Below are 69,667 nucleotides of genomic sequence, written 5' to 3'. Positions count from 1 at the left end.
CATGGCACTCAGTGCCCCAGCCAGGCTTGGCTGCAACACCTCCAGGCACAGCCACTCCACCACCTCCCTGGGCAGCCCATTCCAGTGCCAATCACTCTGCCAACAACTTCCTCCTCACATCCAGCCTAGACTTGAGGCTGTGTCCCCTTGTTCTCTTATCAGTAATCCTGCTCTTGAGGCTCTAAGTCAATCAACCAGACCACGGCACAAAGTGTCCCAACTCTCTCAGCCTTTCCCCATCGGGGAGGTGCTGCAGCCCTGAACGTCTCCTAAGCCAGGGATGCCTCCTACAAAGCTGATGTCTCCTCGCAGTGGGTTAAATGCTGGCTGAAGCCCTTTCTGCAGAGCTGCTCTGCAGCCCAAACCAAGCCCTGCAGAAGTGCTGACTGGAGCTGGAGCATGTGGAAGGTTTGGCGCTTTAGCAGCTTGTAATTAACAGCACATTTTCTGCCACTCATTAGGTTGCCATTCAGGAGGAGCCGGTGTAGGAAGCATGCTCGGGCTCCTTGGGAGCGGTTACCCATGCAGCTGAACTTACAGCTGGAGCCTCCGCAGCCTGCCAAGCGGAGCAGCATCACCTCCCTCCTGCTGCGGAGCAGCGCAGCCCGGAGCTGGGCTCAGGCTGCGGCTGCTGAGCGGCTGCCCCTGTGCCACCTGAGCAACGCTGCCCGCCGGGTCCAAGCACTGCCAGGGCTGGCTCTGCTCTCTGTGCAGCACAAGGCGTTGCTTTGATGGGAGGAACCTGGCTCTGCTCTGTTTAGGCAACAGAGTGAGTGTGTGGGGAAACTCTCGCCCCCAGCCTGACTCTGGACCTTCTCCAGTGGCTGCCTTGAGCGTTGGAGCAAGATTCTTATCCTCCTGTTTTGATGAAACTCCAGATCTTGATGGGTTTATGCATGTCAAACACTTCCTTTGAGCCTTGCTACCGCAGCCAGGCCTGCTTTAGGCTGGTCTGGAGTTTCTGTGTTCAGTAAAACGAGGCTGAATTATCCCTGCTAAGGTTTCAGTCTCTCCTTGCTGTGTGTCCTGGTAACCCAATAGCAGCAGTGTCCTGTTGCTCTGCAGCCTCCCCCTGAAAGGAGGCTGGAGCCAGGTGCAGGTTGGTGTCCCAAGGAATAAGCAATAGGACAAGAGGAGATGTTCTCAGGTTGCACCAGGAGAGGTTTCAGTTGGACATGAGGAACAATTTCTTCCCTTTGAGGAACAGGCTGCCCAGGGAGGTTGTGCAGCCCTCATCTCTGGAGGGACTGGAAAGCTGTGCAGATGTGGTGCTGAGGAACAGGCTGCCCAGGGAGGTGTGGAGCCCTCATCTCTGGAGGGACTGGAAAGCTGTGCAGATGTGGTGCTGTGGAACCACAGCTGGATCTGACAGGATAAAGCTTAGCACTTCAGGCACTGGTTTAGAGTATCCTGGCAGTGTATGTGGCCTTGGAAAGAGAGACAGCACAAAGTGCAGCTGCTTCTTCTCCACCAGCACACTACAAAACCATTTGAATTCCATAGTGGAAAGGAATAAGGGGGGAGGGGGAAATTAAGCCTTAAGCATAATTGTCTGGATATTTAGCCTGTGCTCCTATAAATGTGTTAGTGACTCCTGACATGCCCTGCAAAGCCTTTAAACCAGGGTGTGCTTCAGATCTCCCATTTACAAGAATGCTGGTAATGGTTTAAGACTTAATTAACACTGATGAAGAACACTGCACTGCTTTGAGAGCTGCTGGGGGAAGGAGGCAAGTCTTGCTGGCAGTGTTGTTGTGCTGTCTTTAAGCTGTCAGCTCCTATAAATCCAGGCAGATGCCTCAAAGCATCACGTGCAGAGGAAAACTCTCTGGAGGAATGAACTGCCTTGGCCTTCATCTTGGAAGAAAAAGGTCATCATGGTGTGGGAATATGGATCTAGCAGGAGAAATCTTAATGCTTGTGGTCCAAAAATCCTCTCCCACTGAATTACTCCTATCCATTCTGCTCTCCTGAATCCCTCAACAAAGCCCAGCACTGAACTTTGTAGGATCTTCCCTCAGCAAGTGTGCAGATGGCACCAAGCGACTTGCTAGAGGGCAGGGATCCATCCAGAGGGACCTGGACAGGCTGCAGAGCTGTGCCCAGGCCAATCTCATGACATTCAACAAGGCCAAGTGCAAGGTTCTGCACCTGGGTGGGTGCAATCCCAAGCACAGCTCCAGGCTGGGTGGGGAATGGCTGAGAGCAGTCCTGAGGAAGAGCCCCTGGGGGTCTGGCATGATGCAAAGCTCAAGAGGAGCCTGCAGTGGGAGTGCAGCCCAGACACAACCCTGTGCTGGGCTGCAGCAAGAGCAGTGTGGGTACAGGGCAAGGGAGGGGATTCTGCCCCTTGGCTCTGCTCTCCTCACACCCCACCTGCAGTCCTGGGTGCACTTCTGGAGCCTCCAGCACAAGCAGGACATGGAAGTGTTGGAGCCAGTACAAAGGAGGCCACCAAGATGCTCAGAGGGCTGCAGCAGCTCTGCTCTGAGCACAGGCTGAGAGAGTTGGGGCTGTGCAGCCTGGAGAAGAGAAGGCTTCCAGGAGACCTTGGAGTGGCCTTGCAGGATCTGAAGGGGGCTCCAGGAAGGCTGGGGAGGGACTATTGACAAGGTCTGGTAATGCCAGGAGGAGGAGGAGGAATGGGTTTGGAGTGGCAGAGGGGAGATTGAAACTGGATGTTAGAAAAGGGTTGTTTAGATTGAGGGTGGTGAGACACTGGCACAGGTTGCCCAGGGAGGTTGTGGAGCACAGAGGCTGCAATCTTTGATCCCATTCTGTGCTCCACAGCCTCCCTGGGGCTGTTCAAGGCCAGGCTGGATGAGGCCTTGAGCAACCTGTTCTAGTGGGAGGTGTCCCTGCCTATGGCAGGGGGTTGGAACTGGATGATCCTTAAGGTCCCTTCCAATCACTCTTTGACTCTATGAACCTAAACTGGTATCACTGCTGGTGCAATTATTCCATACAGAGGTGGTTTAATTGCAGCAGTGAGATGTTATGGGGTTAATTAATTGTTGCTCATTAAGTGCTTTGAGACTCTTGAATGAGAGATGCTCTGTGTATGTGCAAGGGATGATTATTAGCTGTTAGCAGCAATGCTCCCAGCTATGTGCAGGGTAAAAAAACCAAGTTAGTTGCATTGTGACACAGGAAATCCTCAGACTAGGCAGATCTGGGGCATGCTTCAGCCCAAATCCAAGTGTATGCTTCAGTGGTGATGTCCAGTGCCAGGTCTGGCTGGTGGGAGTGGTCCCATCAGTTTCCACTGGAACAGGGAAGAGCTGGAAATGCAGCAGGGCTTGGAAACTGGAGGGCGGGATTGGGTGGGAGGAGGTTCCTCAGCTTCCTGTAACATCAGCAGCAAATGGAAGAGCTCACAGCAACAGTGAGGTGCAGGCTCTCATCTCATGGTCCTTGAACAGCAGGCACCAGTGTGCTGCAGCAGTGGTGGTTCTCCTGTGAGCACGGACTGAAAGAGTTGGGGCTGTGCAGGCTGGAGCAGAGGAGGCTCCCAGGGGACCTTCTTGTGGCCTTCCAGCATCTGAAGTGGGCTACAAAAAAGCTGGGGAGAGACTTCTTAGCCTCTCAGAGAGTGGCAGGACTGGGGGGAATGGAGCAAAGCTGGAGGTGGGGAGATTCAGGCTGTATGTGAGGAAGAAGTTCTTCACCATGAGAGTGGTGAGAGGCTGGAATAGGTTGCCCAGGGAGGTGGTTGAGGCCCCATAGCTGGAGGTGTTTGAGGCCAGGCTGGCTGAGGCTGTATGCAGCCTGCTCTAGGGTAGGGTGTCCCTGGGCTGGAAGGGACCTCCAAAGCTCAGCCAGTCCAACCCCCCTGCCCGAGCAGGATCTCCCAGAGCAGATAACACAGAACACATCCAGGCAGGGTTTAAATATCTCCAGAGAGGGAGACTCCACAGCCCCCTGGGCAGCCTGTGCCAGGCTCTGTCACACTCACAGGGTAAAAAATTCCTCCTCATGTTTCAATGAAACTTCCTCTGCCTCAGCTTCCACCACTGCCCCTTGTGCTGGCACTGGCATCACCCAGCAGAGCCTGGCCCCAGCCTCCTGCCACTCACCTGCACATCTTTATCACCATTGCTGAGGTCACCTCTCAGCTCCTCCTCTCCAAGCTCACAGCCCCAGCTCCCTCAGGCTCTGCTCCTAACAGAGCTGTTCCATTCCCTTCAGCATCTCTGTGGCTCTGTGCTGGACTCAAAATGATTGCTAAGTGGATGGCTGCAGCAGTCCTGCAGGGTGCTCACACATTACACAGGTAGGGATCAGACGTCTACAGAAGCAAGATGTGCCCCACAGCCGTGTAAAGCTTCCCCTGAGCTGGAGAATCTGCCCACTGGGGCTGCCAAAGGGCAGTGTGTGGTGCCCTGCAGGGTGGTGGATGCCCACAGCTCCCACTGACTCCTGCTGAAGAGGCTGCCCAAAGTGGGGGCTGCTGGACCTAGGAGCCAGCGCCACGATGCGGGAATGAAGGTCAAATGCTCACACACTGCTTGTTATTACTCTGCCTTGCACTGCATCCCCACCCCATGGTTCTGCTCCAGCACTCTGGGTAGCACCTCAGGAGCAGCACAGGCTCACCCTGCACATGCAGACCGTCTGTGAGCTGCATGTTGAACAGCTCCAGAGATCCCTGGAAGGGTTAGTCCTGCTCTGCTGGTGCTGTAGGCATGAGCTTTACACACCCAAAGGATGTGTTTGAGAGTCCTGGACACAGAACTACCAGCTCAAAGCTGCTGCTGGACATCCAGAAGCCCAGAATGAGCTCTGCAGTCAGCTCCCAGGAAGGAGCAACAGCAAATCCTGTGTCTGAGAGCCCTCCACAAAAGCATGGATTGGAGCAAGCTGCTTTGGAGCTTTTGCTTGTTTGCTGGGGTTTGTTTGGGGGTTTCTTTTGCATGGCTGTGCAATATCCAGCTTAGGACTGAAGTGTGACATCCAAATGACAGCATTTTAAGAAGCATGAAAGAGTGTCTGAAAGGCTCCTCCCAGTTAAGTGGCATTATCCCCTGGGGAGCTGTTTCCACCACTTGTGATGGACCTAAGCCATTTGCTGCTCGCACTAACAGAAATATTGAGGTCAGTTTTGCATCTGGATGGTTTAGAGGGAGCTTAATTTTGCATGAAGTGGATTTGTTTGCAGAGAATGAAGACAATTATGCAGCCATCACTCTCTGAAGGCGCAGGAACCAGGGATTCATGGGGCAGGAGGAGGATTCAGCAAGTCCGATGGGATAGAAGCTGCTCAGGGAGAGGCTGCTGCTGTTCTCCCGGCTCTGCACTGCAGGGCTGTGAGTGGCAGTCCTGGATGCTTCTGCCAGGCAGATGATGACAATAAAAATACTTCACACCTCATTAAGCAAGGCAGGGGAAACTGCCACAAAGATGCAGTTAGAACTTCCCCCTGGTCTGATGATGCAGGCAGGGATTTCGTCAGGCTTCAAGAGCAGGACTAGGGAAGGAGTTAGGGCAAATTCCACTGAGCAGCCTGCATCCCATGAGCTGTCCTGAAGGATGAACTCTTGCACATGCTGTGGCAGACAGGGAGAATCATCGAATCATAGAATGGGTGAGGTTGGAAGGGACCTCAAGGATCAGCCAGTCCCAACTCCCTGCCATAGGCAGGGACACTTCCCACTGGAACAGGTCACTCAAGGCCTCATCCAGGCTGGCCTTGAACAGCTTCAGGGAGGCTGTGGAGCACAGAATCACCCAATGTGATCCAAGATCACAGCTTCTGTGCTTCTGTGCTCCACAACCCCTCTGGGCAACCTGTGCCCATCTCACCACCCTCAATCTAAACAACCCTTTTCTAACACCCAGTTTCAATCTCCCCTCTGCCACTTCAAACCCATTCCTCCTCCTCCTCCTCCTGGCATTACCAGACCTTGTCAATAGTCCCTCCCCAGCCCTCCTGGAGCCCCCTTTAGATCCTGCAAGGCCACTCCAAGCTCTCCTGGAAGCCTTCTCTTCTCCAGGCTGCACAGCCCCAACTCTCTCAGCCTGTCCTCACAGCAGAGCTGCTGCAGCCCTCTCAGCATCTTGGTGGCCTCCTTTGTACTGGCTCCAACACTTCCATGTCCTGCTTGTGCTGGGGGCTCCAGAACTGCACCCAGGACTGCAGGTGGGGTGTGAGGAGAGCAGAGCCAAGGGGCAGAATCCCCTCCCTTGCCCTGCTGCCCACACTGCTCTTGCTGCAGCCCAGCACAGGGTTGGCTGAGGAGGGTTCCTGTCTCTGCTGCAATTGTTTTGACTCAGGAATTATTCTCTTTCCTGTGTTGTGGCTGTCCTGGACTCTGCTCACCTGTCACCAAGGTATGCTGCTAGGCAGAGGCAAAGTGATAGGGTGTGGGAGTGAGAAACGATTTCATTAGACCCTCCTGGCCAGTCTGTTTCCTTCTCTGTTGCTCTAAGGGATCTGGAATCTGAGCCAGGCAGGCCTCCTGCTCTTAGAGGTGCCAGAAGTGATCTGCCTGTCTGCTGAGTGGAAATGATGCAGCCTGGCCAAGTTTCATATTCCAGTATTCAGCCCACGCCATCGATTTTCCTCTTGTGGGGGTGTTTAGAGACACAGCAGTCCCACAGGGTAGATGCTCTGTGGGCTGTGTGAGACACCAAAGGAGCACAAACCTTCCACAGGCAGGAAAGCAAATTGGTTTTCTCTGGGTGAGTTATCACACAGGGACTTATTAAGAGCTGGGGGGGTGCAGCCTGCAGAAGAGGAGGCTCAGGGCAGAGCTCATTGCTGTCTGCAGCTCCCTGCAGGGAGGCTGTAGCCAGGTGGGGTTGGGCTCTGCTGCCAGGCACCCAGCAACAGAACAAGGGGACACAGCCTCAAGATGTGCCAGGGCAGGTCTAGGCTGGATCTTAGGAGGAAGTTGTTGGCAGAGAGAGTGATTGGCATTGGAATGGGCTGCCCAGGGAGGTGGTGGAGTGCCTGTGCCTGGAGGTGTTGAAGCCAAGCCTGGCTGGGGCACTTAGTGCCATGGTCTGGTTGGTTGGGCAGGGCTGGGTGCTAGGTTGGGCTGGCTGAGCTTGGAGCTCTCTTCCAACTTGTCTGATTCTGATTCTGTGATAAAGGTGCTCTCTACATTTGCACTATCTGCTTTACTCTTTTCTCTCCAGCACAGATCAGAGTTGTTTGGGTTGGAAAAGGTCTCTAAGATCATCAAGTCCAACCACCACCATGGCCACTAAACCATGTCCCAAAGTGCCATGCCCATGGGATTCCTGCACACCTCCAGGGATGGGGGCTCCACCTCCTCCCACCTGGGCAGGCTGTTCCAATGCTTGACCACTTTTGCAGCACAGAAATAGCTCCTTATCTCCAACCTAAACCTCCCTTGGCACAATTTCAGGCCATTTCCTCTTGTATCACCTGATACACATAGAAACATAGAATCATAGAATCAACCAGGTTGGAAGAGACCTCCAAGGTCATCCAGTCCAACCTATCACCCAGCCCTATCCAATCAACTAGACCATGGCACTAAGTGCCTCATCCAGTCTTTTCTTGAAGGCATGAGAAGAGACCACCCCACCACCCCCACCCCTCCTGCTCCAATCTCCTTTCAGGGAGCTGCGGAGAGCCAGAAGGTCTCCACAGAGCCTCCTCTTCTCCAGGCTGAACACCCCCAGTTCCCTCAGCTGCTCCTCACCAGCCCTGTCCTCCAGACCCTTCACCAGCTTCATTGCCCTATTCTGGACCTGCTTCAGCCTCTCCATGTCCTTCTTGGAGTGAGGGCCCCAAAACTGAACCCAGTATTTGAGGTCTGGCCTCACCAGTGCCCAGCAGAGGTTACGATCCCTGCCCTGGTCCTGCTGGCCACACCATTGCTGATCCAGGCCAGGATGCTGGTAGCCTTCTTGGCCACCTGAGCACACTGCTGGCTAGTTTTCAGCCAGTGTCAACCAGCACCCACAGGTCCTTCTCCATGGGGCAATTTTCCAGCCACTTTGCCTCAAGCCTGGAGCATTGCATGGGCTGACTTCCTCTCTCCTTCTCCTTCTCTCCCTATTCTTTTCTCCTTGTCCTTCTCCTTCCCTTTCCCTTTCTCCTTTCTCTTAATATCCAGCTCCTGCTCATGAGATTGCAGTGATGATAAAACCATCTGCAACCTGAGCATGAAAGGGAGCCTTTAACAAGGTGTGAGTGTAGCTTGTTGCCTTCCTCCTGTTTCAGCCAGCATCCCCCCTCCCCAGCCTCTCTTTTCCCTGCTTAGTCAGCATGTTCTAAACCAGATTCAAAGCAAGGATGAAAGCAAACAGCCTGAAAAACTGCTGACTTCTCAAAGTCCTGCACCCTGTCACTCAGGCCCCCAGGGACAGAAGTTTTACCCATATCTTCTTAACAGCAGGCTTTAATCTCCTGCTAAAGGTAGAGGAGTGTAAAAGGGAAGAGAATTTGCAAACACTAAGGCTGCAAATAAAAAGCTTAGAAGGAAGGATTCAACCCAAAGCAGGCAGCATGCAGAACAAAGAGGGGAAAAGCAAAACCAGGGTTCCCTCCCCCTTTCCTGAGTATAATTTGGGTGTCTTAAAGCTTGGATAAATCAGCCTGGCAAATGAACCTGTTGGGTGGTGGAGGCACTGTAACCTGTGCCCTGCTCCTTGTGTCTCCTGCTGCTGCACAGCCTTCTCCCCTTGCTCACAGGTGGGACCTCTTCTGGGCTTCTGCTCCTGGGTGGAACTAACTTTGTCAGCCTTCCACAGCCATTCTGGGAATACAACCTGAGTAATGGATCATAGAATCACAGAATCAGCCAGGTTGGAAGAGAGCTCCAAGCTCAGCCCAGCCCAACCTAGCCCCCAGCCCTGCCCAACCAACCAGACCATGGCACTAAGTGACCCAGCCAGGCTTGGCTTCAACACCTCCCTGGGCAGCCCATTCCAATGCCAATCACTCTCTCTGCCAGGAACTTCCTCCTAACATCCAGCCTGAACCTGCCCTGGCACAGCTTGAGGCTGTGTCCCCTTCTTCTGTCCCTGGCTGCCTGGCAGCAGAGCCCAACCCCACCTGGCTACAGCCTCCCTGCAGGCAGCTGCAGGCAGCAATGAGCTCTGCCCTGAGCCTCCTCTGCTGCAGGCTGCACCCCCCCAGCTCCCTCAGCCTCTCCTCACAGGGCTCTGCTCCAGGCCCCTCCCCAGCTCTGGCGCCCTCCTGTGGACACCTTCCAACACCTCAGCATCTCATGACTTCTGGTACAGTTTTCTCCAGCAGTGCCATTGGCATTCCCAGTGATATGACCACACTGCTCCTGCTGTTCCACTCTCCACTAGCTTCTCCAGTCCCCTTTGCCCACACAGCCTGGCAGAGCAGCATCACACAGGTCCAGAAGTGTGTCCAGGAGCACAGTGGAGGTCCAGTGATGCACACCAAGGGCAGGCAAGAAGGTACCCAAGAAGGCAAATGGCCTCCTGGGGTGCATTAAGAAGAGTGTGGCCAGCAGGCCAGGGGAGGTTCTTCTTCCCCTCTGTCCTGGTGAGACCACGTCTGGAGTATTGTGTCCAGTCTGGGACTCCCCAGCTCGAGAGGGACACGGAGATGCTCGAGAGTGTCTGGCTGAGGGCCATGAGGATGATTAAGGGTCTGGACCATCTGTCTGAGCAGGAAAGGATGAGAGGCACCATGAACTGGCTTCCCAGCTGTGGTCAGGGTATGTAGCTGTACCTGGGACCCTCGGCCTCTGTTGGTTGACTCCACATGAGAACCTTGCCACCTACAGAGAGAGGAAAAGCATTCAGTTAACGTTGGTTTAAGGTCCAAAGCTTGCATGCCTTTCAGACAGCCACTTTCTTTCTACCCCAGGGCTCTCTCATTTCCCATTCTGATTTAATGGGAGACTCAGGGCTCCTGTCCAGGTAACCAAACACCCCTCAATGAAAAGGGGCTTAGCAAAGCCAAACAGAACAAGATTGTGGGGGCTTGAGGGGATTTGCTTTTGTTTTGCCAGCTGGCTGAGGCACCAGGTAGTTCTGATTTTGCCTTTCCTGCTGCTTCCCTTCAGCCTGCAGGGTCAGGGCTGCCTGTGAACAGCTAACTGATGTGCAGAGCACTCTCATCTCTCTCACCTTCAGTGTCAGCCTGGCTTTGATGCGTCCTTGCAGAACAGGATAAAAGGATCCATATCCGGTGTGGAACACCTCAAAGCCCAGGAAAAACCCCAACCCCAACAACAAAACTCCTGCTCTGAAATGAAAACTCATTGATGTGTCTCACTTTCACAGCTGCTCGAAGGATGGAGCTTCTAGGCTCTTGGTTAGAGAGGACCCTGACTCACCCCATTAGCTTCCTTTTGAGCTGGTTTGGTGTTTCCAACACAAAACCTCGGGGTCAGCATCCTCCCTGGCTCAGGACTGGGGGAGCTGAGGCACAGCCAGGGGAGATGACTTGGTCAAGATCACATAATGAGTGCTGAGAGTGTCAAGAAGTAAGAGGAGATGTCCTGATGTGGGCCTCACTGAGGCAGTGCTAAATGCACAGCGTTGCCCCTCGCGTGGTGTGCCAGTCCAGCCTGTACTGGTGTGGCCAATCCAGCCTGTACTGGTGTGCCAGTCCAGCCTGTACTGGTGTGGCCAATCCAGCCTGTACTGGTGTGCCAGTCTAGCCTGTACTGGTGTGGCCAATCCAGCCTGTACTGGTGTGCCAGTCCAGCCTGTACTGGTGTGGCCAATCCAGCCTGTACTGGTGTGCCAGTCCAGCCTGTACTGGTGTGGCACATCCAGCCTGTACTGGTGTGGCAGTCCAGCTGGTACTGGTGTGGCAGTGCAGCCTGTACTGGTGTGGCAGTGCAGCCTGTACTGGTGTGGCAGTCCAGCCTGTGTGACTCCATCAGTGGTGTGCCTGATTTCCCCCTTCTCCCTGGGCAGATGGATCTGGGAGCACCTCAGGGGATGCCAGGCTAAAGGCTTGGCTCTGCTGCCCTTTGTCTGCCCATGCCCCGGCAGGGACTGCTCTGGAGCACGCAGAAGAGAGGCTGCGAGCCCCTGGCACATGGCTTAGGGTGCTATAAACCAGTCCCTGCTCTGGGGCTCTGCAGGAGTGCAGAGGGACTGCCAGAAACGGAGAGAGGGGTGGTCTGCAAGTGAGAAAAGAGGGGGCTGAGACGCTGGGGGAGCCTGAGAAGGGAAGAGGGCAAGAAAACTATGTGAGCACAGGAGGTTCAAAGGCATTCTTTGGCTGCTTCTGCCTGCAGTGCCTGTGCTGGCTCAGCCAGTGCTGGGGCCATGAAGACCTCTCCTAATCTGCATTTCCTTTTCCTCTTTCACTGGGAATGGAGGAGTCATGTGTAAGTGACCCTGCCCTCCCCCTCCTTCCCTCCACACTTCCTTTCCCAGCAGCAGCTCCCTGGGACACGCAGCCATCTGGCTGTTCACTGCAGCAGGAGCTCAGCTCCTACATGTCTGCTTTGGAATCTGGTCCTGCTGGAATGATTTCTCTGTCATTCCTTTGCCTTCTCTACAGCTCTGGATGCACCCCTGCAGCCACTGGGCAGTGAGAGCTTCTGCACCCCTGCAGCCACTGGGCAGTGAGAGCTTCTGCACCCCTGCTGCCACTGGGCAGGGAGAGCTTCTGCACCCCTGCAGCCACTGGGCAGTGAGAGCTTCTGCACCCCTGCAGCCACTGGGCAGTGAGAGCTTCTGCACCCCTGCAGCCACTGGGCAGTGAGAGCTTCTGCACCCCTGCAGCCACTGGGCAGTGAGAGCTTCTGCACCCCTGCAGCCACTGGGCAGTGAGAGCTTCTGCACCCCTGCTGCCACTGGGCAGGGAGAGCTTTTGCACCCCTGCAGCCACTGGGCAGGGAGAGCTTCTGCACCCCTGCTGCCACTGGGCAGTGAGAGCTTCTGCACCCCTGCAGCCACTGGGCAGTGAGAGCTTCTGCACCCCTGCTGCCACTGAGCAGTGAGAGCTTCTGCATCCCTGCAGCCACTGAGCAGTGAGAGCTTCTGCATCCCTGCAGCCACTGGGCAGGGAGAGCTTTTGCATCCCTGCTGCCACTGGGCAGTGAGAGCTTCTGCACCCCTGCAGCCACTGGGCAGGGAGAGCTTTTGCATCCCTGCTGCCACTGGGCAGGGAGAGCTTTTGCATCCTGTGTCCTTTCATGTCCCCTCTTGTCCCCAGAGCTTCCCAACATTCTTGGTTGCTTTCTATTAGTTTTATTCCATTCCCCCTCCCCCTCTCACATTTCTCTGCTTGCCGTTAGCAGAGGGAGGTCCATCCCACTCGGAAAGAGTTGGCTGGGCAGAGGCATCAGCCTCCCTCCTGATCTAATCCCATCCATCCCAGGTCAAGACACTGACCTCAGAGGCATTGCTGGAGGCGGAAAGGGAAGATGCAAACGGTTTCAGAGGAAGTTCAGCCTGGAAGCTCAGCACTGAGCAAGAATCCTTCACTGCTCTCCCTTTGTGCTTTGGGTAAAACACACAGCAGAGGCTGCTTAACTCCTTCATTTCCAGGGACAAGCAAAGATGATGATAAAGAGATAGGGAAATAGACAGGAACCAGAAAGAGGAGTTCCAAGGGCTGGAGCAGCTGAGGGAGCTGGGAGTGTTCTGCCTGGAGAAGACTCCTGGGGGCCTAATAGCTGCTTTCCAGTCCCTGAAGGGAGCTGGGATTCTTCTGCCTGGAGAAGAAAAGACTCTGGGGGCACCTCAGAGCTGCCTTCCAATACCTGAAGGGATCCTACAGGAAAGGTGCAGAGGGAGTCCAGAGACAGGACAAGGGGGGAATGTTTTGAAGCTGAGGGAGAGCAGAGTTTAGACTGGAGCTTAGGAAGTTCTTTAGCATGAGGGTGGTGAGACTCTGGAACAGGTTGCCCAGGGAGGTTGTGGAGCACAGAAGCACCCAACGTGATCTTTGATCACGTTGGGTGCTTCTGTGCTCCACAACCTCCCTGGAGGTGTTCAAGGTGAGGCTGGATGAGGCCTTGGGGAGCCAAGTCTAGTTGAGAGGTGTCCTTGCCCACAGCAGGGGGGTCAGAGTTGATGATCTCTGAGGTTCCTTCCACCCTGAGCCATTCTATGATCTTCCACCAAAAGTTCACCTGCTGTACACTGATAACAGAGCATGAGGTACTAAGATGATGGTGAAGCAGGTGTCCAGAGCACTTTTGAGCTCCTTCCAACATAGCTCTTATGATCATGCTAACCTCACATTTCTTGGTGGGTGTCTCCTGAAAGAAGAGATTGGTGCTGTGGGATGAAATCTTCATCTGTGTTTTGCCCAGCTCTGAATTCTGCAGAGCTTCAGTTGTGGAGAATTTGAGCATTTCACACTTCCACCTTTCCAGTTCACAGGATCACAGCACCATGCAGGCTGGCAAAGCCCCTCAGGAGCACCAAGCCCAACCCAGAACCCTACTCTGCAAGATTCACCTTAAACCATAGCCCCAAGCACCACAGCCAAACCACCCTGAAACACAGCCAGGCTGGGTGACTCCAGCACCCTCCTGGGCAGCTCATTCCAGTCCCTGACCACTCTCTCCCTGAAAAACCTTTTCCTCATATCCAGTCTAAGCCTTTTTCATTCCCCTTGCTGTAACAGTGACATCCTCACAGTTATTTCCTTGTGCTGGACACCATCAAGGCAGGGCTGAAGATGAAGTTAATCCTTCCTGTACCATCACAAGTGTCCTTTGTGATGAGTGGCACCCAAGGTTAGTGTGCTGGGAGCTGTGCCAAGGAGGCTGAATGGCCACTGACAGCTTCACAGTGGCAAAGGATGTGGACCCAGGATAATTAAACAACTGCATCTCACTGCAGCTCATGACAGCTTCCAGATGCTGCTGTAAGCAATTCCAGATGTGCTCTCCAGAACCTCTGGTTGTTGAGAGCATCCCTGCACCGTGGGGGTGAGAGCTACATCCACTTCCAGGGCTGTATGTGGCATCTTTCTGCTTTAGACCTGAGTGGCTGGGATGAGATCAGCAGCACCCAGAAGCACACCCAAAGGGCAAAGCCTCTTGCACACCTTTCCACTGTCTGCCCAGAGCCCCCAGACGTGCAGTTCAGCAGGGCACAAAGGATTTTCCCTTTCTACTGCCTGCTAAACCATTTCCATCCTCTGCACAATTCCTTTCAGGGCGTACTGTCTCCCACAGCAGAGGATGGGAGCGGGAGACATGCAGAGCCGGAGGGACCTTGGGGTTACTCTGTCAGCACAGAGCAGGACATGTCTGGTGCTTGCTCTCATGTCTTGCCTGATACCTCCCCCTGCTGTTCCCTCTCTGTTTGACACTCAGCATCCAGCTCCATCCCACTCCTGCTCAATACTTTATAACTCCAGAGCTGAGGTCAGGCCCTTGCATGATGCAGCTGGCAGCAGAGCAGAGGTGGGGCCGTGGGGTCGCAGCAGGAAGACTTCACAGGGCAGGAGGATGACATTAAATGGGCATCCCGGGGGAGCTCTCTGCGTAGGGAAGGACTCAGAATCATAGAAGCATAGAATCATAGAATCAAGCAGGTTGGAAGAGAGCTCCAAGCTCAGCCAGCCCAGCCTAGCACCCAGCCCTGCCCAACCAACCACACCATGGCACTAAGTGCCCCAGCCAGGCTTGGCTTCAACACCTCCAGCCACAGCCACTCCACCACCTCCCTGGGCAGCCCATTCCAATGCCAATCACTCTCTCTGTCAGGAACTTCCTCCTAACATCCAGCCTGAACCTGCCCAACCTGCCCTGGCACAGCTTGAGGCTCTGGCCCCTTGTTCTGTCCCTGGCTGCCTGGCAGCAGAGCCCAACCCCACCTGGCTACAGCCTCCCTGCAGGCAGCTGCAGGCAGCAATGAGCTCTGCCCTGAGCCTCCTCTGCTGCAGGCTGCACCCCCCCAGCTCCCTCAGCCTCTCCTCACAGGGCTCTGCTCCAGGCCCCTCACAGCTTTGGCGCCCTCCTGTGGACACTTTCCAGTACTGCAACATCTCTCTGCAATGGAGGAGCCCAGAACTGGACACAGCACTCCAGGGGTGGCCTGAGCAGTGCTGAGCACAGGGGCATAAGAACCTCCCTTGTCCTGCTGCCCACACTGCTCCTGAGCCAGCCCAGGATGCCATTGGCTCTGCTGCCCACCTGGGCACTGCTGCCTCCTCTGCAGCTGCTATGTACAAGAAGCAGAGAGCCACACAGGGACACCACCCAGCAACTTTTGAACCTGACAGCTGTGCTAGTTGGAGGCTCATTGAAATATTTTAGTGAGAGAAATTAGATGATAGGCTGTGAGAGAGGAAACAGTGCTGATGTCTGCTGCACTCACAGGTCTGCTGAGACGTATACAAACAAGGACACAAACCCAGATAAGACACAGTTTGTGTCTCTCTATGTCAGAGTCTGTTTCTGCTTGGATCTGTGTAACTAATCCTTCTGCTTCTGACGCCCCTGGCTGATCCTCCAAGCTCACCTTGCACATAAGGCAGACTCTGGGGTAAGGTAGAGGGGTGGGAAGAAGGTGGAAGGGTGGTTGAGAGCCCCTCCTGGGAGGGCTGCTGTGTTTCTGTGTCACTTTAACCTGTCTATTTCTGTCCCTAGCTGTAAATGCTGTAACTCTCTGCTTGTATCTTGTGTCAAGCTGTGAGTATAAAGCTTCATTCCTTAACTTCCCGCAGGCTGAGTCTAGTCTGGGTGATTTCATCAGTGTGTGGGGGCAGACAACTCCCAAACCATCATGACAGCCAAATATTTACTCCCTTCTCTTTCCAGTCTCTGCAACTAAATCTCTACAGGAGGCCTCCCTTGCATGCAGCAGTGTAGCAAATTCAGAGCTTTGTGGTCATTGTCCAGAGCCACAGCAGCAGTGAAGCACAGAGAGATGACCACCTCCCTGGCCCTGCTGGTCACTGTGTTTCTAACACAAGGGGCAGTAGCTTTACACTGGAGGAGGGCAGATTTAGAGTGGATATTGGGAAGAAATTCTTTCTGGTGAGGATGGTGAGACACTGGAACAGGTTGCTCAGGGATGCTGTGGGTGTCCCCTTCCTCAAAGTGCTCAAGGCCAGGTTGGACAAGGCCTTGATAGGGATAGGAGAAGGTGTCTGTGCCTATGGCAGGGGGTGTTGGAACTAGATGATCTTTAAGGTTCCTTCTGACACAAACCATTCTATGATTCTGTATCACCATTACTAGGGTTAAACCAGCCCACAAGTTACTGCCTGAGCTTAGTTTCTTTGGCTGTTTGTCAGTTCTCTCCAGACAGGCTTCAATTATTTCTCCCCTGATGCATAGATTCTGTCTGACACATCCAGCTTTGGGCTTTACTCAAAGGAAACCTAGCCCAGCCTTGGGTTAATAGGAGATATAGTTATTTATATCTATCTACCTACCTATATTTAACCTTTCAATCCATCTTTAACAAGCCCTTGCAAGTGTGAGTTTTGCCAGAAGAGGGAAGTGGAGCTCCATCTCCCAGCAGCTGCTCCAGCACAAGGGGCAGGCAGGAATGCAAAGGCTTTGCATCCAGCTAGTCCCAGAACCATGCAATGCTTCGAGTTGGAAGGCACCTCCAAAGGTCTCATCCATTCCAAACCCCCTGCAGTCAGCAGGGACATCCTCCACTACATCAAGTGGCTCAGAGCTTTGTCCTTTCCCTTTTCTTTTGAGGCAGCTCCTGAAAAGGACTCTTGGTAAGCCTGAGTGGATTAATCATTCTGTTAGATCAGCTTTACCACAGTGATCTTAAATAAATAGATCACATTAGGTCTGAAAGGGCTTGAAGTACTCATTTAGTGTATCGGTGCTCATTAGTAGCCTTCCAGTACCTGAAGGAGGCCTACAAGAAAGCTGGGGGAGGCTGTTTAGAAGGGCTTGAGGCAGTAGGGCAAGGGGCAATGGTTTTAAACTAGAGAAGAGCAGATTTTGCTTGGATATTAGGAAGAAGTTCTTTATTCTGAGGGTGGTGGAACACTGGAACAGGTTTCCCAGGGGGGTGGTGGATGCCCCATTCATGGAGCCAATCAAGGTCAAGTTTGATGGGGCTCTGGGCAACCTGATCTAGTTGGAGATGTCACTGCTTCATTCAGGACCAGATGACCTTTAGAGGTCCCTTCCAGCCCAAAGCATTCTAAGATTCTGTGACTGAAAATGGTGAAGTTTTTGTCATCAATGATGCTGCTTGAAAGAAGCATCTCCTGCTTTTCTGTGCAGTGCTTTGGTGAGTTAGCTCCTCAGAGTTTCTCTGGCAGAGAGGGGATTACACTTCTAGTGACACAGCTCAGGAATCTGGCACTTTAAAGTGCATCAGCACCACAAATCTTGCAATGGATCTACTCAGAAGCACTTCAGACCTCCTGTGGGGAGGCCCACAGCACTGGGGAGGTCCAGATTGGGTATTAGGGACAATTTTGTCACTGCAAGAGTGGCCAAGCATTGGAACAGGCTGCCCAGGGTGGTAGTGGAGTCACCATCCCTGGAGGTGCTCAAGAAATGTGTGGCCATGGCACTTGGGGGCTGGTTTAAAGGCCATGGTGGTGTTGGCTGGTGGTTGGACTGGGTGCCCTTGGAGGCCTTTTCCAACAGAAGCTGTTCTGTGGTTCTCTGACCTGAGTGACTCTTTGGTGAGGCTGCACTTCAGAGGCAGACAACAAGCTGCTGGCTCCGGACAGAAGGTTGCTTCTCTTCAGCTGTATATGCAGTCCTCCAGACAGCTCTCTGGGGAGCTGTTCTGGGGTCACAGGGCTGGCAAGCAGCAGAGCCAGGAATTGCCTCCATCTCCCCAAGCAGAGCTGTTTGCAGATGGCACTGTGCCTACCCAGGGCACAGCAACGATCACTTATTAATTGCTGGGGTTTGGAACAGATCCATTGTGTGCCTCTGCCACTGGTTGCTTCTCCATCCCCTCCCTTCACCCAGAAAGTCAAACCAGAACAAGTTACAGATCTCTTTTTGGGGAGGAGAAGCCTTCAGAGAGCCTCACAGCCTTAAATGTAATGGAAACAGTTGCTAATGAATGAGCCCTCGTTATGCAGGTTACAAGGAAACACTTAATTGACAGTGGCCACAGGATAACAGGCTTTAATTAATTAATCTATGTGGCGTCACAGACACCACAGGAAGGGATTACAGGGGTTAATGTGGCTGTCTGATGGACTTTTAAGGAAGAGTTGTGTTGCCTGCCTTTTGCCATGACTAACCCACGGGGCTGTGACCCAGCACTCACAGAAAGGGAGAGTCAATTGGTTCTGAGAACACAGAGCCCTGCCTGGACGTCTGAACGTGGGTTGGATGGCATCTGAGGCTGAGGCAGTCCAAAGGGGCACTGGTTCTCTGGGCTCTTGAGCCAGCATCTGGGTTTCTGTGCTGCTATCTGTCCTAACCACATCTACACCACCCTGTGTTTGCCAAACTGCCTGCTCAAGCTTTGCATTCTCACGAGGGGTTCTTTAGTGGCCTCAGACAGGCTGTCAGCACCCAGCACAACAGCACGACCCAGCCTTAGCAGCAGGACAATGCAGAAGAGAGACTCTCAGCTGATGAATGGCAACGATTTGATTGCTGACCTACCACTAATAGAGTGACTCCAGATGCAGCAGGCAGCAAGGCACTGGAAGTCTGCCTCAGGAGACAGATGGCTCTGCTTCTGACCTGCAAGCTGCTCTTCAAGCCTGCAGTGTAAAGGGCAGAAAGAGCCCATCACTTCCAGTCACTCTCTCTCTTGCTAACATGCTCATCCTCAACTATTTGCATGTATTTAGAACAGCTACAAGCATTCATTGTGGAGCTGAGAGCATTTATTTCTCTGTGAACACAATGGGCTAACAGTCACAGGTGCCACCAAGCCCAGGAACGCTCCATCTTTACCCACTCTACAGGTTGTTGGGGTAACCAAGACCTCAAGAATCCTCTGCAGACAGACAGACAGAAAGCAGCAGCTGACAACCTGTAGCTTTGCCCAAGAGACCTGGATGTCCTACTATAAGCTGGCTAAGCCCTGCAGAAGCAAACAGAACCAGCCTGGTTTATCCCAGCCTGTGATCCAGGCTGTGCATCTCCTGTTACTGAAGTGCACAAAGCCCCAACAGGGCACCAGATGAACAAAACTTCACCTCTTGCCACGGAAGCCCTTCAGAACATGGCAGGGTTGTTTGTACTCCTGCACACAGGAGCATCTCCTAGCAATGTGGCCATACCAGTTCTGCTCAAAACAACTAGGAACACAAAACTCTTTAACCCACTTTTTGCCTTTCCCAACAACTGTTTGTGGCTTACCAGGACGTCTTCAATTGCTGTCCTTTGCCTGGTGGAGGTTGTCCTTGTCACACCTGTGCTACAGATAGGAAAAGAGGGAACATGCTGTAAGTTTAAAGGAGCAACTGCTCCCAAGGATGCTGCTCTGAGCTCAGAGGAAGGCTTCGTTGTTAACCACTTCAGAGATTCATAGAATGGATCGGGTTGGAAGACACCTTAAAGATTATCCAATCCCAACTGCCCTGCCATAGGCAGGGACACCTCCCACTAGCCCAGGTTGCTCAAGGTCTCATCCAGCCTGGCCTTGAGCACCTCCAGGGAGGGGACATCCACAAGGTGTTTCTGGTGGCAAAGTGGTAGCAGGGACAAACTTTCAGATTGAGCTTCTTTGTTTGTTTCCTGTCTCAAAGATGCTCTTCATTTGTTGCTGTCTACAACAGGCTGCAGAGTGGAGCTTTACCCTACACTAGGGAATCTTTGGAGCAGGTGGAAGGCAAATGAAAACAGTTTTTGTTTCCAAGCAGACACAATCAAGATCTGAGCAGCCTGAGTTAAGCCCTGGATGAAGGACACTTTGCCTATGGTCACTTAGCAGCTAACACCAGGCTTGAGTTTCCCAGGAGTGTTAGAGTCCCTTGCTGCAGGGATTAAGACCTTTCAGAATGCCATTGGAAAAGGGCTGTTGAGAGAAATTTGGAGAGAGGAGCAAGGAAAGAGGTAATAGTAAGAAGATAAACGGCTCAAGGTCAAGCATAAAGCTGAGATTTGGGGCAGGAAAATTGGATGTATGAGATAAGGAACTTGGGAGCTGTTCCTTAAATGCAAGGGGACAGGACACATGTACCAGTTGTTTGATGTCCTACTCCCCCACTTACATGACCCACACAGTGAAAGCTCTGTGGCTTAGCCATTGGCACCAGGGTCTTAGCAGCTCTGTGTATTGTAATGTGCCCTAATTACCCTGGATGGCAATCGAATTGGAGCTGATTTCTGCCCGGTCCTCGTGGGTATGAGCTGTGTTGTTTGAACCCTAGCTTGGGGGCAGAGCTTGTCCCTGCATGGAGCTGGAAGCATCCAAAAAGCTCCATCTGAAAACAGGCTGCAGCAAACAGGGGGGAAGCAAGGCAGGGCCAGGTGCTGTGGAGGTGACTGATGGCAGAGCCCTCTGCCTCGGCTGCTGTTAAGCAATCCAGAGTGTGACAGATTTGCTCCCCAAACACCACTGCTGCAGACAGGTCATTCTTCAGGGCCAAATCTTTTAATCCAAGGCTACTTTTCAGTGTCACAAGCAGTTTGGTCTGAGCTGAAGCTGAGCAGGCTGCAGGCAGCCCAGCTGCCTGTGCAGAGTCCCCCAAATGCAGCGCTCCTGAACCCTCAGAGCATGTGCTGGCTCCAAACTGATGCTGAAACACCCAGCTGCTGAAACCCAGGCAACAAATCCCTCTGGGAATGGCATTGTTCTTCAACTCTGGCCATGAAATGGATTCCTGAGCTGTTCTGCAGGTAGGAATTTTATGGGGAGCTTCCTGGCAGGTTGAAGAGGGACTCTGAGCATCATAGGTAGCCAAATGAGGCACTTTTAATTAGGAGGGAGACTCTCCTCTGTGTTTCAGGCACCAAATCCTTCCTTGGCTGGCTTCCATGCACACAGCAAGCCCTTTCCCTGTGAGCAGGCTCCCTCAAAAGAGGAAATTTGGCCAGGACCTCTAAAGGCATTTTTCAGTATAGCTGAGACTTTGCTCTTTCCTTGTTTAGAAGGAACAAATCTATTTATAGGCAGGATCAGGCTCTGCTGCTTGGAAACCTCTGCCCATCCCTTACCATTAGACATCTGGGCCTTACCTGTGTCCTAGGTACCTTTACCCAGGGACCCAGCAGTGCTACAGGAAATTCTGGGATGCTGTTACTGAGTGCCTCCCAGAGTCCCTGTCTCTCCCTTCTTGCCCTTGTATTCATTTAATTAAATACAAGTCTATCTATGCCAGTGAACTGCAGCAGAGTGAGGCCTGAGGAGGTGAAGAGCAGGACTTGAGCTCTTGTAGTGTACTCTGGGGCTTCTGGCAGGCAACTTCTGACTGTCTGCAGGCTGCTTGGGAGGGGAGCCTGGGCGATTTGTGTAGGACCCAGCATCCAGGCTCTGTCTGGACATTGTGATCATAGAATCATAGAATCAAGCAGGTTGGAAGAGAGCTCCAAGCTCAGCCAGCCCAACCTAGCACCCAGCCAGACCATGGCACTAAGTGCCCCAGCCAGGCTTGGATTCAACACCTCCTGCCACAGCCACTCCACCATCTCCCTGGGCAGACCATTCCAATGCCAATCACTCTCTCTGACAACAACTTCCTAACAACATCCAGCTTGAACCCCCCCTGGCACAGCTTGAGGCTGTGTCCCCTTGTTCTGTCCCTGGGTGCCTGGCAGCAGAGCCCAACCCCACCTGGCTACAGCCCTTCAGGTAGTTGTAGACAGCAATGAGGTTTAATGTTGGTTTCTCTCGCACGGCTGAGCTAAGATCCATCCATCCAGGTTTGGATTTGGAACTCTGCAGAGCCCAGAAGGATGAAGGCTGTCTAGAAACCATTTACAAAGATCAGTATTTGATGGCATCAATAACTCCCTCCAGGCTTCTTGCAGGCTGAGATAGTGGCAGATTGTCAAAATGACTTAAGGTCCTGGAACAAGCACCCATGGCAGTATGAATAGGCTTCTTGTGTACAACTCACATGATCAGGGTGTTTTTCTGGTGTCTCTATGGAGACTGGAGACATTCTTCTGCTCTCTTGCTTTGGGATCTTTTTTTTTTTTGCCTCTGTTCTTTGCTTTCAGGTAAACTGTCTTGTAGAGGGGAAAAAAAGCAGGCAAGCAAACAGATATAATCCCCATGAGTAATGAATAAGGCATCAGTCGCAGGACACCAAAACATCCTGGCCCCTTTTAGAGGAGTTGGAAATATTTTGATTCTTCCTCTTTTAACATGCTACCATCCATCTTGGCAGAGCTTTAGCAAGCCTTGTGCACAAAATAATTGGCCCTAGGCAGAGCTGGATGAAGCAGAGAACACTTGCATGTGGATCCTCATCCAAATTAGGCTGGAGTATAGATCGGGGAGTGAAGCACTGTTAGATTTGGGAAGTCTCCCGTGCCAACAACTGGGGGAGCTTTTTAAAGCTGTTCCAGTCTCCAAGCCTCTCATTCCCATGAGATCAGATGCTTCTCCTTGCCATTGGCTCCAGTCCTTCCAGGAAAGTGAGTTAAATGGGAGATTTTGTTATCTTTGCCACGCTAAAATAGGTGTTTTGGCTTTCACTGGCATCCTGGAGAGGACAGCAGTGGGAATAGGATGATGTTGAAGTGATGCAGTGTGGAGATCCTTGGAGAAATGGATGGATAGGTAGATGGATGGATGGAGAAAGTATTTATTCTCCTATTAATACTTGGGGTGAATAGTAGGAGACAAGGTGCATCTGTCTTGCCCAAAGTGGACCCTTGGGAACTGTGCTCAGGACAGCAGCAGGATCAGTTGCATCCTGTGATGCTCTCCAGGATTTAGGGAGCTGGGATTGCTCAGCCTGGAGAAGAAAAGACTCTGGGGGGACCTCAGAGCTGCCTTGCAATATCTGAAAGGATGCTACAGGAAGGCTGGAGAGGGACATTTCATATGGGTGTCTTAGATGCAGTGATTCTAAGCTGAGAGAAAGCAGGCTTAGACTGCATCCTATGAAGAAGTTCTTCAGTATGAGCTTGGAGAGACACAGGAACAGAGAGGCTGTGGATGCTTCCTCTCTGGAGGTGTTTAAGGCCAGGCTGGGTGAGGTCTTGAGCAACCTGGGTGAGTGGGAGGTGTCCCTGCACATGGCAGAGGAGTTGGAATTGGATGATCATTAAGGTCCCTTCCAACCCAAACCATTGTGTGAATCTATGACTCCAATTTGGGGACTAGCCAAGGGCTTCATCCACATGACAAATACCACTTCACTCTATTGCTAGATGAGAAAATTGGCTCTGAGTGAGGCTGAGAGGAAGAAACGACCCAAAGGTGTCCCAGCTGACAGTTCAGCTTGCAGAATAATTTTACTGAAGACAGCAGCTCAAGCCTGAGTTTATTCTGGCCACTACTTTGTAGTGTCTGTCCACTAGAAGCCAGGGCTGATTTGGACACCACAAGTGCTGCAGCACCACAGAGGGGTAGAGAGAACAGCAGGAGAATCAGACTCAGAGTGAGGTCTGTTGACATTCAAAGAGGCTGCAGACAGATTTAGAGGACGCAGGAGGATTAAGGTGATTGTGAGGACTGGAAACAGGCTCTGGACTTTTGGGATGTGGAAAGAATTTCCAGTGTAACTAGCAGACTGGGAGCAGTCCTATTTCACAGTCACTTAGGCCAGGGGTGAGACTTGTGTGGAGAGATGAGAGAGTGGCAGCCTGTCTGATGCCACCACAGAGAGAGCAAGAGCCTGTCTGATGCCACCACAGAGAGAGCAAGAGCCTGTCTGATGCCACCACAGACTGCCTGTCCTCTCTGTCAAAGGAACATGAAGGACTCCTTGGGCTGACCTCATGTGCAAGAGAGATTTTACACTCCTGGTTTTAAAACTAAACACAGCAGCTTCCTGGGTAGTGCCACTTTGCTCTGACACCAGGCAGACACTAGAAGCTCACTTGCCTTGTGTGAGATGGATGCTGAGATCTTTTACTCAAAGGGTAAGAGAGGATAAAGCTTCTGGAGTCCCCTGAGGAATATGCTGGCCCAAAGTGTGCCTCCTTCTTTCTAGCCACACGTTGGATTTTCCTGTTCTGGACCAGGTATCAAGCCCAGTATGGTGTTGGGGAAAAAAAAGGCATAGCCTTGAGATGAGACTGCTGGTGCCTAACAGGATTGGGTGTGTCTGAAGGGATCTGCTTTCAAAGGGGGCTGAGTTTCACTGCAAAAAATGGACTTTTCTAGTGCTTAAAGAGGGGCTTGCAAAAGCTCTGTGCCCTTTTGCTGAGGAGAAAGGAATCTGGGACAAAAATTGATGCACTTTAGAGCTTTGGCACTCTCCAGTGGTTTTTTTTTCACAGAGTTATCAGGGGAAGAAAATAGGTTTGGAGCATTTTAAATTGTTTGAATGTGAAAATGAGCAAGTTGAGGACCCACCAGACAGAATTCCTCTCCTTAGGCAGACGATCCCAGTGAACAACTACAGCAGTAAGTAATCACAACCAGCTAACTCTTTCCCTGAACAGAGCCAGGTACTTGGGTACTGCTTAAATAACAAATGTAGTCATACAGCAGCAGCTTAATTCCTGTGCCCTTAATCACCCTCCCATGGTAATGTTTGTGCTGGGACTAAAGGAGTCTACTCTCAGGTGCTTAATTGCTTTCCTGAGGTGCACATCACCAGAGGGGTTCCAGCAGAGCAGGAGAAGTACCTGACTCTCCAAACTAAACCAAGTAGTCACCAGAAAGCCTAGGTCAGAAGGTCTCCTGCTGTTACCTTCTCTGGGTAGGACCTCCTGGAGGATCTGCTCCCAGTTCTCTGGCGGAGGGCTGAGCTCCCAGCTCTTCACCACTCACAACCTGTTGCTGGCTGACAGGATTCTTTTCCTCCTCGCTGCTTTTACAGAGGAATTTGCCTCAGCCCATGAGTTACAGGACTGTGCCCCTTGGATTCATTCCCCCTTCCCTCTTGGAGAAGGGCACGCACAGAAATCCTGCTAACTTGCTGATTTGCGGCTTGTATTTGTGGCGTGCAGGTGCTGGGCTGAAGCATGCAAACTGCATCCAAGACTTCTGCCCTCCAAACCTTTCCTGACATGCCTTGAGCTCTCCACCCTCCCGCACGGCCCCATTTCCCAACCAGCAGGGAAACCTTGGGGAGAAGCACTTCTCAGCAAGGCTGTGTCCTGCATGGGAAGAGTACGACTGGGGGCTCCAACAGCTGCTGGGGCTTTGAGTCCCCTTGGCAGATGTTTGCTATTCCAGCCACTTCATTAATTTTGGAAACAAAACCCCTGATTATTCCTGACCAAAGTCCCCCCTTTTTGATTGACAGCCCATGTGTGCTTCACACATAACCCACCCCACCACTCGGGCGACTTTGGTTAAAATTCAGTAAGCAAAGATTAAAAGTTTCTGGGGATGTGTCAGGCTAATCTCACCTGCCACTTCAGCTCCCTGCCTGCTGGCCAGGGGGGGACTGGTGTTTGCAGAGCGTGGGCACAGATGCCAGCTCCGCAGCTTGGGGCACCAAACCCTTCGGCCGTGAGAACGAAATGTTCAAAGACAAGCAGAGACTCCTGTCTTGCAGTCACTCCTCTGCGAGTCGGGCGAGCTGCTATTCCTTCCCTCCTTGATTTCTGGGCTGGACCTAGTTGTGCTCATGGCAAACCTGATTTCCAGTGCCCCCAGTTTAAGAGCCATCCCTCTGCTGCATCTCGGCAGGTTCTGCAAAGCCAGCGAATGCAAAATGAGCTTGGAGCAGGGAGGGTAGAAGGGCTGCAGCTACTGCCCAGCTACTGAGGACTTCATGGTGGAGCAAAACGCCGCTGGCTGCTGCTTCAGGGTTTAACGCAGCAGCTCGCTCAGGACGTTGCTTCAGAAGTGTTCTTTGCACTCATTATCAGCAAGCACTGACTGTTGAAATTAAAATTATTGGCAATTGTTTGGTTTCCTCGGAATCACGCCTGGGGAGGGGAAAAAAAAGCACTCCTAAAGCGTTTTGTGCCTGAATTGAAGAGCTACATTCAGAAAGAAGTCAGCAAACCTCCTTAACTATCCCTGATTTGTTTAGGAATCAAAGCAACAGTTTAAGTAAATTAAAAGGACTTATCAGAGGAGAAGGGAAAAAACAATCCTTGAACTCTGTAGCTACTGTTACCATTGCAGTGAAACTCCTCTTTGTGAGATGGCTTTGGCTTCCCAAAACAAAAAGAAATGAAACCACCTCCAAGCGCTTTATCTGCCGTGAGAATGTCCTTCCAGAGGGGTTACAGAGCAAAACACTTTGCTCCAGCTTCAATCTCAGTTGCTGCGTTCGAAAGCCATGCAGCAAGTTTTTAAGGTGAAAAAAAAGCCCAAAGGATTCAGCAAAAGGATTTTATTTCCTTGTCTCTTGCCTCCCACTTTTGCCTGTGCGTGGAGTGTTTTGGTGAGGGGTTTTGGGGCTCTCCAAACCAGCAAATCTATCTCTAACGTGAAAGCCAGATTAGACTTGTAACTGAAAAACGAAATATTAAGGTAGTTTATGGGATTATAAAGCTTCTAAAATTACAGATCAACACACACACAAAGATAGTTTATAGATTATAAAGCTTATAAAATTACAGATCAACACACACACACACAAAGAGCTGCTCAAATCGTTCAGAGTTTGAGGTGTTTGCTGCTTTCCGTAGCCACAGACTGATTTTTTCCCTCGGCAAAAGAAAAGTTTGCTGCCCTTTTGGTGGGTGAAGCAGCACAACTAAAGGGTGGCCAACGATGTTTTGCAGATTACACTTAAATCCTTGCATGAAGGCTGCAAATAATTGTTTTGGGGGGCTCGTAGTGAGCCTCTCTTGACCCGCTCGAAGTTTGCAGACACGAGGAGCTGGGAGCCGGCTGGGAAAACCACGTAGCAACAGGTTAGCAGGGAGGACTCCTCCTCATACTCCTGAGTGAGGTATCCTCAACCCCCTGCCTCGCTTTCATTTCTCAGCGGGCTAAAGATCCCCAATTTGGGAGCATTTTCCTCCCTGCGAACGGGGGAAACAACCGCAGAGAGGCAACAGAGCCGCAGGAAGAAACCTCAGGGCGCAGCCTGCGAGGGAGAAGAGCTGCGGCAGAGCACCTCGGGTGAGCTGCTCGGGGTCTGTCAGCAGAAAGGAGCTCCAAGCTCATCTTCCCCAAATCCCAGCTGAGCTTAGTGATGATCTGACACTAAATCATCAGCCTGGCGAAAGCAGCGTCGGAGCAGACAGTGCTAGCTTCGGCTGTGGAACCGTTTGGGGTTGAAAAGACCTTTAAAAGCGGGTCCGACCATCAGCTAACTCTACCAAGTCGCCTATAAATAACACTTTTCCCCCCTTCTGCCGCTCTCCAGCACTTGAGCTGGGAGGAAGCTGCACGGCCGGGCAGGAGGTGCCCTCCCGCTTGTCATTTCAGTACTAATTACAGGCGCGGGGAAGAGAGGGGGAGTTGAGAGGAGAAAGGAGGGGAAAAGCCAGCCCCGATCTGGAACCTTTCCAGTTTGTGCACTTAACAAAAAAAAAAAAAAAAAAAGGCAAGGAAGGCAGAACGGCAGAGAACGGCACACACCCCGGTGCCTTAAAATAGCGAGCAGGGAGGGGAGAGCCGCGGCGGATCCTCCCAGCCCGGCGCTGGGCAACAATGGTGCTCGGCGGGGAGCCGCGGGCTGCCTGATTGACAGCCGGCTCGTCCTAAAAAGGCCGGCGAGAGATGCTTATCGGCAGGTTTATATAGCGGGGGAGCAGCGGGGAGCCGAGCCTAGCCCTACAGTGGGGAGGAGGAGGAGGAGAAGGGAGGCGGCGGCGGCGGCAGCAGCAGCCGGGGCAGCGCTCGGTGTCGCCGGGCGCCCATGCACGGCAGGCCGCGGGCGCGGCTGTGGCAGGCCCGGCGGGAGGCCCGGCCATGCACTGCCAGGCGCAGGCCCGGGCCAAGGCAAGCAGGAGGCGCTACAAGACCTTTATGATCGACGAGATCCTCTCCAAGGAGACCTGCGATTACTTCGAGAAACTTTCTCTCTACTCCGTCTGTCCGTCCCTCCTGGTCAGGCCAAAGCCGCTGCACTCGTGTGCCGGTAAGAGAAGCCGCGGGGAGGAGGGAGGCTCTGCCGAGGGAAGGGGCAGCGCTGAATTCCCCTCCCAGGGACGCGGAGGATGCTTTTTGCAAGCCAGACCTCGCTTACCTTGCAGAAGACTGCTGCATGTCTCGCCCTGCTGAAGCACAGGAGGCTCCCCAGAGCCCGGTCCCGGCCGTGAAGCGGAGCTCGCAGCCCCCGGGCCGTGCGGAGGGGCTTGCGCTTGCTCCCCGCGCCGCCGCGCAGCGGACCCCTGCGTTCCCACTCCTCCTGGGCACAGGCTGCCCTCCCGAACCCGGTCCTGGCAACAAACCTAACCTCTCACATCTCCATCCCCAGCAGAAGGGCTTGCATTTGCTCCCTCTATTGATTTGCTCCTCCAAAGTGAGGAGACTCCCCCGAAGTGGCCGTGAACCCAAGTGTTCGTGCCCTGATCCCTAGCAGAAGGGTTTGTTTGCTCTGTCTGTGATCTTCGTCCCTCCAAAGCAAAGGAGGACTCCCCAGACCCCAGTCCTGGTTGTGAACGTGGCTCTTCCCCAGCGGGTTTGCATTTGCACCCTGTGTTACCTCGCTCCTGCAAAGTGAATCAGGCTCCCCCAAACCCCAGTCCTGGTTGTGAACGTGGCTCTTCCCCAGCGGGTTTGCGTTTGCACCCTGTGTTACCTTGCTCCTGCAAAGTGCATCAGGCTTCCCCCAGACCCCAGTCCTGCTTGTGAACGTGGCTCTTCCCCAGCGGGTTTGCGTTTGCCCCCTGTGTTACCTTGCTCCTGCAAAGTGAATCAGGCTCCCCCAAACCCCAGTCCTGGTTGTGAACGTGGCTCTTCCCCAGCGGGTTTGCATTTGCACCCTGTGTTACCTTGCTCCTGCAAAGTGAATCAGGCTTCCCCCAAACCAAATCCCAGCCATGAACTTGACTTTTGATGCCACATCCCCAGCCGAAGGGTTTGTGTTAGAGCAAACCTCAGCATTTCCCACTCCTCTGAAGCAAAGTAATTTCCTCCAAACCAAATCCCAGCTGTGAACCTGACTTTTCATGCCCGGTCCTAAGCAGGAGGGTTTGTGTTTGCTCTGCTCCTTTTCTCCTCCAAAGCAAAGGAGGCTCCCCCAACCCCAAATCTCAGCTCTGAATTCAAGTTTGCACATCCAAACCTAACAGAAGGGTTTGTGTTTGCTCCTTGTGTTTTCTGGGCAACGTTGGTGGACCTCAGTCTGCAGTGGTGGGGTTCAGCCTTAATCTTTCCTGGGGGTTTCACTAATAATCAGTGTAAGTGATGAGTCGACAGGGGCACAGGTCCCTTAGAAAGCGACCTTGAGCTTATGCTGGTTGCTGGTTTTGTCATTGCCATCTGGGAGAGTACAAAGAAACTCATAGAAAAAATGGGAACGGGGAGAAAAAACTGCTGCTGAGACTGGTTGGGGTTTTCTTTCCCCCCCTACCCTAAATTCATTCTTTCTTTACAAGGAATTAAACTCTTTGTAATAGACATGGTGGAAAAATACTTATTGATGACTGAGTGGGCATGGACACTCCAAAACCACACCACGAGTGGCTCTGTTGTAGCTGAGTGTCGCTGATTTTAACACCACCAAGTGAGCGATTGGGTCTTGACCATCAGCGCTATGTCCCAAACAGATTGGGCTAATATCAGCTTTCAAAAACCCCCCATTAGAAGCAAAATTAGCCTTCTTGTAATGCAAGATTGAAAAAAAACCCAGAATATCCTCCCTTTTTTTGGTCAAATAGATGTTTTTCCAGGTTTATATTCTTCCACTGGTGACAACCTTCAAGAGAACTGGAAACTGAACCTTTAAAAATACACTCCTCAAAAAAAAAAAAAACCCTGAACTGCTGAAAAATATTTGGGGAAGGACTAACTCCAAGTGAAATGATATAAATTTCAAGGTCATAAAAGTCTAATTTTCCTTTCTCTTTGCTAGGAATGTTGATTTTGAGTTGGTAGGAGGTTGTGTTGAATAATTGAAGGCCTGCACTTTCGCTTGCGTTTATAGTTTTGCTTTGGGCTTTATTGCTCAGCTGAGTATAAAGAGGAGGGAGCTTCTCAGGTCTTAGTGGAGCTCTGCTCAGAGAAAGCTTGCTGTTTGTTAGGGCATCCTGAGAGTCTGAGCAGAGTAATTTTTTTGGGGGGGAGGGTTCTTTTTATTGCTTAGCTGAATATGAATTCAGAAGGAGCTTCTCGTGTCTTAGCGGAGCTCGGCTAGGAGAAAACTCACTGTTGGGACATCTTGAGAGTCTGAGGAGTAGAGCAAACCTTTGCTCCGAGCTTAAATCTTCCCTCAATATCGATGCTGGAAATCCCAACTGTTAAAGACCCAGCAGTGACTAGGAGGTGTGATGAGAACTCAGCCCCAGGATGGCCAGCTTTTGGGCAGAAGTTAGCTGTGTAACTGCAGTGATCCTCGCTCGACGTTTCTTTCTTCCGCTGGATTTGTGCGTGACGCGCTTTGCCTTCCCTAACTAAGCGCTGACATGCTTTTGCCCTAGAAGCTCTGGTTGTTAATCAAGATACTGCTGACAAGGGAATTTTTCAGGGCTGATCCCTTGCTACTGCATAGACAGTGAAATTTAGTGCTTGGCCAAAACCAGGCTTACTATCCCAAAGGATTCCCTGTGGGGTAACTTGTGGTTGCACCGAGCGGGCCCAATTCCGCTCAGCGTCGGTCGTTGGGATTTACACAGACCTCACTTTGCCAGGAAGAGGAGAAAGATTTCTCTTTCTGTACAAAGAGACAAGAAAAGTTGAAGGAATATTAACCTCAATGTTTAGCAGAAGCAGCAAAAAGTCACCTTCAGGATAAAAGGATCCTCAGTGGTTTTGATAGGTAGGTGCTACCCTGCAGCTGCTTTGATTCTCACTAACCCCATGGAGGGGGGGGGATATTATTTTAATATGTAGTTTTGTGTCACTCTAGCAAACATTGTCTCTGCAATTTAGTCCTTAAAGAATAGTTAATAATCCTCCAATGAGTCAGCAGTGGTTTCTGAGTGATGCTAGCACAACTCTTGCGGTTACCGTTCAATTAAAGCTTTATTTCTCTTTGCGCTTGGGATCGTGAATGAATTTGCCCTCCAGGTTGTGTTTCTAACCCAAGCTCTGGCCTGTCCCTGCATCAGGGTGAATTCTGAACATCTGCTTTTGAGATAAGTTTTGTGGAAGTGCAGTGCTTGAGAAGTGAGAGAGATTAAAACCGTAAGGGAAATGGCTGCAGAAGCCCAGGAGTCCAATGTTTAGAGCCTTCCAAAGTTTAGAGGTCCAATTGAAGTGCTGTATGTATTATGTTAAAACAGACAGCAGACAAACCACCAAAACACACAGGAAAACAAACACACAGCAAAGGAACCAACAAACAAACCCTCAAACTGCTTTGGGGGCTGCCAAAATGCAACCCTGTGGGATTTAACTGCTGCCTGCGTTTCCTTTGTCTCATCAGTTAGTTACTCAGGGAGTGAGCACTTGGTCTTTGTGGTCTAACAACATGAGCCTTCACCAAAATCATAGAAATTTACCTCACCAGTAGAGTCATAGCTGGGGCCTGGGAGTGTCTGGAACAGCAATGAGTAATTAGTTACATCAGCCCAAGGTCTCTTCAGCGGCGCAGCTTTGTCCAGTCGGGAGTAGGCGTTTTCATGGGCTAAAGAGCTAATGGTTCTTTCGTCTGGGGTGAAGTCAGAGAAGCCTGATGGCCTACAGAGTTTCCATGGGCTAGAGAGTTAATAGATCTTTCATCTGGGGTGAAGTCAGGGAAGCCTGATGGCCCTTGGTAATTTATTTGGAGCTGAAAGCTCTAAGATGCCGTTGTGCGGCGCATGGTTAACGACATTCTCTGAGCGAGGAGAGCCGCTAAACGCCGCTCACCACATGGAAAACGTTTTTCCCTTTGGCTGTGATTGAATGCTAAATATTTAAGTGTGTGCAGCTGAATTGGGACAAAACAAATATGGCAAGTGGAGTGGGGTAAGGTGGAAGAGGTGTTTGGGACTTTTCCTGTGCATGGCGAGCTCAAAACCTGACTTTTTAGTTGCAAGGAGCGCTTGGGAGCTCAGATTCAAAGCTGCCCGCTCTCGCCGGGGAGATTCCCATTGCAAACAAGCCCCAGACAAACTGTTCTGTGGAAAGAAAAATGCATTTTCCTTGTAAACAAATCCATCAGCAGCTTAAAATTTGGTGTTGTGGTAGTTACTGAGCCAAATGCACATGGCTGGACTCAACAGCGAGGCTGTAACAAAATGCTAGCCAGGGTTCAGAGCCGTGATAAAAAGATTAAAACCCAGAGCTCTTCAGATGTTGGTTAATGCCTCCTTGATTTATGAGGTTTTGGGTTGTGGTGACTTAGTGAAAACACCATTTATTTTGTTTCCTGATATTTGTGTTTTTCCTTGGCTTTTCATGTGTTGTCACATCCAATTAATTCGTGGGAGTAACGCTGCCGGTGTTGGAGTACGCTGCGCTTCCCCCGACTTCTGGAGGTTGCTTTCTGAGCAGAGTCTTGAAGGAATCACTTTGGGTTGTGGTTTGTTTTTTTTTTTTTAAATTTAAAATTAAAAAACAATATAAAAATATTTGTAGATGAGTTTACACCAATCCTAACTCATTTCCTAAGGTCTTGATAATCCTGGTTTAGTGATACATTCAAACTCCAGCTGCTGTGTTCCTCGTTCTGGGAAGGGTGAGGAATCAAAGGCCACTGAGTGTTGTCAGGCTGAAGTGGGAATGCTTCATAATTAGCAAGATAACTAAAATAGCTTGAAAAATAACAGCCCAAGGGTGCTTATGGCTGAGGTGTGTGTGGGAAGGTTGTGTTACCCCTGGTGATGGTGGTATTTGTGATGCTGGGTATTAATAATCATTAATTAGCCTTGCAGGACTATCCAAATTAATATAGGTGGGGAGGTTAAAAACAATTTAACTGCCTCTATCAGGGAGAGTTTTTAGTCTTCAGCTTGTTTCAGTGAAGTTGGTAGTACAGATTCTTTGCTGCCTGTGCTGTGTATCCATGTCCATCAGGATCCATCCCAGAGCTTCTTAAAAACCCTCTCAAACTTAAATGTAGCTTAGCCATTTGTGGTTTAAATCCTAATGAGCACCGATGCAATTTGTTCCACCCCAAGTTTTTTCCTAGTACCTATCTTGAGTGGGACTATACTTGAACAACAGCTTGCATGGAGGTAGTTTTACAGGCACAAAGATGCCTGAAGTCATCTTCTGAGAGAATTAACTACTTTGATATGAAAATCTTTGTATTTACACAAAGAGAGTCGTGCTGAAGGGGATTTCGCAGCTCTCTGTGCGCCACAGCTTCTGCAAGTGGATGCAACCTTCATTTTCTCAGCCTCTGTGTGTCTTTTAAACTTCACTACGCTGTTAGCAGGTGGAACAGGTTGACTTTAAAGGACACTGATTTGCTTCCTGCAGTTTGTTATTGGGATTTCATTTTTGGTTAGGTATTTTTGATAGTGAGAGTAATGTTTGTGCACTTGAGGTTCGACGGTCGGCAAGTCTCTAGTGTAGAGTTGTCCCAAGCTTGAATTCTTCTCTTAAGGCTTGTCTGTCTTCTGTTGTATTATCTTAGAATGAGACTGGGAACTGCTTACCCCAAACCTTGGGTGGTTTAGATGTCATTTTTTGGGTATATTTGATTTTCTTTTCTGGATTAAACTAAGTGATACCTGCAACCAGGGAGACCCCAGGGGAATCATTGCTTCTGCAGTGAAGTCTGAGCTTTGGTATCTCTGTTCCTTAGTCAATCTTGCCAGCATTTTTAGGAAACCATGGTGAGAGAATAGGTTTATTTTTGTCTTAAACCAGCTTGGTTTTCACTTGTGACCTGACAAGGAGATTCTCGTGCAAAAGGCCTTGATATAGTCAAGGTTTGGATTTGCTCTGGGGTGGAGGCCTTTGCTTTTGCTCGAATACTTGCTGAAGCTTTTTCCTTTAAATGGCCTGGATACTGTTACGGAGTTCCTGGGGGAAAGCAGGGCACTGTGGGAAAGGAAAAGGCAAATCCATGCAGTCTGGATCCCGTGGTGGGGAAAAATGAGATGCCCTCCATTCAAAGAGTGCTATCCGAAACATAACAGCTGGATTAATCCCCTTCAATAAAGCTCAGACAAAGTTGTGGGGATACCTTCAGCCAGCCTAACTTAAACCCGAGTGTGCCCAGCCTCCCATCAGCCCTCCACCTTCAGCTGGGCTTGAATTCCATCCCCAGGATCCCAGTTGTGTGTGTCAGAAAGGGTTTGGAGCTTGTGGTGTGTGAAGTGGGTGCTTGGGGGACTTGGATGTCTAAAATGCTTGCCTGGCAGGAGCTGGGTCTCAATAAAGGATCAGGTCCATCAAAGAAAATTCCATCTCACTGGCTTGCCTTTTTTTTTAACTATCTCTGCAAGGACATGGAACAGAAAATAAATCTTTTATAAACTGCTGATGTTCATTTGGTTTAGCTTGCAAAGCACAGAAGAGTTCTAAGGTTTAAGAGCAAAAAGGAAGATGACCAAGGGAGTCTATTTCTATGTCTCGTTCTAAGGTTTAAGAGCAGCAAAGTAAAACGACCAAGGGAGTCTGTGTCTATGACTCTATGATTCTGTTAATCCTGAAAAACACAGACTGTTGCCTCTGTTGGTTTCTCTGATCCAGTATTATGGAAGTATATTGGAGTATGTTTAATAACTCTAAGATCTAAATATGAGCACTACAAGAAAAAAGCTTCTTGTAGGCGTCACGCTGGACATGAGCGTAGAGACTGAGGGAGCTGAACAAACAGGACAGCCATTGACAGTGAATTCATCTGCAATCAGGCATAAAATTTGATCCTAAAGATCTTCATGTTTTGCTTTGGGTTTTGCATGTTTTGATGTCTTCAGTAGAAAGCATAGCTCAAAATGCCCCAAAAGTGGCTTGTGAGGAGTAATAATGGGCTGGATGCTTGGGGAAATGCCTGTCCACTTTCTGTGTCAGCTCATAGCCAATATTAGAGGTGGTATTTCAGAACATAGCCAATATTAGAGGTGGTATTTTCAGATCATATCCTATATTAGAGGGAGTATCCCATCCAATATTAGTGGTGGTATTTCAGAAGCAAAGCCAGAACCTGAATTCGAAACCAAGTCTTAGACCGAGCAGGGCAATCTAGCTCCAAAGACATTTCAGCTATTAAAACGTTTGGAATTGAGACCTAATTTTGCCATCTGTCTTTCAATACAGTTAGGAGTGGATAAAAGGAATGAATGAAAGGCAAAACTATGTGGAACAAGGCAGAAATTCACACCCGGACGACTGCAATAAAACCTGCTGTGGGAAGTAATCAGCGCTGCGGTTGTGGTTAAGCATGAATAAGCATTGCAGAGGAATGTTATAATAGGAGGTATTAATGAATGTGGGATTCCACGGGGAAAACTGACACCTCTGCCTTATTTTCTAAAGCCTCACGGCTCGCAGGGAGCATGCTGAAATCCATCTCAGCACCGCTTTAGGTTTAAATGCTGTGCTTTTGTAGCCTCAGTCTGGAGACTGCGTGCCACAGACCTGCTGCTGCTGCTGCTCTCGAGTTGTCACCGTCGTTATTTTGGGGACTTTTATTCAAGTTGCTGCTGTAAAATGGAAGGAAAGGCAGATTTGTCTGGTAGAATAAATGTCCCCCAGCGTTGCTGCCTTCATCAGCAGCTGGGCATGGGCAGGAATCGAATCTTCGCTGGGGAAGGTGGGGGGAAAGAAGTGAGAGCGCTTGGAGCCAATGCGTTGTGCGAAGCTCCCAGGGAGCAGAGTAGTAGCTAAGGAGACTTAGTTTGTTTTTTCCTCTGTTTACTTGTGTTGAGCAGTACCTTGAGTTTCCAGCTGAGAGCATGGCGAAGGACACCTCACTAGATCATCCTCTTGACAGTGTGTTGATCAAAGCATTGATCCACCTGCAGAAAGGATTTGATGCTGATGGGAGGGTTGTAAACAAGTTGGGATGATCGAAAGGAAACTCTGCCTCTCTTCAGTCATTTCTGTGCCCTCAGTGCAAAGCAAAAATACTAAGAGAAGTCAGGAGAATGAATGTTTTGGTTTGTTGGTGAATGGGAGAAATAGCAGTCAGATGTCCTTTTCACTTCAGAGTGGTTTAGATTGAGTTTGGCAAGTTAAGAGTTCTTAAAGTGTGGAATGTGAGTGGAAATCAAAATAGGAGACTCTACTTGAGCTTCAGTAAATGCTGGGAATGTATCTTCCAAAGGCTAAGACAAAGCTTCCAAACACTTTCTTTTTTCATATGAGCTATTTGGCAAAGCAATACTTTCTCTCTTGCAAAGTGTCTCTCTCTTCCCCCCCGCCCTTGCTGTTTTGATGGAAGGAAGTTCCAGCCAAACATTTTCTGTTTCAGAATTGCTCCAGCTGGGCTGCTGAAGTCAGAACACTTCAACACAAGCTTCATTTGCTAGGAGATCAGAATTCAATGGGAAGTTTAGGACCTGCTTTGTGATCTTGGCTGTATTTGTGCAATCAGGATCACAAGAACAAGCTAATGGGAGCTGAGCAGTAGATGTCCTGTGTACACTTCTGCTCGCAGGGAGTGGAGCACAGCATTGCATCGTGCAGATGAGGTAGTTTCAGAGTAGCTTAGCAGTAAATTGTGAATTCACATTAATATTACTGTCCAGGGAAATCTTAGAGATGCTTTTCCCACCTTGGAATTTCCCAGGTTATTTCTTGTGTTTCTGGCACTCTAGGAGAACCTTTCTGAGAGGATCCTAGTCCTTGCTGGGTGATGTGGAATTCCCAAGGCTACATCTTCCTGGTATCTTCTAAAATGTAGAGAAAGGTGATGTTAGCACCTGGCCAACACTGTCATTACTTAATATTTTCCATCTTTCCCTCATGTACCTTTTTGTTTGGACTGATTCTTGGCATATTCTCCCTCATTTGTCTTGGTCAGAACACAGCTTGGAAGAACACCAAGTTATCAGTTGCTGATGTTTTAGACAGGTGTTGGGGGGTGTTTGGTGCTGAGAGCTGTGGAAATGACTGAAGGGAAGGGTAAAGAACAACCTTACTCTATAAGCTCTTCCGTCCTGGATGTGGATCCTTACTTGAGTCTCTTGACTACAGTTAGCACCCCCTGGTGCTGCACATGGTGGTACAGACTTGCTACTTCTCTCACATCCTCTGGACATACCCTGGCCCCCAGAGGGGTCAAGCCCATCAGGGTCTGGGTGATGCTGGTGGAACATGCTAAAGGCTGATTCAGCTTCTAGCTATGTGGTGAGAATGCATGAGGACAGGACAGCCACGTTCTTGGCTCTCTCTGTAAATCCCTTTGAAGTGTCCCCCACAGAAGGCATCTCTTCTTTATTAAAAAAAAAAAACCCAAACCCCAAAACACACACAAAAAGCCCTCATTAATTTGGGGTTTTGTCTGGGCTGTGCACACCTCCTCATAGCTGCACTTCTGTAGAGTGTAAATAAATATAGTTGAGGGGAAAAAATGCTTTTCAGTAAAAACAAGAAGACATTTTCTAGAAGAGCATCCTGGCATGCATGAGTGGGGAAAACAGACCTTTTCTTTTTCTCCCTGGTACAAGACATTTAGAAAACTCAAGATGTTGGCACTTATTCTATCCAGAATATTTGAGTTCCATCTGAACCTGTGAGAATTTTACCCTTCACAGCTCCCAGACAAAAAAAATCTCTGCTTTGCTCTTTCGGTTTTCCAGCAACTAAAAAGAAAAAAGAGAAAAGGAGGAAAACAGTTCCCCTGAACTTCCTCTGCAGCAAAAATAAACCTGCCTTGGAGAATGTGATGACAGAAAATTCACAAAGACATATGCTCTTCTTATTTCCCCCCACCCCTCTGTGAGCAGCAACCTTACAATGACCTTAAAATGTGTTTGGCTTTGAGTATTCAGGTCTTATCTTGTCAATTCTTTAGCATGCCAGTGGTTTTTATTCCTGTAGCTAGTTGGCTAACTTCACCAGGACTACTCATGCAAGGAAGGATTTGAATTGGAAGCTTTATTTACCCTGTAACTTGGCTAATCTTACTCCTTTGGTGGGTTTTTCTTCCACCAAAGAAGAGTTTTCAGTGTTCTCACCAAGTCTTCTTGGCTCACTGTTTGGCCTTGGCTGCTCTCCTAATGATTGTCTTGCACGGTGCAGGGTAGTTAAAGGTTACTTTGCCTCCTGGTGCAAGTTCTTTTTTTAGTTAGAATTTCAACTTAAAGGTTGGGCTTCACCTGGGTTAGGTTTTAGAGAGGAGATTAGGAAGAAATTCTTTACAGTGAGGATGGGGAGACACTGGAACAGACTGACCAGGGAGGTTGTGGAGCACAGAAGCACCCAATGTGATCTTTGATCACATTGGGTGCTTCTGTGCTCCACAACCTCCCTGGATGCGTTCAAGGCCAGGTTGGATGAGACCTTGAGCAACCTGGGCTGGTGGGAGTTGTCCCTGCCCATGGCAGGGAGGTTGGAACTGGATGATCTTGAAGGTCCCTTCCAACCCAAACCATTCTCTCATCTCCAGAAACACTGAAACAAGTCCCTGTAGCTACCTGTTGCCACATCTGGTGTACAGCTGCCTACGCTTGTTCAATACACCCCAAACCACTGTTGTGTAAGGGGAGAAGCCTTCATGAAAGCATCTCCTTTTCCATTTTACAGGGCAGAGAAACATGGATGGTGTCTTTGTGGTTACTTAAAGAGGGTATTCTGTGGCAGATTAACCTCTTTTCTTTTGAAGCAGTGTCAGTGGTGGCACTTTCTGCTCGCTGTACGCATCACCTACATGCGGTTGCGTAACAGGAGAGGTCTTTAGGAGGGCTGAGAGCTCAGCTTGGCTTTTTTCTTGTGGCTCAGAGAGGGGAAAAACACAAGTCCCCTGAAATAGAAACGAGTAACATAATTGATACAATCCAATGGTGACAAGCCTGAAGCAAACAGTTGTGTTTTTTTGGCCGCAAAACACATGCCTGAGTTTGTGAATACATTTTTCTTCACCCTTCTGTCTGTTTTGTTCCAAGCCTCCTCTTGACAGCTTTGCCAACAGCGTTTTTTTTTTGTTCCTGTGGTGACTAAAGAGTGGAGGAAGCTGATATTTGAAGGTTTCTGTAGCAGCAGAGGATGGCACGAGGCAGTTCGGATCTCTGCTGGCTGCTCTTTTGCATTCCCAAAGCAGATTTGGTTTAGCTTTCTGGATAGCAGTCAGATTGGTAGTAGGAAGCCCTGCCAGGAGCTAGATGGGTTGGTTTCACCTTGTTTCACTAAATTGCAGAGCAATCAAACCGATGAGAAGGAGTTTGGTGAAGTGGGTGAGGAACAATTGATGGATTACTTGAGTTTAAAATTACTTCGAGCCCAGTGCACCTCCCACTGAAGTCAATTATAATGGGACTTGGAGGAGGGCCAGAATGAGTCAATCTCAACTATGCCTTGACTATAAACATTGACAAGTGCTTTATTGTAAGGTAGGTTATGACTTAAAGTACAATTAAAACAAAGGCATTTAGGAAATTCTGGGATTCTGTGAAATCCCAGGCTGAGAGTCCTTAATTGTACAGCTCCGAGGGACCCACGGCTGAGAGACAAGAGGCTGGTGGCACCTGTCTGTTGTGAAGAGATGGCACAGCAATTGATACTGCAGATGTATTTCTGTCCAGCAGTGAGTAGCTGCCTGGTGATGACATGAAAAGAGACTGAAAAGAGGTGGTAGGATGGGAAGGCCTGGAACACAAACCCTATGGGGAGACGCTGAGGGAGCTGGGGGGGTGCAGCCTGCAGCAGAGGAGGCTCAGGGCAGAGCTCATTGCTGCCTGCAGCTGCCTGCAGGGAGGCTGTAGCCAGGTGGGGTTGGGCTCTGCTGCCAGGCAGCCAGCAACAGAGCAAGAGGACACAGCCTCAAGTTGTGCCAGGGCAGGTTCAGGCTGGGAGGAAGTTGTTGGCAGAGAGAGTGGCATTGGAATGGGCTGCCCAGGGAGGTGGTGGAGTGGCTGTGGCTGGAGGTGTTGCAGCCAAGCCTGGCTGGGGCACTTAGTGCCATGGTCTGGTTGCTTGGCTAGGGCTGGGTGTTAGGTTGTACTGGCTGAGCTTGGAGCTCTCTTCCAACCTGCTTGATTCTATGAAAAGAGGTGGTAGAAATCAATGTTTTCATCTAATTGTCAGGATTTAGAGAGTTTGTCTGAGGAGCAGCTCAGAAACCTGAGTCCTTTCCCTGAGCTAATCTCAAAACTGTGATGGTTGTGGCTTTGTCTCAGCTGAGCAAAGTGCAGCATCTGAAATATTATTAACAAGGCAATAATTTACATGATAAAAAGAAAAGCTGTATAAACATGGCCCAGTTTAACAGCATGTGCTGGTGGTTTCAGAAGATTAAGAAGGTGATCTTTAAACCCTGATTCACAACCCTGCTTTAAGGCAGTTTTTATGCATTCAAGACTGATCCTCTCCACTCTGTCCCCAGAGTTTCTCCTCACTGTCTCTCTTCCAGCAGGGCTGAAAGCATCTCCTGTTTGGAACAGCTCAGAGCAGGTTTAGGGTTTCCCAGCTTGCATTCGTCTGATGGAGTAGGTTGTCTCAAGAGGCTTTTAGCACCACATCCCGAGTGCCATCTCTAAAGATCCACCAGAAGCCTGGGAGGTTGCAAGCTGTGTCTGCCACAGGGAATAGCTGCTAACTGGGGTCATCCCTGTCCCTCTGAGTGAACTAAATTTGTCCCCACAGGCAGATGATCTCCTGGTCATTGCCAAGGACTGAAAGGACTTCTGCAGGGTTCGAAGTTGGTCTGGGTTTGTTTTCTGGCTTCCTTAGCAGCTGTGTTTAAAATGAAAGATAGGAGCTGATCCTTGTTTCAAGCAGGGAGAGGGCCTGGCTCTGCAAGAGCTTTGTGGTGGATGGAGGTGCTGGGTGTGTGCAGAGCAGAGAAAGGACAGAAAACAGGACGTGGGTGGCAGTGAAGAAGATGGATCTGATGGCATGCACAGTTGCAAGGGGGGGGGGGGGGGGTTTGGAGTGGCTTCAGAGCTGTTTAGCTGCCTAAAGGACTCAGTTTTCAGTCTGGCAAACTCTGTTTGGCAAATTGTTTCCATTTTCTCTTGTGCTGTCACAGTTTTCATGGGGATTTGGCCTTCTTTGTGTGTCCTTTTCTATGAATAGCTTCCACTAACGCCTGCAAAAGAGCTCACTACTGTGAGAGACATTTCTGACCTTCAGAGAACCACAGCAGCATCCAGGTTGTCTAAGCCCCTCAGGATCACCAAGCCCAACCTAGAGCCCTACTCTACAAGGTTCACCCTAAACCATAGCCCCAAGCACCACATCCAAACGACTTGTAAACACATCCAGGGTTGGCAACTCCACCACCTCCCTGGGCAGCTCATTCCAGTCCCTGACCACTCTTGCTGGGGAAAAAAATGTTTCCTAATATCCAGTCTAAAGCTTCTAGAAGTGATATCTATCCAGCAGGAAAACTGGACACAACCAGGATAAAAATGGAGGCAGGATTTTCTGTGGCACATACAAAGGCAAAATCCTGCCCATCCTCACCCCTAGCAGTAAAGAGAGGCACTGGCATGATGGCTAAAGCTGACAATCAGGGCCTTTGTTGTTTAAAAATCCTGATTTTGGGGGTGCCTTATTTCTGCTTTCTTAATATCAGCACAATTAGTCATGTTACAACCTGTAAAAACACATGAAAATCAGTTGACAGCTGGTTAAAAAGGGAGCATTGGCAGAGCCAGTGCTGGATACAGCCCAGGCGTGATGCCTTTGACTTTGCTCGCCTCTGAGCTTCACTTTGGCATTGCCTTGCAAAGAGCCAATGCAGTGATAATGTTTTTGAGCTGCTTGTTGTGATTCTCTCTCTGAATATTTGCATGGTACTTCCCTGTAGTAAATTATGGGATAGAAATCCTTCACTTTGGGGCAGTGAAGGATACAGAAAGCTTTATCATGGTGCCTGGGTGGCAACCTCAGCCCTCCAGGGGAAATATCCTGGTAGGGAAAAAATGGTGGTTTATATTGGTGCTGAACTCCTCAGCACCTCTACCATGATTTCTTCTTGCTGTTCACCAGGTCATGGCCCACTTTTACCCTGAAACCTGAGTATTTCTTACACATGAAGGAAATTCTAATGGAATAGTTGCTGCTGCCTGTTGCTGCTTTGTTTATTCATCACCAAATCCATTCAGGAGGAACTGAAGAGTTCATTTCCAGTACCTGGGGCGTAGCTTAATGTGGTGGACTCTTCATTTGTCTTCTCAAAAATGTTTGTTTTCCCCAAAGCCAATTGATGCCATCATTGGAAATGTTTGTCCACTTGATGGCAAAGGTAATTTAAGTGTTTGGAAAGTGTTTTGCCTCTGGTTGAGCTGGGGGCCAGCTTGCTCCCCTGGGAGAAAATTCAAGCACATACCTCATCCAGTTTCTCTCCACAAGAATTCTCTTCATTCAGACATCTCATTTTTCACAACAATCAGCAAATAGCGTTTGTGTCATAGTAAATATGTGTTCTGGACTCTTAATTTAACTCTTTGAAGCCTTCAGCTTGTACAAATAGTGCCTTTCTCTGCACCTCTTCCTCTCTGTTCCCACTTATTTACTCCTTGAAGTCAATAGAAGGTTTGGGTGTGTAGGAAAAAGAAAAGGAGTTGCATCAGACTGCAAATACCCGAATGTTTTCTGCTGAGCACTCATTTAGCTGGCAGCCTGGGACATGCTGCTGGTGGGAGCAGGGATAACTGAGTGGAGCTGATGTGCAGAGCCCATGCAATAGCAGAGGGTTTGCAGTGGATGCTGGATTTGGCCATCTCTGCTCAGTGCTGTCCCTGACTCGCTGCGTGATGCGCAGCTACCTAGATGCTGCCTGCCTCATCTTTCCCATCAGCTAAAGGAACACAGTGGCTCAGCACACACTTGGGCAGAGGATTGTACAATCCTTCACCAAGCAGTGCAAGAGAAGCCCAGAGTAACGTGGCAGAGGGGATTGTGTGTGTTGAACTCTGCTCTTCACGAGGAGTTAAGGACAAGTGAAACCTGAATTGTTTTCCCCACCAGAGGGAAGCCTGTAAGGAGGAGCAGACTTCCCAACAAATAGCACCAAGACAGAGCTGCACTTACTGCTTTTTAGGGGTTTTAACTTTACACAGGTGCACAGATTGCATCAGGTTGGAAGGGACCCTCAGAGGTCACCTTGTCCAGCCCCCTGCTGTCAGCAGGGACATCTCCAACTAGAGCAGGCTGCCCAGGGCCACATCGAGCCTGACCTTGAATGTCCCCTGGGATGTGGCCCCAAGCACATCTCTGGGCAACCTGTTCCACGATTTTACCACCCTCACAGTGAAAAACTCCCTCCTGACATCTCACCCAAATCTGCCCTGCTCCACTTTCAAACCATTGACCCTCATCCCATCACCACTGTTCCTTCTAACCAGTCCCTCCTCAGCCTTCCTGTAGATCCCCTTCAGGTATTGAAATGCAGCTCTCAGGTCTTCCCGGAGCCTTCTCTTCTCCAGGCTGAACAGCTCCAATTCTTTACTCACTCCTTCATTAGCAATTTCCATCCATCCATTGACCCTTTACTGGACTATTGTTCTTTCTGTCCATGCCCTGCTGTGTTTGATCTGCTCTTTTGCTGTCTTCCCTCCTTTCCTCTCCCCCTCAGCACAAACTGCTTTGAGTTCAAGTCGAACTTTCGAACCCATGACGTCAGGTTGGTTTGGAATTAGGCAAAACCAGTTTGCCCATCCCTCGTTGTAAAAGGGTTAATCCTCTAAACTATTGAGAGACAAGGGCAGGGTATTATGAAAGGAGCCCCTGTTTTATAAGCACTTGTATTGCCAGTGCTTGAATACCCATAATAAGTAGGTTGGTGCTGTGATTAATGACTGTGTTTTACACGCTGCTGACGGATGGTGTGTCTTATTGGAGAAGCCATTTATTTTTCTTTGGCCTCCTCACCCAAGCAGTACTAGAAATGAGATGTTAACATCTTGGTGGGAGTATGTTTTGTTCTCAACAGTCTAATGAAAGGTGACCCACAAAGGGGGGGAAGTAATCGAAATGATGGCAAGGGGAAGGTTGCCTTTTGAATCAGAGAACGGCTTGGGTTGGAAGGGACCTCAGAGGTAATCTACTCCAGCCTCCCTGCCATGGGCAGAGGCACCTCTCAACTGAAACTTGGTTGCTCAAGGCCTGATCCAACCTGGCCTTGAACACCTCCAAGGAGGGGGCATCCACAGCCTCCCTGGGTAGCCTGTTCCAGAATCTCACCACCCTCATTCTGAAGAACTTCTTTCTAAGCTCCAATCTAACCCTGCTCTCTCTCAGCTTCAAACCATTCCCCCTTGTCCTGTCACTGGACAACCTTTTGAAAAGTCCCTCTGCAGCCTTCCTGTGGGATCCCTCCAGGTACTGGAAGGCAGCACTAGAATAACCCCAGAGTTATCTCTTCTCCAGGCTGAGCAATCTCAGCTCCAGCATTACTGAGTAACTTGTGTTGGAAGGGACCTTTAAAGGTCACTCAGTCCAACCTCTCTGCAGTGAGCAGGGACATCTGCAGTTAAAGCAGATTGCTCAGAGCCCTAAACAACCTGAGCTGAGTGATTCCAGGGATGGAACATCTACCACCTATATAAATCTCTACATCAAGAGAAGTTTCTACATAAACTAAAATATCCCTGGAGATGTTCAAGAAAAGGCTGGATGAGGCACTTAGTGCCATGGTCTGGTTGACTGGATAGGGCTGGGGGATAGGTTGGACTGGCTGAGGCACTTAGTGCCATGGTCTGGTTGACTGGATAGGGCTGGGGGATAGGTTGGACTGGATGAGGCACTTAGTGCCACGGTCTGGTTGACTGGATAGGGCTGGGTGCTAGGTTGGACTGGATGAGGCACTTAGTGCCATGGTCTGGTTGACTGGATAGGGCTGGGGGATAGGTTGGACTGGCTGAGCTTGGAGGTCTCTTCCAACCTGGTTGATTCTATGATTCTGTGGCCTTGGATCTGGCTTCTCAGCAGTTCTGGGATGGAAACAAGTCACAGCTGTAGATATGGAATCAATGCTGAAAGAGATGAGTAGGATTTTTCCCTGCTCACTGCAGGGAGGTTGGACTAGGTGACCTTTAGAGGTGCCTTTCAACCCAAAGTATTCAATAATGATTTTATGATCTTCAAAAACCTGTTGGAACTGAGAGACTTTTCCACGTGGTTCACCCAACATAAATTAAAGGCTCAAGATCTCTCAGAACGATTACAGCACTGCTGAGCAAAGCAAACCAATTCAGCTTGATGGATTGGGAGTGTTGGTGACTTTTCATCACAGAGCAGTAAATGCCAATTATTGCCCAATTTCTCTGGACCCCCCTATTTCAAAGCTTAATGCCCACACTGGCAGTGTTAAGAGCCTGGTTTGTGCTGCCTGCAGGGAGAGCATGGGAAAGGCCAGGTCTGAGTTTCATCCCAAGTGTCACATCTAGGAGTCTGGTCATGGTGATATTTGGGAAAGAGGAACAAAAATACTCTGTTGGAGCAGCTCCCATGGAAACATTGCCTGTTGCACAAGAACAGGATGCCTGAGTTGCTTCAATATTAACATATATATTAATGGCACACCAAGGGATTTCATAATGCCCTGACACAGAGGGCTCAATGCAGTGCTCATGCAATCCATTAATGTCAGATAATAGCACCTCTGCCTCCCCTTGTGGCTTCTGTTGGAGGCCTCTTCCTTCTCTGGTAGGTGTTCTCATCTTCCTTTTGCATGTAGGGAGAACAGGAATCCAGTGGCATCTAAGGATCTGGCTGTAGTTACACATTAAGGCAGTGGCAGGGTTGGAAATGCCACACCTCAGATTCAGAGTGCTTTAGGTTGGAAGGGACCTTGAAGATCACAGAACCAGGTTGGAAGAGACCTCCAAGATCACCCACTCCAACCTATCACCCAGTTCCAAGCCTCCTGCCATGGGCAGAGACACCTCCCACTAGATCAGATTGCTCAAGGCCTCATCCAGCCTTGCCTTGAACACCTCCAGGGAGAGGGCATCCATGGCCTGCCTGGGCAGCCTATTCCAGACTCTCACCACCCTCACACTGAAGAACTTCCTAAGCTCCAGTCTAACAACCCTGCTCTCCCTCAGCTTCAAACCATTCCACACCAAGGTGGCTTTGAAAAGGAGACTCCACTGCTTCCCCTTCTAATTTCTCCAGTTACTGAATTAGTTATCTGGCAAAATAATTAGTGCAGTAAGAGAATCTGAGATGACACTATTAACCCTGACATTGCTAATAACAGTAAATGCCTCTGCACATCATGCTGCAAGTTGCAGTTACAGTAAGTGCTCTAAGTTGCAGTAAGGGAGATGGCAGCTGAGGGAGCAACAAGAAGCACTGAGAAGGGGTAATAGTTGAAGGAGTGACTCCAAATCTGCAGCTTTGCTTCTGAGGAGGGCAACTGCTGTGATACTTGGTGATGTTTTCATAGAGTCAACCAGGTTGGAAGAGGTCTTTAAGGTCATCCCCCTTGTCCTGTCTCTGGACACCCTTATGAAAAGTCTCTGCAGTGCCTCCCCACCCTCACTGGAGATAAGTTTTTCCTGATCTCCAGTCTAAATCTCTCCTCTTTCAGCTTCAATCCCTTCCCTATCACCTTGTCTCTATAAGCCCTTGTAAATAGTCCCTCCCCAGCTCTCCTGTAGCCTCCTTCAGGTACTAAGGCTGCTCTGAGGTCTCTCTGAAGCCTTCTCTTCTGCAGGCTGAACAACCCCAACTCCCTCAGCTATAGGGGAGGTTCTCCAGCCCTCTGATGATCTTCTTGGCCTCCTGTGAGCCTACTCTGGCAGTTCAATGTCCTTTTTGTGCTGGAGGCACCAAAACTGGATGCAGCATTCCAGAGAGGGTCTCACAAGAGCAGGGAATCACCTCTCTCATCTTTCTTCCCCGGAATCTGCATCTGAAGTGAACAGAACTTTGTTCTTTTGCTCATTTAGGGGAGAAGTGAGAATGAAGTCAGTGGGAATGAGACAATATTCCCATCAGGCTGGAGTTGTGTCTAATGCTAGCGGGAACTGCACACCCACACAGGTGGAGAGAAGAAAGGGCTGCATTGTTTTTCTGTCTATTGACTTTTAGGATTGGTATGTAAATGAGATTAGCAACTCACAGATGTACCTGGGAAGCACTGCGATGCTGCATTCCTCGGTGACAGGTGCTGGAGGACAGAATGTTGTCAACCAGAGATGGGTGATAACCAAAGCTTCAGCTCAAAGCCCTCCAAGCTCTAGGATGAGGCTGTTCTCCCATATGGAACCCTAAACCTAGAGGCAGGTTTATAGCTCTGGACTAGAGCTGTCAAAGCAAGCATCCTTCTAACATTTGTGCCCACAAAGGCACTAATTCATGATGGGATGAAGCAGAACTTAAGCACTACAGAAACCTAAATCAACCTCTTGTGATTAATTAAAGCTTATCTCCACCCTCAGCCTGATCTGTATTTGTGTGGGGATGTGAAAAGAGTGCTTCCTTGGCTGATGTCCTATCAGAACAGAAAAAAACCCAGCACACTGGTGTCTGGCATGAGCAAGGGCTGGAGATGAGGACAGCTAGAGCTCACCAACTGGAATTTCTGGCTTCTCCTTCTAGCAGCTCTGTGGTGCAGGCAGCCTGGTAGCTGGGAAAACCTTGTTGTGGCTTGGCTGAAACATTAACTCTCCCAAGTGCTTTGCAGCTCTCAAGGTTGGCATTTCTCCCCTAGAAATCCTCCTTCTGGGTGTGTGCATTTTGAGGCTGCCCTTCCTTGAGACATTTTTCAACTTGATGCTGGAGATCAGGTGAACCTCAGTAGGAGTGAAACTTGGTTTGTGCTTTAGCTGGGGGAAAAACAAACCAAAGCACCACCACCCCTGAAAAGGATGGGCTGGGTCTCAGCTACCATAAATCAGGCTGCTTTGGGTGTTGGGGCTTAGGCACCTTTGTACAGGCTGAAGATTCAGGAGAGCAATCTATTGGAGAGAGTCCAACAGAGAGCTGTGAGGGTGATGAAGGCACTTGAACATCTCTCCCATGAAGAAAGGCTGAGAGCCCTGAGGCTGTTTGATCTGGAGAAGAGAAGGCTGAGAGGGGATCTTATCAATGCCTCTACATGTCTGAGGGGTGGGTGTCAAGGTGAAGGTGCCAGGCTCTTTTTGGTGGTGCCTAGTCATAGGATACGGAACAAAGGGTACAAGCTGGAACACAGAAGGTCCTCTCTGGACCTGCTCCAGCAGTCCTTAAGCTTCTTATGCTTTTTCAACCAAAAAGATGAAGTTTGGAGGAAATCCTTATTGCAGGGTGCTCCAGATTCTGTTAACAGAGTTCCAGCTTCCTGGAATAATGCTGGGTTGTGCACTGTGCTTTATTCCCTGGGCATGTCTGTCCTCCTTACAGAGCTGGGTTAAGATTGCAGCTCTAATTGGCAAAGACAAAGGATGGAGAGGCTGTGAACAAAACCTGCTGCTCTATCATTTGCATCCTTCTGAGTGGCATTGTTTGTGCAGCTGTTCAGCCAAATCCTCCACAGAGTTTATTTTTGTCCACAGAGGAAACAGAAATGAGCTTTCTCTCTCCTAGGGCAGATGCAAGATCAAAGAATGATAGCTGCAGCTCAGAGAGACCAGACCATCAGCTAAATGTGTCCTGCTGGCGGCGAGATCATGAATCAAGCAACCTGCTCCAGTTCAGGTGTGCCCAGCATGAGAAGGACACAGACCTGCTGGAGGGAGTCCAGAGGAGGCCACAAAGATGAGCCAAGGACTGGAGCAGCTCTGCTGTGAGAATAGGCTGAGAGAGCTGAGGGTGTGCAGGCAGGAGAAGACTCCAGAGGGTCCTTAGAGCTGCCTTCAGTAGTTGAAGGGATCCCACAGGAAGACTGCAGAGGAACTTTGGATGAGGGTATCTAGTGACAGGACAAGGGGAAGTGATTTGAAGCTGAGGGAGAGTAGGTTTAGACTGGATCTTAAGAAGAAGTTCTTCAGTATGAGGATGGTGAGACTCTGGAATAGGCTACCCAGGGAGGCTGTGGATGCCTCCTCCTTGGAGGTGTTCAAGGCCAAGTTGGATCAGGCCTTGAGCTACCAAGTCTAGTTGAGAGGCATCTCTGCCCACGGCAAGGAGATTGAAGTAGATGATCTCTAAGGTCCCTTCCAACTTCAGCCATTCTAAGCTGCTATGATTCTAATTTTAAGTGTCCAAATCACAGAATTAATCAAGAGAGATGTTGAGATGCTGGAACATGACCAGAGAAGGGCAGCAAGGCTAGGGAGGGGCCTGGAGCACAGCCCTGTGAGGAGAGGCTGAGGGAGCTGGGGGGGTGCAGCCTGCAGCAGAGGAGGCTCAGGGCAGAGCTCATTGCTGCCTGCAGCTGCCTGCAGGGAGGCTGTAGCCAGGTGGGGTTGGGCTCTGCTGCCAGGCACCCAGAGACAGAAGAAGGGGACACAGTCTTAGGCTCTGCCAGGGTAGGTCTAGGCTGGATGTTAGGAGGAAGTTGTTGTCAGAGAGAGTGATTGGCATTGGAATGGGCTGCCCAGGGAGGTGGTGGAGTGGCTGTGGCTGGAGGTGTTGAAGCCAAGCCTGGCTGGGGCACTTAGTGCCATGGTCTGGTTGGTTGGGCAGGGCTGGCTGCTAGGTTGGGCTGGCTGAGCTTGGAGCTCTCTTCCAACCTGTTTGATTCTATGAGTTTAGCAGGTTGGATCTAAGATCATTGGGTCCAATCCTTGCCAAGATGTGGCAGGTCTCTTTCAGGTTAAGGCTGGGCCTTTCATTTCAGCACAGAAGAGGGAGGAGAGGGTCTGTGTGTTTCAAACCCTGATCCACTATTCTCTCAAGATGAAGGAAGAAAGCATTTTCCCCAAGATCCATCAGCCAAAATGTGCCCAGCCTGGTGTTTAGAAACAACTGAACTCTCTTGCTTCCCATGTGTCACTCACCAGAGTGTTTCAGGGGCTGGGAGCAGGAAGAGGTAGTGATATTTATGGCAAGCTTTATGCTGGAACTTGCACAAGGGTGGGCTTGGGAAACCTGAAGAGTGCTTTTGTGTGCACAGCAAGTCAGCTGTCCAAGGGCAGTGTTTGCTCAGGGATGTTGAGATAATAATTAGCAGAGCAGGAAGTGCAGGGCTGGCTGAGCTCTGCGTGCGTGGCATTATGCGTTTGAACTGGGGCAGAAACTGGAAGCCCTCAGAGGAGGCAGATTTATTTATCAAATGTGTAAGGGGCTAAGAATGGTCTTAATGTGTCAGTCCAAAGTCCTTCCAGGCTCATGTCTTGGACAGTGGCCAGTCAGAGGTGCTTAGGGAGCAGCGCGAGGAACGGAACGTGACTTATCCTTCCCCTAAACCCTCTCGGCTCTGACGAGCCACGTCTTGATCTGAGGCCAAGGCTTGCTCCCTGACCAATGGCACCAGCCAGCCAGGGGGCTGGACTTGGCCTCCTGTGATTCTCCTCAGCATCCCAAGATGGGGTCTGGCTGTCAGCAGTAAAGACAGAAACTTGTTGCAACCTAAGCTTAGACACCCCGAGAGTTGCGTTGTCTTGGCAGAGAAGCCCAGAGCCTGCCTGGCAACCCAATCCATTCCGTCCTGTAAGCTTTTGGCTACTTTGCTTGCTAAATCTGGGTCCAATAAGTGATGAGCTCTCAGAGTTGAGCCTTGTCCTCACTGATGGAGGAGGTACTTGGCTGAAGTACTTAACGTGGCTTAGTTCAGAAGAGAGAGCTTCAAACTACAGTTGGCTTCGCGGAGCCCAAGTGTCCCTTGCTGCCGATGTGGTTAATGAGCTGGTGGCTCCCAGCCCAGTGACCTTCCTGAGCCCTGCCCTTTGTGGAGATGTTTATTTATGCTCGTGTTTATTTCTCTGGGACTGATGTGGCCTGGTCTTAAAACTCCCTCAGAGTGCAGACAGGGCCTGGAATGGAGGTTTATGTCCAAACCCACCATCCTCTTGGAGCACTTTCCAGTCCTGATGGCCTTGGGCCTATACAGCTCAACAGGAGATAGTAGGATGGACCTGCTTGGATTCAGAGCATCTCCTTTCCCACTGAGGAGCACTTTAAGGGATCATCTGCTGAAGATGAGGAATTCCAGGCAGAATCTCTCTTCTGTAGCCTCCACCAAAGAGCAGGACCTCCCTGAGCCACGCTTGGTTTGCCTGAAGAGTGTGGCTCTGAGTCCAAGGGGTGTCTCTCCCACGAGGCAGGTGGTGCTCGGAAGATGTGAAGCAGAACAACTCAAACCAGCAAAGTTCTCCCAGTCCATTCTCGGCTCTGCTGCAGCCAGAGTCCTCTTACATTGGCTACAAAGGATTTCTTGAGTGCTGGCCAAAGAGATGCTTTAAATGCTTCTAAAAATTCTCCTTTATTATATCTGCATTTTCTCCTTCACTGAGGATCTGACAAGATCCTGGCACACTCCTCTGTTTGACAGACAGCCTAGAAGAAAGGCTGCTGTGTGTGTGAGGAGGGCAACCTGTAGCACCCAGGTGGTGCTTGCTCATTGAGAAGATATTCAGCAGCTTTCCTGTGACAACAGGAAGCTCTGACAGCCCCAGGACAGGAGCACAACCATCTCTTTCCACCCCACATTCCCATCTCCTCCCCCACCACCGTGGCCCTCAAACAAAGCCAGCTTGTTACAATTCCCAAGCCTGCCAGAAGAACCTTGGTGCCATCCTTCAGGGCTCTGGCACCCTCGGAGGCATTGCTGCTGTAGGTGAATTTTTGGATGGTGTTTATTAGGTGGATAATTGCCCCACATCCAGCCCTGCCTGTGCAGCAGGGAAGGAGACAAATTCTCCTTCAGGGAAGCTCTCTCATGCTCATCACTCGTTCAGGGCCAATTACTTACTGGTGCCTTCAGTGTGTAAAAAAGCCCAATATAAATATCAAATGTCATTATTGAGTAGGGATTAATTATCTTTCTGCTTAGTTTTTGTGCCTCTGGCAGGCGTGCCTCAGATGCATTCAAACCTATTAATTACTGTTATTATGCAGAAGTGATACTGAAACATGGTGGTGATAAATTGCTCATGGGAACAGGCTTGAAATGGGGGGGAAAAAAAGCCCTCAGAGCTCCCAGCACTGAGGAGATTTCACTTCTGGCTTTGAAGTTGGGTTAAACTCAAGCAGACATCTAAGTGCCCCACGGCTGGGGTCTGGTTCTGCTCACCCCTGGGGTAAGGTGGACAGTGTGGTGAGAGATGCTTGGAGAGAAGCACCTTCTAGCTGCAGTAGCTTATGTTCATTACTGTCAAAGTTAACATGTAGAGGCTGTGTTGGCAATTGACTTGGCTGAAAACCCCCTCAAAAAAGGAGGGGGGAACAAAAAGGCATTGAACAGAAAAGGAACTGGTCTCATGTCTAGGAAAGGTGAAACAGGGCTCCTAGATGAGCAGGAATTGCTTGGCTACCTTCAGTGGAGCCTCTGATAGACAAGAGAGATGCTGCAGGTCCATGTGGGGTGTGCTGGCTGAGGAAGCCAAGCAGAAGGACTCTTAGCCCTCGGTGAAGAGCTGTGCTAGGTTCTGGTGAGCCTTTGGCTGGCTCTGGCATCACAAAGCAAAGGAGCCCATGAACTGAGAGAACATCCAGTGGGGATTTGGCTGTTTGTCTTCAAACATTTGGTTCCTGGGCCACATTGAGTTTCTGGATTGTGCCAGGTCCATGCTTAGCTCTGGCTTTGGTGGTAAGATCCAGCCAAGGTCTGGGAAGTCTTAACTTTTGGAGATCTGGGGAGAGGAAAGTAGACAAATCACTGTCTCCACTAACCAAGCTGTGCGTGGTTCAACTTCTCCTCAACATCTCCTTGCTTTAGTGCCTTTTTTGCTTCACTCAGAGCTTGCTGCTTCTTTGCAGTAGGCTGCCCGCTCCTGCAGCACAGGAAGCTCCTACCTGAGCAAACTCAGCTCCTCCTTGGTTCCTTTTTGTTTTGACACTCAGCAGACAGCAGATTTATAGCCCTCCCCGAGTCGTAAGTTCATTTGCTTGCTTTCTTTACCTTTCACTGTGGCCCATTCCGAGTGAGATTTCCTTCTGCCTCCGAGCAGGGCTGACCTGCCAAGAGGAGCTGATCCATAAATCTTTCCTTCCTTTTTCTTTCTTTCCAAAACAGAATTAGCTGAGCTTGCCTGGGAGGGAAACTGCTCTGCCATTGCCTGTAGTCAAACAGTGCAATTAATTAGTGCTTTCCTTTTTCTCTTCCCTTGGTGTCTGCTGAGGTTGAAAGTAAGCCAGGGAAGAGGGTAAGGGAGAAAAAAAATGGGGCAAAGATTTGTTGGAGGTGTTTATTTTGAGCTAAAACTTTTGCAAGGTGACCTGGTTGTGTGATGCTGTAGCTGCTGCATCGTATCTAGAGCTTGTGAGAAGTTTGATGGAGACCTTCCCGCAGCTGAGGAGAGGTCAGAGGTTGGTCTGATGAGGAGCAATTGTCCCAATCCCTGCTCATGTAGCTCGTGAGTCTTTGCTGGTTTGTGTTCCCCTTTTTGACCACTTGGGTCCAGAGGAGGCCATGAAGATGATGCAAAGAGTGAAGCATCTCCCCTATGGAGACAGACTGAGAAAGTTGGGGTTGTTCAGCCTGGAGAGGAGAAGGCTCTGGAGAGACCTTAGAGCAACTTTTTGGTACCAGAAGGGTGCTACAGGAGAGCTGGGGCTGGACTTTGTGCAACACAACTCCCATGCCATGGGCAGGGACACCTCCCACTGGCCCAGGTTGCTCAAGACCTCATCCAACCCGGCCTTGAACACCTTCAGAGAGGGAACATCCACAACCTCCCTGGGCAACCTGTGCCATTGTCTCACCACTGTTTCAGCTGTGTTCAGCTGAAGCTGTTGGGAAAGGCAGGGAGGGAAAGGAAGAGCTCTTCCCTGCCGTTCCTCCCCGCTTTGGGAGACAGAGCATGTCACAACAGTGCTGAGCAGACAAGAGCTGCTTGCCAGCAGTTAATTTGTTGAAGATTAAGGAATGATTCCATTCTTAGGATCCCATGTCAGTCTAGAAATACCTTTGAACTCTGGGGGATGTGAAGTTGAAGTCTAGCCTCAGATTCCCTAGCATTTGGAAGCCAAGGCTTTATCAGGGTAGGAGCTGCACGGATGGTTGAAGGGGAGTCTTGCTAATTGTGGACCTAGAGACAATGGACTGGCTCAGCTTCAGCTACCTTTGAACCCCAGGATAACTAGGTCCAGAAGAGGACACTGAGCTTCAGCTGTTTTCTTTGTGATGACTTTGTGGAGAGTGTTTCTGCTTTGCTCTGTCTGCAGGGAGAGTTTTCTGCCAAAGCTCTGCCCCCCTTCTAGCCAGTGACCTTCCTTCCCCCTCCCAGAATCCACCTGCAGCCTTGAACCCCCTGTCTGTCTCTAAATGCTGTGTAGATAGTAGGTACTGGTAGATAGTAGCTGAAGAGGAGGCAGCAGTGCCCAGGTGGGCAGCAGAGCCAATGGCATCCTGGGCTGGCTCAGGAGCAGTGTGGCCAGCAGGACAAGGGAGGTTCTTCTGCCCCTGTGCTCAGCACTGCTCAGGACACCCCTGGAGTGCTGTGTCCAGTTCTGAGCTCCTGCATTCAAGAGAGATGTTGAGGTGCTGGAAGGTGTTGAGAGAAGGGCAGCAAGGCTGGGGAGGGGCCTGGAGCACAGCCCTGTGAGGAGAGGCTGAGGGAGCTGGGGGGGTGCAGCCTGCAGCAGAGGAGGCTCAGGGCAGAGCTCATTGCTGCCTGCAGCTGCCTGCAGGGAGGCTGTAGCCAGGTGGGGTTGGGCTCTGCTGCCAGGAAGCCAGGGACTGAAAAAGGGGACACAGTCTTAGGCTGTGGCAGGGCAGGTTGAGGCTGGATGTTGTTAGGAAGTTCCTGGCAGAGAGAGTGATTGGCACTGGAATGGGCTGCCCAGGGAGGTGGTGGAGTGGCTGTGGCTGGAGGTGTTGCAGCCAAGCCTGGCTGGGGCACTTAGTGCCATGGTCTGGTTGGTTGGGCAGGGCTGGGTGCTGGGTTGGACAGGATGAGCTTGGAGCTCTCTTCCAGCCTGCTTGATTCTATGATTCCTTCCTCAGTGCCCTAAACATCATCCTGTGCCCTCATCAGAATGCTAAGAGGTCTTGCATGTGCCTGAGCTGAACATCAGCAGATGCCTTCTTTGTTGGCACTGGTTTCTAAAAGCACTGCCACAACTGCTGCTGTCAGACCATAAGCAAAGGCTTCTCCTCCCTGATGAACAGGAAACACAGCCCCAGGGAGCCTTCCTTGCCTTGGTGGGGGCAGATCTTGAGCTCTGGGACCATCGTAGGCAGCCTCCCCTCACTTCAGAGGGGAAGCAGCATGTGGGACTGCTTGAAGTCCCTTCCATTCCAAAGCATTCTGTGATGCTGTGACTGCAGAGGTGCCAGGCAGAGCCAGGCAAGCTGTGCTCTCTGCAGTGCTCCCGGTGCTCACCCACACTGCCACTGAACTGCTCTTTATCCACCTCTGCTTCCTCCTCTGCCAGGGTCCCCCTCTCTGAGGACATACCCTCTCATCTCCGTCATCACCAGGCAGCCCTCTGTGGTGCCTCACCTTGTCCCAGCTGCCAGCAGCTCCCGTGTGCTGCCGGCCCAGCCCTCCTCGGGCCCCGGGAGCTCGGAGCCCCCTGCCAGCGAGGCCCCCGGCAGCAGCGAGTCGGAGGCAGAGCAGGCAGCCCCCCGGCTGAAGAAGCCGCGCCGCAGCAGGACCATCTTCACCGAGCTGCAGCTCATGGGCCTGGAGAAGAAATTCCAGAAGCAGAAGTATCTCTCTACCCCTGACAGGTAGGTCAGCCTCTTACCCTGGGAAAAGCAGGGAGCAGGAGGGCTGCTGTGGGCCAGGCGTTCCCACAGGCAGCACTCCCTGGCCCTGCTGTGCTGTCCTCCAGCTCCACAGAGATGCTTCTGCCATTGGCCAAGGATGTGGGCAGGTGACCAGATCCAATTTCAAGGATCATCATAGAATCAGGCAGATTGGAGGGGACCTCCCAGCTCATCCAGTCCAACCTAGCCCCCAGCCCTATCAAATCAACCAGACCATGGCACTAAGTGCCCCAGCCAGGCTTTGCTGGAACACCTCCAGGGATGGCAACTCCACCACCTCCCTGGGCAGCCCATCCCAATGCCACTCTCTCTGGCAACAACTTCCTCCTGACATCCAGACTGAACCTGTGCTGGTAGTGGATCTTTAAGGTCCTTTCCAACCCAAACCATTCTATCCATGCCAGATAGCATTTGAATCACAGAAACAAGCAGGTTGGAAGAGAGCTCCAAGCTCACCCAGTCCAACCTAGCACCCAGCCCTGCCCAACCAACCAGACCATGGCACTAAGTGCCTCATCCAGACTTTTCTTGAACACCTCCCAGTTTCCTGGGCTGGAAGTTGACACAAGTAGATTACACCAATGCCATGTGGTGATACATGTGCTTGCTAGCAGTCATCCTGGCTCAGGCAAGGCCCAGAGCCTTCTGGAAGCTTCTCTGTCTTCTCATTCCTGCTCAAGGCTGGATGGGGCCTTGAGCAACCTCTGGTCTGGTGGAAGTTATAGAATCAAACTGGTTTAAGTTGGAAGGGACCTCAAAGCTCATCCAATTCCAATCCCCTGCCATAGGCAGGGACACCTTGCACTAGAACAGGTTACTCAAGGCCTCATCCAACCTAGCCTTGAACACTTCCAGGGAGGTTGTGGAGCACAGAAGCACCCAACGTGATCTTTGATCACGTTGGGTGCTTCTGTGCTCCACAACCTCCCTGGGCAACCTGTGCCAGTGTCTCACCACCCTCCCTCTCTGTGCTCCACATCCTCCCTGTGCAACCTGTGCCAGCATTTCCCCACCCTCACTGCAAAGAACTTCCTAACATCCAGTTTCCATCTCCCCTCTGCCAGATTGTCCTTGCTGCGTGGGTAGAGGTGTCCCTGCCCATGGCAGAGGAGTTGGAACTAAATGGTCTTTAAGGTCCCACTCTATGAATGTGTCTCTGGGTTAGAGCTGTCCACCTGCAGATCTTGCTTGCCTCTGTGGGGCCCTTCCCTGCTGCTGCTGAGGATTTCCAACTCCCTTACCAAACTTCCAGCCCCATGGTGCTGTCATCTGTGGGGAGAGATCAAGAGTCGATTCTGAGCTGTGTTTCCTTCCTAGGCTGGCTTTTCATATGGAAATGAGTGGATCCAGATGAGCTTGCATGGGCTGGAGATTTGTGGAGGAGGAGTTGGGATTTTGGGCTGTCTGCCATATATACCCTTAAGCTAAAGACTCAAATGAGTGCATTTATAAGCCTGGGTTGCCTGTAATAGCAGAAGGCTATTCGGCAAGAGAGCAGGACCCAGGCTAGCTCAGCTGAAACGCGCTTTCTCGCAGCCTTTTTTCTCCTCTTTTCTTGAGGCTCTCTCGCTCTGAGGAGCCCAGAGGGAGGCAGGGAGCGGCAAGCAGGCGCTAAGTGCTCGCAGGAAGGTGAGTCAGAGGGCGGTGCCTGGCGAGCGGCACATTTAAACGAGGAGCGGCAGAGGCGAAGCCACAGCCTGGTTCGGCAAGAGAGCAGGACCCAGGCTAGCTCAGCTGAAACGCGCTTTCTCGCAGCCTTTTTTCTCCTCTTTTCTTGAGGCTCTCTCGCTCTGAGGAGCCCAGAGGGAGGCAGGGAGCGGCAAGCAGGCGCTAAGTGCTCGCAGGAAGGTGAGTCAGAGGGCGGTGCCTGGCGAGCGGCACATTTAAACGAGGAGCGGCAGAGGCGAAGCCACAGCCTGGTTCGGCAAGAGAGCAGGACCCAGGCTAGCTCAGCTGAAACGCGCTTTCTCGCAGCCTTTTTTCTCCTCTTTTCTTGAGGCTCTCTCGCTCTGAGGAGCCCAGAGGGAGGCAGGGAGCGGCAAGCAGGCGCTAAGTGCTCGCAGGAAGGTGAGTCAGAGGGCGGTGCCTGGCGAGCGGCACATTTAAACGAGGAGCGGCAGAGGCGAAGCCACAGCCTGGTTCGGCAAGAGAGCAGGACCCAGGCTAGCTCAGCTGAAACGCGCTTTCTCGCAGCCTTTTTTCTCCTCTTTTCTTGAGGCTCTCTCGCTCTGAGGAGCCCAGAGGGAGGCAGGGAGCGGCAAGCAGGCGCTAAGTGCTCGCAGGAAGGTGAGTCAGAGGGCGGTGCCTGGCGAGCGGCACATTTAAACGAGGAGCGGCAGAGGCGAAGCCACAGCCTGGTTCGGCAAGAGAGCAGGACCCAGGCTAGCTCAGCTGAAACGCGCTTTCTCGCAGCCTTTTTTCTCCTCTTTTCTTGAGGCTCTCTCGCTCTGAGGAGCCCAGAGGGAGGCAGGGAGCGGCAAGCAGGCGCTAAGTGCTCGCAGGAAGGTGAGTCAGAGGGCGGTGCCTGGCGAGCGGCACATTTAAACGAGGAGCGGCAGAGGCGAAGCCACAGCCTGGTTCGGCAAGAGAGCAGGACCCAGGCTAGCTCAGCTGAAACGCGCTTTCTCGCAGCCTTTTTTCTCCTCTTTTCTTGAGGCTCTCTCGCTCTGAGGAGCCCAGAGGGAGGCAGGGAGCGGCAAGCAGGCGCTAAGTGCTCGCAGGAAGGTGAGTCAGAGGGCGGTGCCTGGCGAGCGGCACATTTAAACGAGGAGCGGCAGAGGCGAAGCCACAGCCTGGTTCGGCAAGAGAGCAGGACCCAGGCTAGCTCAGCTGAAACGCGCTTTCTCGCAGCCTTTTTTCTCCTCTTTTCTTGAGGCTCTCTCGCTCTGAGGAGCCCAGAGGGAGGCAGGGAGCGGCAAGCAGGCGCTAAGTGCTCGCAGGAAGGTGAGTCAGAGGGCGGTGCCTGGCGAGCGGCACATTTAAACGAGGAGCGGCAGAGGCGAAGCCACAGCCTGGTTCGGCAAGAGAGCAGGACCCAGGCTAGCTCAGCTGAAACGCGCTTTCTCGCAGCCTTTTTTCTCCTCTTTTCTTGAGGCTCTCTCGCTCTGAGGAGCCCAGAGGGAGGCAGGGAGCGGCAAGCAGGCGCTAAGTGCTCGCAGGAAGGTGAGTCAGAGGGCGGTGCCTGGCGAGCGGCACATTTAAACGAGGAGCGGCAGAGGCGAAGCCACAGCCTGGTTCGGCAAGAGAGCAGGACCCAGGCTAGCTCAGCTGAAACGCGCTTTCTCGCAGCCTTTTTTCTCCTCTTTTCTTGAGGCTCTCTCGCTCTGAGGAGCCCAGAGGGAGGCAGGGAGCGGCAAGCAGGCGCTAAGTGCTCGCAGGAAGGTGAGTCAGAGGGCGGTGCCTGGCGAGCGGCACATTTAAACGAGGAGCGGCAGAGGCGAAGCCACAGCCTGGTTCGGCAAGAGAGCAGGACCCAGGCTAGCTCAGCTGAAACGCGCTTTCTCGCAGCCTTTTTTCTCCTCTTTTCTTGAGGCTCTCTCGCTCTGAGGAGCCCAGAGGGAGGCAGGGAGCGGCAAGCAGGCGCTAAGTGCTCGCAGGAAGGTGAGTCAGAGGGCGGTGCCTGGCGAGCGGCACATTTAAACGAGGAGCGGCAGAGGCGAAGCTAGTTGTCTCTGCTGAGCCCAGCGCGCGCCGCTGGTAAAAAAAAAAAAAAAAAAAAAAAAAAAAAAAAAAAAAAAACCCACCACAGCTAACAACTCGCAGCGGACCTTCAAGATAGCAGACATGGTTCGAACTAGGTCCAAGCTGTATAATACTTGTAAAACTGTGGGCACCCAAACAGAGCCCACCTGTAGGAGTGCAGGCGTCCAGACGTCTGGATGTGAGGAGTGCTGGAGCCTGGCACTCGACACAGGCAATGGCTGCATTAGGTGTGAGCAGATTGATTGTCTGCTTACCCTGGTGGCTGAACTCAAGGGAGAGGTGGAACGACTGAAGGCTGAAAGGGAAGGTACAAAAGAGCAACATGCTCTGCAGTCCCCCTTGCCAGAGGGAGACGAACAGAGCAACCAAGAAGAATGGATGCAGGTGCCTGCCAGAAGGGGCAAGGGAAAACCCTTCCAGCCATCTTCACATCCCCAGCTGCCCTTACATAACAGATATAGGGCACTAGAGGTTGAGGATGAGGTGATCCTGGAGCAGGCAGAAGCATCACCAGCTGGGAGGGCAACTCAGTTGCCCCCTCGCATCAGAACAAGTACCCAGAAGAAAAAGAGGAGGGTAATTGTTATTGGTGATTCCCTTCTGCAGGGAACAGAGGGCCCCATATGCCGGCCAGACCCCTTCCACAGGGAGGTCTGCTGCCTCCCTGGAGCCCAGGTCAGGGATGTTACCAGGAGGCTGCCTACTGTAGTGCAGCCCTCTGATTACTATCCCTTATTAGTTATACAGGCAGGGAATGATGAGATTAATAACAGAGGGCTAAAAGCTATCAAAAGGGACTTTAAGACACTGGGGAAAGCAGTTGAGGGAGCAGGGGCACAGGTAATCTTTTCCTCTATACCCTTAGTCACAGGCTGGAATACAGAGAAGAATAAGAAAGCATATTTGATGAACAAGTGGCTCAGAGGTTGGTGCATCCAACATAACTTTGGATTCTTTGATATTGGGGAACTTCATCTTGCCACAGGTCTGCAATCAGCAGATGGGACACAACTATCACAGAAGGGGAGAAGGACCCTGGCACATGAGCTGGCTGGGCTTGTTGAGAGGGCTTTAAACTAGAATGGAAGGGGGAGGGGGTTAAACATGACAGCACCAGAGATAAATCAAAGGGAATTGAGGAAGGTAGGCTAGAGCTAGGAGTAAAAGCAGCAGCCCAGCTGAAGTGCATGTACACTAATGCACGCAGTATGGGTAACAAACAAGAGGAGCTGGAAGCTCTGGTGCTGGAGGGAAACTATGATATTGTCGCCATCACTGAAACGTGGTGGGATGGCTCACATGATTGGTGTGCTGTAATCAATGGCTACAGACTCTTCAGGAGAGACAGGCAAGGGAGAAAGGGCGGGGGAGTGGCTCTGTATATTAGGGATGCTCTGGATGTCATGGAGGTAGAAATCAGGGATGATCAAGTTGAGTCATTATGGGTGAGACTTAAGGCGAAGGCCAACAAGGCTGATATCCTGGTTGGAGTCTGTTACAGACCACCCAACCAGGAAGAAGAGGTTGATTTATTACTCTTTAAGCAACTGGAGGCTGCCTCAAGATCACCTGCCCTTGTTCTGGTGGGCGACTTTAACCTACCAGACATCTGCTGGGACTTAAACACTGCAGAGAAGAAGCAGTCTAGAAGGTTTCTGCAATGTGTGGAAGACAACTTCCTATCCCAGCTGTTACGTGAGCCTACCAGGGGGGCAGCCCTGCTTGACCTGCTGCTCACAAATAGAGAGGGGCTGGTAGGGGATGTGGTGGTTGGAGGCTGCCTGGGGTCCAGTGACCATGAAATTATAGAGTTTTCAATACGTGGAGAAACCAGGAGGGGCATCAACAGAACCTCCACACTGGACTTCCGAAGGGCAGACTTCAGCCTATTTAAGGAACTAATTCAGAAAGTTCCTTGGGAAATAGCCCTTAGAAACAAAGGGGTCCAGGAAGGTTGGACCTGCTTCAAGAAAGAACTCCTGAAGGCACAGGAGCAGGCAGTGCCACTGAGCCGGAAGATGAGCCGACGAGGGAGGCAGCCAGGCTGGATGGGCAGGGAGCTGCTGAAGGAATTAAAGATTAAAAAGAGAGTGTATCACCTTTGGAAAAGAGGGGAGGTGTCCCAGGAGAAGTTCAAGGAGGTTGCTAGGTCTTGTAGAGGAAAAATTAGAGAGGCAAAAGCCCACTTGGAGCTCAGGCTGGCCACAGCTGCCAAGGAAAATAAAAAGTGTTTCTTTAAATATATGAATAGCAAGAGAAGGGCCAAGGACAACCTCCAGTCCTTGTTAGATAGAGAGGGGAATAGAGTGACAAAGGATGAGGAAAAGGCAGAGGTGCTTAACACCTTCTTTGCCTCAATCTTCACTAGTGGGACAGGTTGTCTCCAGGACAGCTGGACTCCTGAAGTGGTGGATGGAGTCAGGGACCAGTACAGTCCCCCTCTAATCCATGAGGAAGCAGTAAGGGATCTGCTAAGTCACTTGGATCCTCACAAGTCCATGGGACCGGATGGGATCCACCCTAGGGTGCTGAGAGAGCTGGCAGCTGAGCTGGCCAAGCCACTCTCCATCATTTATCAGCAGTCCTGGCTCACTGGAGAGGTCCCTGAAGACTGGAAGCTGGCCAATGTGATTCCCATACACAAGAAGGGTCGTAAGGAGGAGCCAGAAAACTACAGACCTGTGAGCCTGACCTCAGTGCCAGGCAAGGTCATGGAACAGGTCATCTTGGGTGCCATCACAAAGCACCTACAGGATAGCCAAGGGATCAGGCCCAGCCAGCATGGGTTTAGGAAGGGCAGGTCCTGCCTCACCAACCTGATCTCCTTTTATGATCAGGTTACCCGCCTGGTGAATGTGGGGAAGGCTGTGGATGTAGTCTACTTGGACTTCAGCAAAGCCTTTGACACTGTCTGCCACAAGAAGCTCCTAGCCAAGCTGGCAGCTCATGGTTTGGACAGATTCACTCTGTGCTGGATCAAGAACTGGCTGGATGGCAGAGCTCAGAGAGTGGTGGTGAATGGTGCCACGTCCAGTTGGCAGCCAGTCAGTAGTGGTGTTCCCCAAGGATCAGTGCTGGGCCCAGTCCTGTTCAATATCTTTATTGATGATCTGGACGAGGGCATTGAGTCCAGCATCAGTAAGTTTGCAGATGACACCAAGCTAGGAGCAGGTGTTGATCTGTTGGAAGGTAGGAGAGCCCTGCAGAGGGACCTGGACAGGCTGGATGGGTGGGCAGAGGCCAATGAGATGAGATTTAACAAGGCCAAGTGCAGGGTTCTGCACTTTGGCCACAATAACCCCAAGCAGCGCTATAGGCTGGGGACTGAGTGGCTGGAGAGCAGCCAGGAGGAAAGGGACCTGGGGGTACTGATAGATAGTAAGCTGAAGATGAGCCAGCAGTGTGCCCAGGTGGCCAAGAGAGCCAATGGCATCCTGGCCTGCATCAGGAATAGTGTGGCCAGCAGGACAAGGGAGGTTATTCTTCCCCTGTACTCAGCACTGGTCAGGCCACACCTTGAGTACTGTGTCCAGTTCTGGGCCCCTCAATTCAAGAAAGATGTTGAGGTACTGGAACATGTCCAGAGAAGGGCAACGAAGCTGGTGAGGGGCCTGGAACACAAATCCTATGAGGAGAGGTTGAGAGAACTGGGCCTGTTTAGCCTGGAGAAGAGGAGGCTCAGAGGTGATCTTATTACTGTCTACAACTACCTGAAGGGACATTGTAGCCAGGTGGGGGTTGGCCTCTTCTCCCAGGTAACCAGCAATAGAACAAGGGGACACAGTCTCAAGTTGTGCCAGGGTAGGTATAGGCTGGATGTTAGGAAGAAGTTTTTCACAGAGAGAGTGATTTCCCATTGGAATGGGCTGCCCAGGGAGGTGGTGGAGGCACCGTCCCTGGGGGTCTTCAAGAAAAGACTGGATGAGGCACTCAGTGCCATGGTCTAGTTGACTGGCTAGGGCTGGGTGATAGGTTGGACTGGATGATCTTTGAGGTCTCTTCCAACCTGGTTGATTCTATGATTCTATGATTCTATGATTCTAAGGCATAAGAAATGAATAGATTTAGATGTGCTGGTGAGAAGTGAGGCAGTTCTGATTCCCCTCCTTGTGTGGGTAGAGCAGAAACGTGCCACAAAATGCAGCACTTGCAAAGTGCTGCTGCTGGGTGGTTGCCTTCTCACGTCTGTGCTTCAGACACCACAGACCTGTTTCTTCAGGGTTGTGATCTTCTGCTTGCTCCCTCTCTCCTGGCCAGATGTGGGGTGTTGGCAGCTGGAGCACAGCAGGATTGTTGTGCCAGGTTGAGCCTAGCTAGAATGCTTTGGTGAGAAGAACTAGATGCTAGGCTGTGGAAAGGAAACAGTGGTGGTGGCTGCTGCACTCATAGGCTTGCTGGGATGGATAAGAACAAGAACACAAACATAGATAACACAGAGTTGCTCTCTGGCTTTTTGGGCTGTACTTCTCTCTTTCTAACCTGACTAATCCTTCTGCTTCCTAACCCCCTGGCTGACCCTCCAAACTCACCTTGAACATAAGGCAAAGTCTGGGGTAAAGTAGAGGGTTGGGAAGAAGGTGGAAGGGTGGTTGGGAGCCCCTCCTGGGGGCTCTGGTTTCTGGGAGGGCTGCTGTGTTTCTCTATTACCTTTAACTTGTCTATTTCTGCCTCTAGCTGCAAATGCTGTAACTCTCTGCTTGTATCATGTGCTCAGCTGTGACTAGAAAGCTTCTTCCAACTTCCAGCTCGGCTGAGTCCAGTCTGAGGGATTTTCTTAAGCTGGGGGTGGGTGGCAGGTAACACCCAAACCATCACAATTGTGCCCAGAGAAGGGCAGTGAAGCTGGAGAAGGGTCTAGAGGACAGGGCTGGTGAGGAGTAGCTTAGAGGACTGAGGTTGTTAAGCCTGGAGAAAAGGAGGCTGAAGGAGGCCTATGGCAGGGGATTGCAACTGGATGATCCTTGAGATCCCTTCCAACTTAAACCATTCTATGATCTCTGAGATCCCTTCCAAGCTGAGCCATTTTCATTCCTCTCTACAACTCCCTGAAAGAAGGTTGCAGTGAGGTGGGGGTTGAGCTCTTCTCCCTAGTATCAGGTGATAGAAGGAGAGGAAATGGCCTGAAATTGTGCCAGAGGAGGGCAAGGTTGGATATCAGGAGCAGTTTCTTTGCTGCAGGAGTGCTCAGACATTGGCACAGGCTGCCCAGGTTGGTGATGGAGTCCTCAGCCCTGGAGGTACTCAAGAAACCTGTGGGCATGGCACCTGGGGACATGTGGTTTAATGGCCATGGTGGTGTTGGGTTGATGGTTGGACTGGATAACCTTAGAAGTGTTTTCCAGCCCAACCAGTTCTATGATTCTGTGATTCAGAGAGGACAAGCAAACTTAGACATCCTCTAGGCTTGCTTCTTTAGCCAGGGGCCATAGAGGAGGAAAGACCACAGACAGCCAATAGCTTCTTCTATAGAGCACCCATCATGACTTCCTGAGTGCTCTGTGTTCACCTTTTCTCAAACCAGCACACTGGAGACACAGGTCATAGAATGGTTTGGGTTGGAAGGGACCTTGAAGATCATCTGCTTCAAACCCTCCCTGCCCTGGGCAGAGACACTTCCTTCTAGATCAGGTCGCTTAAGGACCCATGCAACCTGGCTTTGAACACTTGCAGGCTTTGAATCTGCACAGCTATTCTGGGCAGCCTGTTCCAGTGCCTCACCATTGTGATGGTGAAGAATTTCCTCCTAATGTCAGTCCAGCTTCTTCCAGTCTGAAGCCACCACCACTCCTCCTGTCACTGCTTGCCTTTGTAAAAAGTCTCTCTCCAGGCAAGAGCCTCTTTTGTCTGGCAGTCCCACTGCTGCATGCTCTTACAGTGCTGGATTAGCAGGATTTGAGCTCCTCCTCTCCTCTCCAAACTCACTTCAGTATCTGGTTTTTTTCTCCCAGGCTCGACCTAGCCCAGTCCTTGGGGCTGACTCAGCTGCAGGTGAAGACCTGGTACCAGAACCGCCGGATGAAGTGGAAGAAAATGGTAGGTGGTTCACTGCCATTGCTCCACAGTCCTTAAAATCTCATTTCAGGAGAACAGGTTTGGAAGCTGAGCATGGACTGAAGTCAACTTAAAGCAGATTTTGGGTTATTCTTGATTACTTTTCATAAACCCCCCTTTTATTTAAAAGCTTCATGCTCTGGGAGGTGAGCTTGAGGGGAGCGTGGGCAGTAAGGAGAATACAAAGCAAAGGGATGAAAGAAACAAGGAGAGGGCAGAAGGAAGAACCAAACCATCTCCATCTGCATTTTTGGGTCATTCCTGTGGCCTCAGTCCTTGTGGGATTAGTTCTGTGCATAGACAAAAAAAGGTTCCATTGCTCCAGGGAAACCAGTGCAGTCCTGAGAGGCAATATCCTTAAGCCTTGCTCTTTGTAGCTTCCCTTCACTCCTTCCCTTACTCTCAAGGAAATTGCCCTTCCTGATGGCCCTTTCCCAGTTATCCCTTTGGAAAGGACAACTGTCCAGTAAATCCTGGTGGGAACCATGATGCTGTGGCATTCTGCAGAGGAGATGTTTGTGTATTCTGATCTGGGAGAGGAGAAGCAGTTCTGGGCTGTGTCTCTGACTGTATGTGACAGCTGCAGACACTGCTGCTACTTAAACCAAGTTTGGCATTAGCCTGGCTGCAGATCTCTGGCCAGAAGTGTCCTCTTGCTGCACTGGTGGTGTGAAGGGAGAGGGAGTTAAATGTAAGAGCAGAGCTTGTTGACTCCTGCCTCGTCTTCAGATGAGAGGGGTTTATTGCAGGTGGTACCAAAGCAAAGGTTGTTTCAGAAGGGAGAGAGGCTGGAGGAGAGGAAACTCTGGCTGAGGTTTCTGGCTCTTCTTGCCTGGACTTTGAACAGAGCAAACACTCAGGAGAGAAACTGAATTCTGCATGAAGCCTTCTCTGTAGTGTTGAGGACTCTGTTTCTAGGTTGCTTTTGAACCTCCTGTAGGAGCTGATCCTCAGAGTTGTGGGTGTCCTTTGCATTTCACTATCTTGACATGGGAAGAGGTGTGAACTGCAGGAATGCAGGCTGGAGTGGTGACCAGGTCATGGACTGACTTGGCAGTTCAAATCCAGGTTTCATGCTTCCCTAAAGGAAGCAGCAGAGTTTGGATTAGTGATAGGACAAGGGGGAATGGTTTTAAGCTGAGGGAGAGTAGGGTTAGACTGGATCTTGAGAAGCTCTTCAGTATGAGCGTGGTGAGACACTGAAATAGGCTGTGCAGGGAGGCTGTGGATGTCCCCTCCCTGGAGGTCTTCAAGGCTAGGTTGGATGAGACCTTGAGCAGCCAAGTCTAGCTGAGAAGCATCTCTGCCCATGGCAGAGAGGTTGGAGCAGATGTTCTCTAAGGCCCCTTCCAATCCATCCCATGATCCTGTGATCCTGATGGTTCATCTCTTTGCTGCAGGTGCTGAAGGGTGGCCAGGAAGCTCCAACCAAGCCCAAAGGCCGTCCCAAGAAAAACTCCATTCCCACCTCAGAGGAGATCGAAGCAGAAGAGAAAATGAACAGCCAGGCTCAGAGTCAGGAGCTGGAGGGATCTCAAGCTCCTGAGGAACCTAAAGTGACAGAGGAGAAGCCAGAAGTCCCTTTGGAGCCAGAGGAATCTCCAGAACATATAGCAGAGCCTTGCTCGGAGGAGACTGCACCGTTGAGTTAAAAGGGAAAGAAAGGAGGGGGGGGGGAAAGAAAAGCAAAAAGCAGAAAAGACAAAACCCCAAACCAAATATCTATATATATATGTATGTATATATATATTTAAATATGTATGTAATGGTGGCTTTGTACATATATATATAAATATATATATATATATGTAGACCTTGTGTAGAAGTCTCAAGATTGGTCACGTTGTGCCTTTGGGAATCAGCCATCGTGGGTCATGGTGCAGCAGAGACATGAGTGGTGATGAGGTGTCCCTCCCAGGGTCTGCCTAAGCTTCCTGCAGGTAGTGATGGAGACCTGGGTGTGTTTTCCAGAGAAAAGCCAATGGCTGGAAAGCTGAGGCAGCTCCTGGCAAAGAAAGGAGGAGCACAGGGCTCCTTTCATGCTTTGGGGCTGCTGGAGGCTTGAGTGTGTTTGCTTGAATGGATGCTTTGAATGGCTGCTCACAGGTGAGGGACAGCTGAGAAGTGGGGAGCTCTGACAACACCAGCACTTACTTCTGTTGGGGATGGGCCCAGCTGAAACAATCTTAGGAGAAAGGAGTTTGAGCCCCAGTGTGAAGAGCAAAGCTTCCAAAGCGAGACTCATAGCAGGGTCAGCAGCCAGATTTCATCTCCTGTGGTTGTTTGGGTGCCACATCTGAACTTGCAGTAATCCAGGATAGAACTTTGAACAAGAGGAGAAGGGTTTGGATTTTGAGTCTGCTCCAAAAAGCTTTGGGATGCTTGGATCTGGGATTTTTGCTTTGGGCCCACTTCTGATTTTCGGTAGGGTGTGTTCTCTTTATTTTGTTGTTGCTGTTTGTTTGTTCTGTTTTGTTCTAAAGAACATTTACATGTTTTCAGGGTCTGGGGGGAATGCTGGATTTAAGGAGGTGCTGCAGGAAGTTGCTGTTTGGTTAAGATGTGTGCCAAGAGGAGATGTGCATCGTGTTGCATAAAGTCTTGTTGAGGGTGCGTTTTGCCCAAAGGCTGCAAGAGATGTATTAAGATAACCTTTATTTTTTAATTAAAAGTTAAATATATAAAGAAAACTCTTGTTGTGGTTGTTGTTCTTCTTCTTACTGCTGCTGCTTCTCTCTCTGAATGCTAGACAGAGCCTTTTGTGTTGTAGCACACCCTGGAGAAAGTGGAGCCACCAGACTTCCCTTTGTGCTGCTGCGCAGCAAGCTCTGTGCAGGCTTCAGTGGAGCATCCTGCTGAGGTAGGTGAGAGGTGTTCAGAGACTGCCAGTGTGGGTTGGCTTGGGAAGGACCTTAAAGGTCATCTGGCTGCAACCCCCCCTGCCCTTGCCACGTGCTTGTCACTGGGTGCAGAGGACTGTCAGAATGAGAGCTGTTTTCTGTTGCCTCCCCTCCGCAGGTGCGTCTGGGCGGCAGTGGGACTTTGAGAAGATCACAGAACTGTGTTCTCATAGAGGTCAACTGTTTGACCTCCAAAGGTCATCTAGTCCAAGCCCCAGCTGTCAGCAGGGACATGGAATCATAGAATCAAGCAGGCTGGAAGAGAGCTCCAAGCTCAGCCAGCCCAACCTAGCACCCAGCCCTGCCCAACCAACCAGACCATGGCACTAAGTGCCCCAGCCAGGCTTGGCTGCAACACCTCCAGCCACAGCCACTCCACCACCTCCCTGGGCAGCCCATTCCAATGCCAATCACTCTCTCTGACAACAACTTCCTCCTAACATCCAGCCTCAACCTGCCCTGGCACAGCCTGAGGCTGTGTCCCCTTGTTCTGTCTCTGGGTGCCTGGCAGCAGAGCCCAACCCCACCTGGCTACAGCCTCCCTGCAGGCAGCTGCAGGCAGCAATGAGCTCTGCCCTGAGCCTCCTCTGCTGCAGGCTGCACCCCCCCAGCTCCCTCAGCCTCTCCTCACAGGACTCTGCTCCAGGCCCCTCCCCAGCTTTGCTGCCCTTCTCTCAACACCTTCCAGCACCTCAACATCTTTCTTGAATGAAGGAGCCCAGAACTGGACACAGCACTCCAGAGGTGGCCTGAGCAGTGCTGAGCACAGGGGCACAAGAACCTCCCTTGTCCTGCTGCCCACACTGCTCCTGAGCCAGCCCAGGATGCCATTGGCTCTGCTGCCCACCTGGGCACTGCTGCCTCCTCTGCAGCTCCTCTCTCCCACCACCCCCAGCTCCCTCTCTGCCTGGCTGCTCTCAGCCACTCTGGCCCCAGCCTGTAATGCTGCTTGGGGTTGTTGTGGCCAAATTGCAGAACCCTGCCCTTGGCCTTGTTCAATCTCATCCCTTTGGTCTCTGCCCACCCATGCAGCCTGGCCAGGTCCCTCTGCAGGGCTCTGCTACCCTCCAACAGCTCCACACTGCTCCTAACTTGGTGCCATCTGCAAACTTACTTATTTGGTGCCTTTCACCTCTTCTTCCATGGCACAGAGGGACACACACAGGAGAAAAGATTTCCCTTTTACCTGTGGTGCTGAAACCACAACCTGTGAGCCACAAAGGCTTTCCTTTAC

The 69,667-nt window shown here is 50.8% G+C and overlaps 1 protein-coding gene and 1 long non-coding RNA gene across 2 annotated transcripts; one reads left to right on the top strand and one right to left on the bottom strand.

The window, feature by feature from the left end:
* Positions 1 to 18,538: 18,538 nt before the first annotated feature.
* LOC135191145 (uncharacterized) lies at positions 18,539 to 28,322 on the bottom strand. Its single transcript, XR_010308736.1, has 3 exons — positions 28,073 to 28,322; positions 19,206 to 19,263; positions 18,539 to 18,601 (listed from the first exon to the last, which is right to left on the bottom strand). It is a non-coding gene; the product is annotated as an uncharacterized LOC135191145 (long non-coding RNA).
* On the top strand, positions 27,420 to 68,223 carry BARX2 (BARX homeobox 2). The gene is made up of 4 exons (XM_064173167.1): positions 27,420 to 27,964; positions 55,444 to 55,741; positions 65,431 to 65,515; positions 66,934 to 68,223. Exons 1-4 carry the CDS (start codon positions 27,796 to 27,798, stop codon positions 67,183 to 67,185), a joined length of 804 nt encoding a protein of 267 aa, XP_064029237.1. The 5' UTR covers positions 27,420 to 27,795; the 3' UTR covers positions 67,186 to 68,223.
* Positions 68,224 to 69,667: the final 1,444 nt, after the last annotated feature.

This window comes from Pogoniulus pusillus, chromosome 38, assembly GCF_015220805.1.
Source record: "Pogoniulus pusillus isolate bPogPus1 chromosome 38, bPogPus1.pri, whole genome shotgun sequence".
NCBI lineage: Eukaryota > Metazoa > Chordata > Aves > Piciformes > Lybiidae > Pogoniulus > Pogoniulus pusillus.
The sequence above is the reverse complement of the archived record's forward strand: the minus strand, read 5'-3'. Positions and strand labels throughout refer to the sequence as shown.

What these genes read in the sequence shown, in the direction of transcription:
- BARX2 (XM_064173167.1), top strand. Translation starts at nt 27,796, where the DNA reads ATGCACTGCCAGGCGCAGGCCCGGGCCAAGGCAAGCAGGAGGCGCTAC. An exon ending in TATCTCTCTACCCCTGACAG is followed by an intron (nt 55,742 to 65,430) that starts GTAGGTCAGCCT and finishes TTTTTCTCCCAG; the next exon opens with GCTCGACCTAGCCCAGTCCT. An exon ending in GGATGAAGTGGAAGAAAATG is followed by an intron (nt 65,516 to 66,933) that starts GTAGGTGGTTCA and finishes TCTTTGCTGCAG; the next exon opens with GTGCTGAAGGGTGGCCAGGA.